At 36.3% G+C, this 70,885-nt stretch overlaps 6 protein-coding genes across 6 annotated transcripts; 4 read left to right on the top strand and 2 right to left on the bottom strand.

Moving 5' to 3' along the window:
• Nucleotides 1-10,182: 10,182 nt before the first annotated feature.
• LOC133334041 (uncharacterized) lies at nucleotides 10,183-25,365 on the top strand. The gene is made up of 5 exons (XM_061542340.1): nucleotides 10,183-10,245; nucleotides 20,128-20,177; nucleotides 20,888-21,151; nucleotides 21,220-21,485; nucleotides 22,257-25,365. Exons 1-5 carry the CDS (start codon nucleotides 10,203-10,205, stop codon nucleotides 25,363-25,365), a joined length of 3,732 nt encoding a protein of 1,243 aa, XP_061398324.1. The 5' UTR covers nucleotides 10,183-10,202.
• Nucleotides 25,366-34,963: 9,598 nt separating this feature from the next.
• On the top strand, nucleotides 34,964-41,812 carry LOC133334040 (spidroin-2). The gene is made up of 4 exons (XM_061542339.1): nucleotides 34,964-34,977; nucleotides 35,039-35,208; nucleotides 40,442-40,473; nucleotides 40,556-41,812. The coding sequence occupies exons 1-4, from the start codon at nucleotides 34,964-34,966 to the stop codon at nucleotides 41,810-41,812; spliced, it is 1,473 nt and encodes a 490-aa protein (XP_061398323.1).
• Nucleotides 41,813-42,808: 996 nt separating this feature from the next.
• On the bottom strand, nucleotides 42,809-44,974 carry LOC133334039 (polycystin-2). The gene is made up of 2 exons (XM_061542338.1): nucleotides 43,088-44,974; nucleotides 42,809-43,003 (listed from the first exon to the last, which is right to left on the bottom strand). Exons 1-2 carry the CDS (start codon nucleotides 44,972-44,974, stop codon nucleotides 42,809-42,811), a joined length of 2,082 nt encoding a protein of 693 aa, XP_061398322.1.
• Nucleotides 44,975-51,259: 6,285 nt separating this feature from the next.
• LOC133334038 (nucleolar complex protein 3 homolog) lies at nucleotides 51,260-53,997 on the bottom strand. Its single transcript, XM_061542337.1, has 4 exons — nucleotides 53,989-53,997; nucleotides 52,261-53,927; nucleotides 51,574-52,197; nucleotides 51,260-51,494 (listed from the first exon to the last, which is right to left on the bottom strand). The coding sequence occupies exons 1-4, from the start codon at nucleotides 53,995-53,997 to the stop codon at nucleotides 51,260-51,262; spliced, it is 2,535 nt and encodes an 844-aa protein (XP_061398321.1).
• Nucleotides 53,998-56,522: 2,525 nt separating this feature from the next.
• On the top strand, nucleotides 56,523-56,787 carry LOC133334042 (transcription elongation factor 1 homolog). The gene has a single exon (XM_061542341.1). The coding sequence runs from the start codon at nucleotides 56,539-56,541 to the stop codon at nucleotides 56,785-56,787; it is 249 nt and encodes an 82-aa protein (XP_061398325.1). The 5' UTR covers nucleotides 56,523-56,538.
• A 2,999-nt stretch (nucleotides 56,788-59,786) lies between these two features.
• LOC133334037 (ATP-binding cassette sub-family D member 1-like) lies at nucleotides 59,787-61,948 on the top strand. Its single transcript, XM_061542335.1, has one exon. The coding sequence runs from the start codon at nucleotides 59,804-59,806 to the stop codon at nucleotides 61,946-61,948; it is 2,145 nt and encodes a 714-aa protein (XP_061398319.1). The 5' UTR covers nucleotides 59,787-59,803.
• The last annotated feature ends 8,937 nt before the right edge of the window (nucleotides 61,949-70,885 follow it).

The following is a 70,885-nucleotide window of genomic DNA, read 5'->3' as shown; positions in this document are numbered from 1 at the left end:
CACTTTTTCTGCTACCGCTTCCACAAAATGGTCAAAATTGTGCAAGAAAATTAATTTTATAATATCATGCAAATAGACTATCATATTTTAACAAAACTTTGTACATTCTACTATATTTACCAATCGTAGATCAGGTCCGATAATATGTCTCATTGGGGCTCTCTCCTAGCTAGCTAGCTCCCCCACAAAGGGTCAACATTTTCAATATTTATCAGGCAATTGGAATGTCCGATTTGAAGGAAACTTTGCACAACTTATTATCATTACCTGATCTAGATTAGGTCAGAAAATTGGACCCATTAGTCCACTCCTTTTGGTACCTCCCCCACAAAGGGGCAAAGTTCTCAATATTTATAAATCAAAATATCAGACGAATGGAATTTCCGATTTGAACTAAAATATGCACAACATGTTATCTTTACCAAACCTAGATCATGTCCGAAGAACGGACCCATTGGTCCACTCCTTTTGGCACCTCCCCCACAAAGGGGCAAAGTTTTCAATGTATGTAAATTCAAAAAGTTTTCAATGTATGTAAATTCAACTTTGTACAACCTATTATCTTTACCAAGCCTATTAAGTCGAAAGGTGAAACCCATTGGTCCTCTTCTTCTGGTACCTCCCTGACAAATTTTCTTTAGCTAAGATAAGACACCTAAAGATATATTGATTCCTGAAAAATGTCTATGGACAAAATATGCTCTACATTTCTTCTAAAAACTTTAGAATCTCCTCAGGAAGAAGGTTTCGTATAAAAATAATACCGGAATAGCGGCTATTTCTTCACGAATGTTATCCTTGAGCTCTTCTACGGTCCTTGGCTTATTAACGTAAACCTTTGACTTCAAATATCCCCACAAGAAGAAGTCAGGCGGCGTCAAATCGGGCGAACGCGGTGGCCAGTCCAAATCACCACATTTCGACATCAAACGGCCCGGAAACAAATTCTTCAGAAAATCGATTGTTATGCGACTTGTGTGCGTTGAAGCGCCGTCTTGTTGAAACCAGAACTGCCTCATACGCTTTCGACGAATAATTGGCATCACAAAATTGGTCATCATGTCGCGATAACGCTCCTGATTAACGGTAACAGCATGGCCATTTTTATTTTGGAAGAAAAACGGCCCAATGACCGTTTTCGCACTAACGCCGCACCAAACTGTGACTTTTTCGTCATGAAGAGGCACTTCTTGAATCTCCTGAGGATTTTCAGTGGCGTAAAAATGGCAATTTTGCTTATTTACGGTCCCATTCAATGTGAAATGGGCTTCATGTTCCAAAATTCCTCGTCATCTTCGACCATTTCGATGACTCTTTGGGCCCATTCCAATCGACGAGGCTTGTCCGCAGGCAACATTCTTTGCGTCAATTGAATTTTGTACGGGAACAAATGCAAATCAATGCGACAAATCCGTTGTAAAGTGGACCGAGCCATGCCCAACTGCTGAGAACGGCGTTTTTGGGATGTTCTTGGGGACCTCTCAACACTGGCTCGTACGGCAGCGACATTCTCAGCCGATCACCTTGGTCGACTTTTATATGGCCTCTTCGGATTAGAAAGAGCCTTACCAGTCGAAAATTGTTCGTATAAACGCTTAATGGTGTTCTTAGAAGGCGCACGTTGAGTTTTCACAATTGACTTCTTCTGTTGAATGTAAATTTCAACTATTTCAGAGCGCTCGCCTGGCTTGTATTGGTTCGTGGTAAAAATCTGCTTAGACTGACGCTTCAAACGCGGTATATCATTAAGCGATGTGACATCTCTGTCAAAAGTTATGGCGTTGCCAGATGGGTCCGTCGAATATGGGCAACCCTGTACGCCATAGAATACAAATTTTGTAATTTTTCACACAAAAGTCGGGGTTTATTTGACCCGCTAAAAATGACCGATCTTTATCTTTGGCCCGATCCCCTTCTCCATGTATAAATTGGCGATGTTCGGGTCATAATTGCGGCCTTTTGAGCGACCAGAAAATCAAACAAAAATGATGTTTTTCGTCCATTTCATCCCCTAAATATTAACCGATCTGTACCAAAGACAAAAGGGCCAGAAAATCTGACAAAAATAAAGTTTTTGGTCCATTTCATCCCCTAAATGTTAACCGATCTTTAGCAAAAACAATAGGGGTCTTCATTGGACAGAACCCATTCAACATGCACAATTTCATGAAGATTGATCCATAGCTGTGGCCTGTATCGTGTTTACAAATTATAATGGACAGACGGACGGACGGATACACATGTATAGATCGACAGCTAGTCGAGATATGACGATCGTTACACTTAAAGGTGGGTCTAGGACCAATATTTCGCGGCGTTACAAACTCTTGGGGCTGCACAAAGCTATAATACCCAGACAAAATAGTTGTGTAGGGTATAATTAAAGTCCTACAAAATTTCCATTTCAATTTAAAAGGTCTTCTAACAACAACAACAAAAAAATATTTACCTTCTCTATACAATCTTCCAGTGTAAAAAACTCGAAATTTTCTCCACACCAACATTGTTGCTAATTTCACCTTTAAATTCCATTCAATTCAATTTTTTTTCTGTATCATCTGCCCAAAACAATGCTACACAAATCATAATGAGACTGACTTGGCAATAAACAAGAAATAAAATAAACAAAACGAAAACTAGAGTTGAGGTTATGAGGTCTTCGATGTTAAAGTCGTCGTCTTGATGCATCCGGTTCCGGTCTGCGAAAAAATCAAAACGATGAAATGACCAGAAAAAAAGAAAACAACAACCAAAGACAATTGAACTAATAACAAATTAGAGAAATTATGTAAACTATTTATGGGTTGTTTTTCTTAATTTTCCAACCATAACACAGACACAGAAACACACACATATACACAATATCATTATGGAAAAACAACAAACCACAGATATGTAAAACAAATTGTTTTACAAATCAGCTAACATTTAGCCGACCGACAGCCAACCACCCAGCAGCTTCATTTCTTGTTATTTGCATAAAAAAATGAAAATGATGATGAAGAAGAAAATAACGGAGACGACAACAACAAAAAATAATCATATTTTACAGAAATGAGCTTTTTAAAGTAGCATTTGTGTGGCGTGGTGTTGTTGTTGTTGCTGTGGCTATTTTTATTGTTATTGGAGATGCTACACCTTTGTGAGAAAATAAGGAAGTTATGTTTTTCGATTTTTTGCTAAATATTTCATGGCTTGTCTCATTGAAATACCTGTGGCGAGGCGGCAGGGCAGAAAGGGGAAAAATCTATTTTCAAGTTTGTTTTTTTTTTTTCATTTTCCACACAACAAAAATAAAAGAAAGACAGGTGGCTGAGTTACAATGCGCTTTGTTGCTGTTGCTGTCACTGCTGCTGGAGGTAAACAGCAGCTTGTTGTCAAAACTATTTAGTTGTTGTTTTTGCGATGTCTACTGTTTTTTTTTTTTGTTGTTTTTTGTAAATTATATGAAAAAAATCCTATCTAAGCTAATCGAAGCAAAAAAAACTTAGCATGCTTGGTCTAAGGGTACATCACGTTTAGTGGGTCTGTTGCCAACAACATCTGCTGTTGATGCTGCTGCTGCTGAATTGACAACAAGAAACCCGTTAAAAGAAAATAATTTTTCCAAGGTAGTTTCGGTGTTGTTGTTGTAACGGTTATTTTTTGTAGCCATTAACAATTGTTTAGTTACAACAATTCCTTTAAATCATTTTTATATGCAGGTCTGTCGTTTTAGGTTTCTGTTTGGGCTGAACAATGGGATGATTACGGAGACACCATAACAGAGAAATTTCGATTTTAAAAAATTTAAAAAAAATCGATTTCATAAAAAAATATTTTTTTGAAGACCACTATTTTCAAGGTTCACTTGAGACATAGATTTTTTTAAAAAAAAAATTTCTTTCAAGGATCACCTGAGGCATAGATTAAAAACGACATTTGGTATTTTGTACATATGTATCCTAACAATTATATGTCTAGGTTCCGTCTTTCTCCAACCTATCCTAACTTTAATTTCATTCGAGCAGATTTAGAGCCGTCTGCGTAACATGGGGAAAATTTGTGGAAAACGATTTATAGCTAAATTAATTTATAGCTATTCGGTACGCCGCGTTGTTAAAAATATAGTCTGTATGTGGGAGCTATATCTACATCTGAACCGATTTTCACGAATATTAACAAATTTCGTGCAAATCGAAGGATACAAAGGGACTTTTGTTGCACCATCTACCTAAAATCGGAGGAAAATATATATGAGAGATATATAAAAATCCAAGCCGATTTTCACGAAATTTAACACACATCGCTTTTAGACCTAATTCAGTACGCTGTGCCAAATTTCGTGCAAATCGAAGGATATATAGGGAAGTTGGTACATCATTTACATAAAATCGAAAGAACACATATATGGGAACTATATCGAAATCTCGACCGATTTTCCCGAAACTCACCACTCATAATTCTAGACTCAATTTAGTACGTTAAGCCACATTTTTGTGCAAATCGAAGCATATAAAGAACTTTGGTGCACTATTTACCTCGAAGTATACATAGAGACTTTGGTACACCATTTACCTTAAATCGGACGAAAATATATATATGAGCTATATCCAAATCTGAACCGATTTTCAGGAAACTTGACACACACCATTCTAGACTTAATTCAATACGCTGTGCCAAATTTCGTACAAATCGAAAGATATATAGGGACTTTAGTACACCATTTACATTAAATCGGACGAAAATATATATGGAAACTATATCTAAATCTGAACCGATTTTCACGAAACTTAGCACACATCATTCTATATTTAAATTAGTAGGCTATACCAAATTTCGTGCAAATCGAATGATAAATAGGGCTTTGGTACACCATTTACCTTAAATCGGACGAAAAAATGTGTGGGAGCTATATCTAAATTTGAACCGATTTTCACAAAACTTAGGACGCATCATTCTAGGTTCAATCCAGTGCGCTGTGCCAAATTTCGTGCATATCGGAAGATATTTAGGGTCTTTGGTGCACCATTTACCTTAAATCGGACGAAAATATATATGGGAGCTATATCTAAATCTGAACCGATTTTCAGGAAACTTAACACACATCATTCTAGACTTAATTCAGTACACTATGCCGAATTTCGTGCAAATCGAAAGATATATAGGGACTTTGGTGCTCCGTTTACATTAAATCGTACGAAAGTATATATGGGAGCTATATCTAAATCTGAACCGATTTTTCCTAATTTCAATAGGGTTCGTCCTTGGACCAAATAAGTGAGCTGTGCCAAATTTCATTCGATTCGATTCATAAATGTGACTTGTACGTTGTTTACAATTTAACATGGACAGACGGACGGATGGACATGCATAAGTGATTCTATGCATATTCTCAAAAGGAACCATCTGTATATCTCATTTCCTCTTGCCTGTTACAAACATCTGCACAAAGACATAATACCTTGTGCCGCAGTGTGGTGAAGGTTATAAATTACATGGATCGATTTTCAATCTGCGAAGCCTTTACTAAAACGGAATGAGATAAACCCATTTCTTTAACGGATGGTGACTAAAGATGAGAAATGGAATGGTGGTCATAGAGCGCTGAAACACCTCAAACGATGGCCAAACCAGGCCAAACGGCCAGGAAAGTTCTGCTATGCATTTGATGGGACTGCAAGGCGATTGTTTATTATGAGTTGATTCCATATGCCAAACGCTACTACTGTCAACAACAACTGGACCGTTTGAAGATAGCAATTGACCAGAAACGGCCAGAATTGGCCAACAGGAGAGGAGGTGTCGTGTTTTACTAGGACAATGCTATGCCACACGCATCTACAGTGACTCGCCAGAAACTTCGAGAGCTTGGTTGGGAAGTTTTAATGCATCCGTCATGCAGTTCGGACTTGGCACCAAGCGATTATCATATTTTTCTTGCATTGCAAAATTTCTTTAATGATAAAAAATTGGTATCTAGGGAGGATTGTGAAAATCGACTACTAGAGTTTTTTCAAATAGAGAGCAGGACTTCTATGAGAGAGGCATCATGAAGTTACCTTTAAAAAATTAAAAAAATTTTCAGGGGAATATTTAACTTCTGTTGGTCTTTTATAAACAAAACCCCTGTAAAGGGTCTTCCACAGACGTCCTGAAAATTAAGTATTAAGTGGAGGTATAAGATCTTCTAAACTTCTTTTAAAAGCTGGAGAATTCTAGAATGTGTTAGATAGCCAGAAAGTCCACTGTATGTCTCGATCGTGTTCCCTACGTAAAAGGGAGGATCCCATCTTTATAAACGATATTTCCTTAAGCCCTTAGTCGTTATAACCGCCCATTGTGCATCGAAATCTCTCAAAGAAATGTTAAGTGATTCAAACGGCATATCTTTGTGACCTGTCTGACAACAGCCTAACTTCATGGCAGGGGGAAGACAACAATAAAAAAAGGAAAAAAACTTCACAGCAGATGCTCCCCATTGGCAACAACAACAACAATATCAACCACAACAACAACCACAGTTTAACCTTTTTTGTCAACATAACACTTAACCTTTATATTTGAGCCAGGTTGATACCAGTTTGTGTGTCTTGTTTTTCCTTCGAATCTTTCTTTGTGGGCTGACATTAAGGAAGTGTTTTGGAGGAAAGAAAAAAAAACTGAAAAAACAAAACCTCCAAAATATTTCATAGAAAGGCTCATCTTCAGGGCAACAATGGCATAACAACGACGACGACGACATTTTGACGGTGTCAAACAAACAATTTCAAATGGTTCATAACTGTAAAAATTTATGGCGAATTGTTAGGCGGCAAAACACGAAGTTATGAAAAAAAAGTTAAAAAAAAATTGGGAGGAGGAAGAAGGAAGAAGATATGCCAGATATGCAATTCGAGGAGGGCTTTTGTTTATCAAGTTAAAATATGAGTTTTTGATGGAGATTCCTGCAAAGTTCGACCTCTAGGGTTAAATTAGGTGTCTTCTTGCATTGATTTTTATTCAAAAGTGGCATTTGGAAATAGAAGAAAATGGAAAGGGCGTTCATTAATATTTTAAGAGCAAATGCTTTATTATTTTGTGGAATTTCTTCATAGAAGGACGAAAAGAGTCATATCTATAATTCTTCTATAAATGTAGGGCCTGAGGACCAAAACCTTTCGCAAGCCTACCACTAAAAATTCTTCCTCAGACATAATACCTTTGAAGGTATTTTGTAGATGAAATAATTCTTAAAAAGTCTTCTATGAATGTTGAACATCCAGAGGATTTCCTAAATGAATTTTATAAACCGAACAGAACATATAAAATGATTAGCTGCTCTGAAATATCATCCTTTTCTTATGACCGATAACCTGCTTTTAAATTAAAAAAATTAATTTAGTTCACATTATGGGTGGAGTCCATCTAATTATCGTCTTTGATCATCTCCTGCATCACTTATCGTAATCTTTTAATCAATTTATAACTCCACAAAATTAAAATGTCATCACCAGCAGCATGGCCCTCAACTGAAACAAAAAAAATATGTTAATTCTCACATCGCATCGCATCAGAAACCGAAGCATCATCAGCAGTTTGATTGATTTAAGGTTCGACTTGAACATTTTTATTTCATTTATCTTTTGCCGAACGTAGATGCATTGAGAACCAACATTAGTTCCCATAACTTTGCAAATAATAATGTTTTATTAATTTTTCGAATTAGATTTCAGTGATAGTTAAGTGAACCTAGTTTCCGAATACCATTTTTTGACTTTGATGACTTGCAAATTGATTTTTAATTATGACGAAAAAAATATGTTAATGTTATGACGGGTTCGAACTTTTCATTTACTCCATCTAAAAATCGATCGAAATCTATACGACGGCTATTGCCAAGATAAATTGATTCCAAGAGAAAAAAAAATGGAAAACTACAGACAATCAGGTTCGAATTGAGATAGAACATACCGAAGGGGTTGGAAACGTGCCCAAAAAAATTCTACACCTTTGGAGGTCCTTGAAAAAATATTCTTTAAGTAATCCAAGCCTTTGCCGTCATTGGAAAAAAAAAAACAGTGAGCGGAGCCGTATAGTCGGACAGGGCCGACCATACGATACCCTACACAACTACCACAGAACTCTATATTTCTGCGGATTTTTATTCCGAGCCTGGGTAATATTTCGTGATAGTTGCACCCTCATGTCCGATAGTTGACCTCTAATCACCTCCTCCTTACACTGACATATTTTCCGAATATTACCAATATTCAGTACAGCCCTTCTAATTACTTGTCCAGATTCCCTTCACAGTGGGTTTTGTTGTGATGTTCGGCTTGTAATTCTAGCCTAGATCAAATTGCAAAAAAAAAAACACAAAAAATAAGTTTTCGGTCCACATCATCCCAAAATTATTATCTGATCATCACTGAAAATTATAGGCGTTGTCCTTGACCATAACTGGAACCTCATGAAACATTTCAAAGCGATCAGCGCTATATTTTCGCCCTCTAGTGTGGTAATGGTTTATTAAATAATATCTGAATACGTAAGCATCTGTAAATATCTACGTGTAACTCCCACATCCGAGTACATACGACAATATAATTGGTATCAATTTAAAGGTCAACCGCTCCTCTTGGATATACTATGAACTTCTCGGCTCTATGTCCTTTAGGAATAAATATATACGCCATGGAATACAAATTTTGTCATTTCTCACACAAAAACGACAAAATTGACCGATCTTTATCAAAACAGTCATGCTTATTCTTTGACCCGATCCCGTTCTCCATGTAAAAAATCGTAACGTTTGGCCCATAATTGCCATTTCATCCCCTAAATATTAACCGATCTTTACCAAAAACAATAGGGGTCTTCATTGGCCAGAACCCATCCTACAAGCAAAATTTCGTGAAGAGTGATCCAAAACTGTGGTCTGTATCGTGTTTACAAATCATAATGGACAGACACATATGTCTAGATCGACTCAGTTAGGCGAGATATGACGATCGGTATACTTAAAGGTGGGTCTAGGACCAATATTTCGCGGCGTTACAAACTCTTGGGGCTGCACAAAGCTATAACACTCTGACAACATAATTGTGTCAGGATGTCAGGTAATCAAAGCCTTTGTTAGTCCTTGTTTAGAACTCTTAGAGCTATTCTAGGCCTTAAATATTCTATAAAAAATCCACGCCTTCTGGTTGGGCCTTGAAAAAATATTCTTTAAAAAATCCACGCCTTCTGATTGGGCATTGAAAAAATATTCTTTAAAAAATTCCCGCATTCTGTTGGGCCTTAAAAAAATATTCTTTAAAAAATCCCCGCCTTCTGTTGGGCCTTAAAAAAATATTCTTTAAAAAATCCACGCCTCCGATAGCCCTTGAAAAAATATTCTTTAAAAAATCCACGCCTCCGATAGCCCTTGAAAAAATATTCTTTAAAAAATCCACGCCTCCGATAGCCCTTGAAAAAATATTCTTTAAAAAATCCACGCCTCCGATAGCCCTTGAAAAAATATTCTTAAAAAAATACACGCCTTCTTTTAGGCCTTGAAGAAATATTCTTTAAAAAATCCACGTCTTCTTTTAGGCCTTGAAGAAATATTCTTTAAAAAATCCACGCCTTCTGGTTGGGTCTTGAAAAAATATTCTTTAAAAAATCCACGCCTTCTGGTTCGGCCTTGAAAAAATATTCTTTAAAAAATCCAAGCCTTCTGATTGGGCCTTGAAAAAATATTCTTTAAAAAATCCACGCCTCCGATAGCCCTTGAAAAAAATATTCTTTAAAAAATCCACGCCTTCTGTTAAGCCTTGAAAAAATATTCTTTAAAAAATCCACGCCTTCTGTTAGGCCTTGAAAAAATATTCTTTAAAAAATCCACGCCTTCTGGCCTTGAAAAAATATTCTTTAAAAAATCCACGACTTCTGTTGGGTCTCGAAAAAATATTCTTTAAAAATCCACGTTCTCCTTTCCATAAAACAAAGGACTTAAGACACAAACTTTATCCCCAAACGGCAACTCATTTTAATTCTCTATGTTTCCCTCTCTCTCTCGCTTTATATTTCTATTTCGTTTCTTATTTCTTATATAACATGCAACAATTTGTAGCATATCATCTGTTGTGCCAGACGAAAATTAACCAAACTATTTCATTATTTTAATTTATTTCTTTATATTTTTTCTAATCTCCTCCTTTTCTTTTTCGTCTATTTTTTTAGATATATTTCTGGCCAACATGGAGTCGCGAAAATCGGTTAAAGGAAACTTTTATTTAGGTGGTAAGTAGGCATTTGCCACATAAAATGAAACTTGGACAGAAAAAAAACATGACCAAAAAAAAACCTGGCAGTATTGTGTTAATATTTTTCGCTGGCATCATCACACCATTCACCGGGAGTCATTAGTGGCACGCATGTGTAAGCACATGCCAAGCAAGGCAGTCAGCAAGGCAGCCAGGTTTGCGTTTGTCTGGCACAGCCAGAGATTTGGTGTTAGTTGTATCATTCATATGGGAATTTGTTCGAAAGAAGAAGAAAAAAAATAAAACGCCAGCAACACGTGTGGCTTTCAAAAGACATGTAGACATCATGAACACGTTTGTTTGCCTACATCATCAGCTTCTTCTTCTTCTTTTGTTTTTTGTTTTGTTGCACGAAAGGCCAAAAGTCAAATGTTGGCAAAAAGTTATAGGAATTGCAGGAGGAAAAAAAACAGGTTAATCATCATCATAGATTTCGGTAGGTGTTGAAAGATGCGGGAGGGAGGAAGTGGGAGGGTTAGGAAGCCAAAAATTATGAAATCATTGACCTTGACTTGATCATCATAAGTTGGCTATACGATGGCCACATAGTTGGGCCAAAACCAAACTGATAACGTTGTCGGTGGCGATGAATCTGGTATTTCTCAAATGCAGTGCAAATGGAAATTCGAAATCCATACTTCAACATAAAAAATATGTATGTATGTAGAAACCTGTACCCAAAAAATAAAAACCTCTGCAAATAACAAAACTTATGACGTTTATATTTTTTCTTGTCTTGTCTAAACTTAAGATCTGAACTTTATACCCTGCTGCCTCAGTGCATGGCAAAATTAAATGTTTTTTATTTAATATCACAACAACAATAACAAAAAATATAACTACAAATAATAATTGATAACAAAATGTTTAAAACGTTTGCACACGCAGCATTTTTATTATATTTTTTTATTTTGTGTGTGTGTGTGTGTGTGTTAATATTTAAACAAAAGACTTAAGCCACGAACTTGAAGTTCATTTATTTAGCAGAAGACCTCTGTCATCATCATCACTGAAAGAAACCTGATCGCCGCTGCAGTGTGGCTCTTTTTTCATTGACATTTAAAACGAAGTGGTTTGCACCGCTCAGGAATAGAACTCGTGAACGTCGTGTGAATAAGTCAACGAAGTTCATAGAACTTGATATTACATTTCAAGTTCAAATAGCATTAGAGAAGCAAAGCCAATGGACAAAACTCGTCTTCCAATAAAAAACACATCTTCTTAGATGTAGACCTATTAGACATCGAATGTCATTATATCGAGTAATGGAAGGACCTGTCTACCGTTTATAATTCAGAAGAATTCCTGCACAATAAATAGAATAAACTTTTAAAAATAAGTTAAAAGAGCTAAGTGACAGGAATTCTATTTTTCCAATGCAAAAAAAAATCTGCTTGAAATTTATCGGGGACTGTGGGCAAATTTAATTTTTATAGAAAAATGTCCTTGGCAGCTAAAGATATATAGAAAAACATAAACAGCAGCTGGTAGACAAAGGTTTTTCTATTACAAAATCCTTAGTGGCTGAGGATCGTTTTTTTTTCTTTCTATTGCTGAGGTCAAATGTATTCCAAAGAAACCCCTTCGGACACTTTTTTCTTTCAACAATAATTTTGCAAATGGACAAAAACATTAGGACATGCGGATTTATATATCCTTCGTAACTATGGTGTAAGGGTATAATAGCTTTTCGAGGCAACGAAAAGCGTTTGGAAGTGTTTGGAATACCGTGAAATATTGGTCCAAGACCCACCTTTTAATATACCGATCGTCATATCTTGACTAGCTGGATCGATATAGACATGTGTGTCCATCCATCACAATTTTTAGGACAGATGGACGGACACACATGTCACAGTTATGGACCAATCGTAACAATGTTGGTTCAGTTCGGCCCGAAGAAGACCCCTATTGTTGTTATCCAAAAACCAAAATTTTACACGAAGAATGGAATCTGACCATGGAATAAACAATGCCCATTACATGATAATCGGTCAATATTTAGCGGTTCATATGGACCCAGACTTTTGTGTGATTACACTATTTACATTATATTTTTACTCCCGATCGCAGAAGTTGACAGTATAACCGAGAGAGGTGCCTGACCTATAAATTGATGCCAATTAAATTTGTCAATGAGTTTGTCGCATGAGTTATACGTAAATATTTTAGGGGGTATACGTATTCTGATTACCAGACTAGAGGGCGTAAATGTCGCTCCGATCACCATCAGATGATATTTAAGGGACGAAATGACCAAAAAACTTATGAAATGACCAAGCCAAACATCGCAATTGTTACACGGGGAAGGGGATCTGACCAACCCATTAAAATGACTGTTTTGAAACCCTTTGATCAAGTCGGAAGTTGGACCTACAAAGAGTCAAAATTTTCAAAATTTGTTGATCAAATAGTAAAAAAATGGAGTTTCGATTAGATTTAATATGTGCATATCGTAATATTTTTTACCCACTCTAAGCCATGTCTGAATATGAAATCGGTTTACTCCCGGTATCTTCCCAAAATTTGTCAACATATTAACAAATAGAATATCCGATTTCTTAATATTATTCAAATGGTGAGTTCTTCAAAAAAAAAATTGTACTTCCAAAAACAAATCACCCTTTTCTCCGGGCCAATTATTAAGAACCTAAGGACATTTTTTATAGAAGATAATTTTCAGAACCTGATTACAATTCTTCCGGATTTTAAATGTAGGTCCTACGGTTAAGAGAACATTTTTTGCAATGGTGAGAGATGAACTCCTCCTGCGGGGCCGCCGAGGTTATAAAAAATTCTGGAGAACTCATTTATATGCAATGTGTACCGAAGAATTGATTCAAAGGGAAGAATCGTTTAAATTTTTTCGTTAAATAATTGTCATCCTGATGGTATCTTACATTTGTGAAAAAGAGCATCTATAGATACAACATTTCCTTGTATCATTTTTTAAAAATGAGGTATGGCGAACAGAACATATTCTCCAGACAGTATTAAATAATAGTAAAAGAACCTTCTTGAAGGGGGTTTGTAGATCTCCTTCAGATCTTCTATAGATAGAATAGAGTCGAACAATGTTGCAAAATATATAAAAAGGACAGACAATAATTAACAGAAAAAATAGGATGGATCGAATAGCCATCTGCGAAGCCTTAGCCAAACGGAATGAGATAGGCCCATTTCTTAAACGGATGACTCGCCAGAAACATCGGGAGCTTGGTTGGGAAGTTTACAGTCCGGACTTGGCCCCAAACGATTATCATCTTTTTCTTGCATTGCAAAATTTTTTCAATTATAAAGAATTGGTATCTATGGAGGATTGTGAAAATCGACTACTAGAGTTTTTTTTGCAAATAGAAAGTAGCACTTCTCTGAGAGAGGCATTATGAAGTTACCTTTAAAAGGGCAACAAATCATGCAAAACAACAAATCATGCGCACATTTGGCCCAATTCGGACATTCCGAAACATGTTAAACAAAGTCCTATAGTTACTTAGCTGGCTTATGACAGAACAGTTGTTCCATAAACCGAGCTTAAAACAAGATTTCCAAAGATTTCTTGTGCGCATCTCTTCCAATTTGAAAGACCATATTCCGAGATGTTGTCTTCTACTTGATCTTTCCATCGGATTCGTGGTCCTCCTGGACCACAGCTTGCTCGCTTTTATATGCCTTTTGAGCTGGGGCATTCTCATCCATTCTCACAACATGACCTAGCCAACATACTCGCTGCAGCTCGATTCGTCTGACTATGTCGATGTCCGAGAATAGATGATAAGCTTATAGTTCATTCGATGACGATATTCACCGTTGACGCAGATCGGCCTATAGATCTTCCGGAGAATTTTTCTCTCAAACATTCCAAAAGACCTGCCTCATCTGATTGCTCAAGTACCCAATGCTTCAGATCCATACAACAGCACGGGTAATATCAGCGTTTTGTAGGCTGTGAGTTGAGTCTGGCGAGAGTTGGCCTTGCTTTTAAGTTGATTGCTCCGACCATAGTAGCATCTGTTGGCCAACACTATTCTCCTCCGGATTTCAAAGCTGATATTATTTGTTTTGTTTATTGCGGTACCGAGGTATATAAAATCTTTAACTACCTCGATGTTGTAGTTTTCAAGTTCTACAGTTGGTCAGAGTCTACTGGACGTCTTGCGCGTTGATACCATCAGCTTTGTCATCTCTTACTTTAGCAGACTCCTTCTAAATTTGTTGAAAGATGGCTGTTATCGCTCGCAATGTTCGACATATTATGTCGATGTCGTCGGCGAAGGCGAGTAATATATGCAGCTTGGTGTACAGAGTGCCATTTCTGTTCACATTTGCATCTCGTATGACCTTTCCAGCAGAATGTTAAACATGTTACACGACATACTTTCACCTTGTCTGAATCCTCGTTCGGTATTGAAGGGCACCGAGAGGTCCTTTCCGACTTTAACGGAGAGTGCAGTTATACGGTGACTATCCACAAAGTGGTCCCATATCGATCATTTTATTTTGTAGGGAGATTTTTTATCCCTTGAGAAACCTAAGTACCAAATTATAGCCAATTCTTTAAAAAAAAGACTCAATATACCGAATATTTGCGGGTATCGTTATATGGGTCCTCTACCAAAACGTTGTTGAAAAACACCCCAAGATGGTCTTTTAATAGCAATGCCCTTGAGGGATATCGTTATATGGGTCCTCTACCAAAATTTCGCGGCGTTAAAAACTCCCCTGGAAGGTCTTTTAGCACAATGCCCTTGAGCTATAATACCCTGACAACATAGCCAATTCAGTTAAAAAAGTAAAATCACCCTTGGATGGTATTTTAATGGCAATGCTATTGAGGACCTCATGAGGACCCTAAGTTCCAAATTATAGCCAATTCTGTTAAAAAAGACTCAAAATGCCGAATATTTGGTGGTATCGTTATATGGGTCCTCTACCAAAACGCGGTTGAAAAACACCCCTGGATGGCCTTTTAATGACACTGCCCTTAATATTCTTTCCTAGCTAGAAGTTATGGTGAAGACCGTAAATAAATTAAAGACATTCGGAGAAATGTCTACTAAATAACTCTTATAAGATCTCCACTTCTATTTATATTAAAAAAATACATTCTGAAACACCTATAGATAAAATAACTTCTCAATGACCACTGTCGAATGACGGGAACCTAATAGTATTTTGTGGTCGAACTTAGTAATACATAAGGTCCTTAATATATTTTGTATCAGACTTTCTGAAATCTTTAAAATTTAGAGCTATTTCATGTCTTTAGTAAATAGAAAATCGGTACACTATATTGCACAGGTCAAAGAAGTTACTGAGGATATGTTCTATAGACAGAAGGCCTTTTGTGTTTCTAAGGATAAATTCTACGGAATTTATATAAGGAGAAAATGTTGATCTTTCTGATAGCTATACAGTGCGATCCTGTAACCGTCAAAAATTCGCCATAAATTCAAAATTTCATTTTTAGTTTCAACTTTACTGTTTTCATTCGATATGCCAAAATAAAAATAAAGGAGATGACCTGACCTGTAAAATGTATAAAAAAAATTCCGAACATTTGTTTTAATTTCGAACAAATTTAATTTATGTCCAAACCCAACTGATGGGTGTTCGAACACATCAATCAAACTGGCACATAACTATTTAACGGGCTCAATTAATATTTCATCTTAAAAATAGAGAGATATGACTTGTCAAGCTGACAGGTCAAATATGGAGAAATTTGATAGTGTAAATAGGTATCAGATATCGGTAGCCAAAAACAAAAAAATATACATATGTATGTATATATCTTATTTGGGAACCTGTGATTTATATCTCTCTGACATATTGTATTACGATTTTGACATTGACACGACTTGTCTACCGAAAATGTTAATCACAATATTCGCTAGTAATTAATCTTCAGCGTCGTGGCTCCCTAACGCACTCATAACCCAGACACACACCCATGAAAGCCATCAAGTTCAGTGGTCAAGCGGCTGGGGTGGTGGCTTGCCAAGTGCTAGAATTCTGCATATGGTCGGGCTAATACCATTAACCACATTTCTTTGTAAACATTGAAATCAAGCTGAAGGCTATTTGGGTTATTATTATGCGTCTTCGTATCTGCAGCAGCAATGCCACACAAATCGCCAACAACAACAATCGTAATAATTTTTATTGTTTTTATGGAGGAAAATTAAAAAAAAAAACAGAAATATACGAATTACAAATTATTAAAATAAAAATTAATTTTAATTAAAGAAACAAATTGTACTACAATCGTTATTACCAGTTGGAACAAATGTGAGTCGAGCATTTTAAGCGGGGCGGTGAGGTCAAGCGTAGCAATGAGCAGAAGAAGGAATTGGGGGGTAAAATACGGGCTGGAATTAAAAAAACGGAAAATTACAGAGATAAACATTTTTGAGACCTCTGATCCACAAGTTTTCCTATTTGGAAAAAATTGTAAGGTCCCTGGTTCAAGTTTCTACCGAAAAGAAAACAAATGGTGAAAATCCTGGTCCATATATTTTCTATTAAAAAATTGTTAGAGCTCCGAGCCAACTTTTTTTCCAATTTTTCCATGGTAGAAACAAATTCTTCAGGATCTCTGGTTAAGATTTTTTCGCCCAAAATTTTCTTCTATCAAAAAAAAAAAAAATCGTTAGGAACATAAGCCAATTTTTTTATAGAAAAAAATTCGTTAGATCTCAGGTCCAATTTTTTCCTGAAGAAAAAAATTCGCTGGGACATGAGCATGATTTTTTTTGTATAAAAAAATCGTCAGTATCTACGGTCCAAGTTTTTATAAAGAAAAAAATCATTAGGACCTCATGTCTATGATTTTTTTATATAGACAAAAATATTGTATAGAAAAAAATAGTCAGGACCTATGGTTCAAGTTTTTTGTGTAGAAAAAAAACTCTTCAGGTCACATGGCCCAAGTTTTTTTTGATAGAAAAAAATTGTAGGGACCTATGATCCAAGTTTTTTTTTTCTATAGAAGAAAATTTGCCAGGACCTATGTTTTCTCTACAGAATAAATCGTCAGAACTTATGAATTTTTATAAGGACTCTGGCCCAAATTTTTTCTATAGAAAAAAAATCATAAGGGCATTTTCCCCAAGTTTTTTCTATAGAAAAAATCGTCAGGAACTCTGGAAAATGACTTTTTTTCCATTGAAAAAATCAGCAGGACCAAAGGCCCATGTTTTTGCTTTCAAGTGGTCTAAGCAGTGAGTTGACTTTAGTTCTAAATGGGCCAAGATGCGCCGTTAAAACACAAAGCACCCATGAGATATATAAGACGAGCGAACACCAAGGACAATGAAAGGGTCAGAAGCATGTCATGAGTATACCTAACAGGCTAAGAGGTGGAAGTCCCAAGGATATTCATATTATCCTGTGAAGAATCCCCTTAAGGGGATATGCGAGGTTCCATGAATTAATGTGTCAAGACACCGACGAATCAAGAGTTACGAACAAGGGGGTTACTATTAATAGGTTAGGATTCGGGGGTCCCAAGGGTTACGGACAATGGACTAATATGCTTAACATCCAAGGGTTACGGACACCTCGTGGGACTAAAGAGTTGTAGACACCTCAAGGGAATTCCTAACAGCTTAAAATACAAAGGACCCAATGGTAGCGGACACTTCCAGAGGAGTTCTAACGGCCTTAGAAGCACTCCTAATAGAATACGACTTATGGGACCCAAGGGCTACGGACACCTCAAGAGGGTGCCTAATAGGCTAAGATGCGAGGTACCAAATGTTACGGACAATTCAATTTCTAACGGGTTAAGGCGCATTCCTAATTGTCTAATATGCGAGGGACCCTAATAGACTAAAACGCGTGGGACCCACAGGTTGTAGACACCTCAAGAGTTGAACACTCTTGATTCTAAGAGGATCTTGATCCTAACAGGTCTTTTTTAAATATTTTTTCTAGAGAACTTTCAGACCTTTAGGCGTGGATTTTTTAAATATTTTTTCTAGAGAACTTTCAGACCTTTAGGCGTGGATTTTTTAAATATTTTTTCTAGAGAACTTTCAGACCTCAAGGCGTGGATTTTTTAAATATTTTTTCTAGAGAACTTTCAGACCTCAAAGCGTGGATTTTTTAAATATTTTTTCTAGAAAACTTTCAGGCCTTTAGGCGTGGATTTTTTAAATATTTTTTCTAGAGAACTTTCAGACCTTTAGGCGTGGATTTTTTAAATATTTTTTCTAGAGAACTTTCAGACCTTTAGGCGTGGATTTTTAAAATATTTTTTCTAGAGAACTTTCAGACCTTTAGGCGTGGATTTTTTAAATATTTTTTCTAGAGAACTTTCAGACCTTTAGGCGTGGATTTTTTAAATATTTTTTCTAGAGAACTTTCAGACCTTTAGGCGTGGATTTTTAAAATATTTTTTCTAGAGAACTTTCAGACCTTTAGGCGTGGATTTTTTAAATATTTTTTCTAGAGAACTTTCAGACCTTTAGGCGTGGATTTTTTAAATATTTTTTCTAGAGAACTTTCAGGCCTTTAGGCGTGGATTTTTTAAATATTTTTTCAAGAGAACTTTCAGGCCTTTAGGTGTGGATTTTTTAAATATTTTTTCTAGAGAACTTTCAGACCTTTAGGCGTGGATTTTTTAAATATTTTTTCCAGAGAACTTTCAGGCCTTTAGACGTGGATGTTTTAAATATTTTTTCTAGAGAACTTTCAGACCTTTAGGCGTGGATTTTTTAAATATTTTTTCTAGAGAACTTTCAGGCATTTAGGCGTGGATTTTTTAAATATTTTTTCTAGAGAACTTTCAGGCCTGTAGGCGTGGATTTTTTAAATATTTTTTCTAGAGAACTTTCAGACCTTTAGGCGTGGATTTTTTAAATATTTTTTCTAGAGAACTTTTAGGCCATTAGGCGTGGATTTTTTAAATATTTTTTCTAGAGAACTTTCAGACCTTTAGGCGTGGATTTTTTAAATATTTTTTCTAGAGAACTTTCAGGCCTTTAGGCGTGGATTTTTTAAATATTTTTTCTAGAGAACTTTCAGGCCTTTAGGCGTGGATTTTTTAAATATTTTTTCTAGAGAACTTTCAGGCCTTCAGGCATGAATTTTTTAAATATTTTTTCTAGAGAACTTTCAGACCTTTAGGCGTGGATTTTTTAAATATTTTTTCTAGAGAACTTTCAGACCTTTAGGCGTGGATTTTTTAAATATTTTTTCTAGAGAACTTTCAGGCCTTTAGGCGTGGATTTTTTAAATATTTTTTCTAGAGAACTTTCAGACCTTTAGCCTAGAGAACTTTCAGGCCTTTAGGCATGAATTTTTTAAATATTTTTTCTAGAGAACTTTCAGACCATTAGGCGTGGATTTTTTAAATATTTTTTCTAGAGAAGTTTCAGACCTCTAGGCGTGGATTTTTTAAATATTTTTTTCTAGAGAACTTTCAGACCTCTAGGCGTGGATTTTTTAAATATTTTTTCTAGAGAACTTTCAGACCTCTAGGCGTGGATTTTTTAAATATTTTTTCTAGAGAACTTTCAGACCTCTAGGCGTGGATTTTTTAAATATTTTTTCTAGAGAACTTTCAGACCTCTAGGCGTGGATTTTTTAAATATTTTTTCTAGAGAACTTTCAGACCTCTAGGCGTGGATTTTTTAAATATTTATTAAGAAGTCAGAATTCTATTCGAAGATTCCTTAGAAGACCCATTAACCCCATTAACTCAATTCATAATTTGCCTGCCTCTTTTTAACACTCCCACCCCGACCTTGTGACCTTTAATTGAAAATTAATTCCAAATTTTTGCAAAATCACTAATTGTTATTTTTTACCTGTCTCTCTTTCTCTTCTTCTTCTCTTCCATATTTCGTTCCAGCTTTTTTAGTTCTAGTTGTGCTATTAAATCTTGGCGTGGCTGATGCACGAGTAAGTATGACGACTTATGTCCGATAAAAAAAAATATAATAATTAAACATTAAATGCCATGGATAAATTGTTATGGATGCTTCCGCAATTTTTGGACGGAACCGAAAATTTAATGGAATTTTTCACGCTATGCGAAACAGAGTTGGGGTAGATAAACTGTTGAAACGATGTGGAACACGAAGCGATATGAAAATGGCGAACATTGCTCAAAGGGGACTCTATTTAGATTAATAAAGTCCGGAGGGTCTTCTATTGTCCATAGAAGACATGGCGATATTTTATTTTTTATAAAATATATGGAGCCTTAATGTGAAGACCTGAGAACATTTATTTCTAAGAAAAAAATCCTCAGGACAGTTTATTTTTATCAAAACAAAGTCTTAATGGCCTGCGATATTAGTTCTATGGTCCTGAGCACAAAAATTTTCCGGTATACATAGAAAAAATTCCACGGGACCTGAGCACAAGTTTTTTTCTTAGGTCTGAGACTTTTAATAGAAAAAAATGTTCTCAGATATTCCGAATTTGTGTTTATAAAAATATATACCTCAGGTCCTGAAAAAAATTTTCCTCATGTCCTGAGGATTTTCTTCTATATAAAAAAGATTATTTTCCCCTACAGATCTCTTCCAAAATCTCCAGGATTCTGTTATGCCAAAATCATACTTCACTAATATATTTTCTCTTCCCTGTCCTCCGCCATTTCACAGAGCCATATACCCGCAAGAGTTTTAGCCAAACAAACCGGAGCCACACAATTCGAGGAGCACTATGAAACCCAAGCGGACTGCAATGAACACAAGCACAGCCTAAGGAAGCGAGCCTCCGATGAAGATGTCGACTATGAGGTGTATCAGGGTGTGGTGGGACGTCCCGGCATTGATTTCCCCATTTATCCACGCATACCCAAGACCAGTTTCAGTTGCCGATCCTATGGTAATGGTTATTTTGCAGATATGGAAACGGATTGTCAGGTAAGGGTCTCCCTCCCCCACAAAATTTCTGCCCAAACGAATTTAAAAATATTTCCTCTCCTCTCCAGGTCTTCCACATTTGCGAAGAGGGCCGTAAAATCTCTTTCCTCTGCCCCAACGGCACCATATTTCAACAAAGTGAACTAACCTGTGATTGGTGGTTCAAGGTCAACTGTTTGGGTTCGTCAACTTTCTATGGTGAGAGTAGCGAACTGTTGGGAAAACAGCGCGATCAACATTTAAAACCCGTTGTACCCGTCCAAGGTTTTAATATAGTAGGCGGTGGTTTGAATATAAAACCTCGAGTACCTGCTAAGAGTACGTCCTCGCGTTCGCGGGAAGGAATTTCCATTGATGCTGAGCCATCAAGTGTTAATTATAATGGTAAGAGTGGTCGTAATGGTTCAGGTTCGGGTAGAAATTCGGATGGTAGCAGTGGATCAGGACAACGTAAAGGTTCCGGAGATTTGGATGGTCCCTATGGCGGCGGCAAGGGTAAGGTGTCAGGTAGCCAAAGATCGGGTGCGGATTTGAGTAATGAAAATTATGGAGCTGGCAATAGAGGCTCGGGTGTCAATGGCGACAAATACCGGGATGGAAATCGTGGCCCTAATGCCTCCAATGATAAATACAGAGATGGTAATAGAGGACCCGATGCCAGCAATGATAAATACAGAGATGGTAATAGAGGACCCGATGCCAGCAATGAAAAGTACAGAGACGGAAATCGTGGCCCTGATTCCACAAACGATAAATACAGAGATGGCAAACGTGGTCCTGATGGCAGCAATGAATATTATCGTGATGGTAATAATGGCCCTAATAGTGACAGTTATAATGTGGGCAAAAATGGTCCCGATAATGACAACTATAGAACTGGTGGTAAAGGTAAAGATGGTCCCAGCGGTGATAAATATCGTGTAGGTGGTAATGGTCCCAATGGCAAAGATGGTCGTGCGGGAGGTAATGGTCCAAGTGCTGATAAATACAAAGTCGGTAAAAATGGTTCCAGTGGTCCGGATGGTCCCAGCGGTCCTGATGGACCCCAGGGTACAAATGGTCCCAGTGGATCGGGAAGTGATGTGACTCCTTTTGCTGCCACCAGTGCCAGTCATGAATATCCCAGCATCAACAAACCCGAAAGACGTATCGATTCCGCTGAAATGCCTTCCATAGAAAGTGTGGACTTTGAAGATCTTTCCAGTGAAAAATCCCGTTCCGGAATTACCGTTATCAACAGCAATACTAATGATGAAGATGAATCCCAAATAACAGCTGAATCCGCATCCTTTGTTAGTGATCGCAGTCGTAATGCTTATGGGGGTGCAGATAAGTCCAAATATCAGGTTGCGGCCAAGGATTCCAAGGGCGGCAAATCATCCGATGAAGGACGTAACAGAGGTGCTGGAGATCGTGGCTCACAAAGACATGGCTATGTCGGATTGAGCAGTGAAACCACAGAGAAAGCCCGCAATGGCCAAAGGGGTAATCAACGTTACCGTGAGGAGAAGCCTGCCCAGGACTCGAGTGATGAAAAATTGAATAAGAAGTACAAATATTCCGGCAGCAACGTGGAGAACAAGAAGGAAAAATTCGTGGTGGATAGTGGTGATAAGTTACCGCACCCCACACCGTCCTATGTTTCGGGAACCTACACCACAGCTAGACGTTTGGATTCGACCAGGACAACCCCCTTCTACACACCCACAGTACCCTCCGTGGTGGTCAAGGGTAAGAGTGGAGGTAGTGATGGAAAATACAACAAAGAGGGCGTGGCCACAACTCCCACACCACACCGCTTCAATGTGGCAAAACAGGGTTCAGGTCTCCTCTTGGGTGAGGGTGAAAAGAAAGATGCCGTGAAACCCACAACCAGTCCCAAATCTTCGCAAGTTAGTGAAGCCACAACCCTACGCTCTATTGTGATTGGTATGCGTCACAACTATGGAGAACAAGAGTTGCCACGTAATCACAAATATTATGAAGCGGATATAGACTCCGGAGAATCCACAACACCAGCCACCACCGGCCCAACCTATTTACCCAAATCTTCGTCAAGTACTACAAAGCTTTCCAAGGGTTCCAGTGGTGATAATTTGCTCTTTGCCCCCGTTACCGATATTGAGGTTAATCGCAATGTCAACGAGATGCTGAAGACCATGGATGTGATAAAACATAACTTCCAGGATGTGGAATTGATCAAGCAATCCGCAAATGGTAGCAATCGTCCTGGTTTGGATATACCACCATCATCGGGACCGGATGCTTTGGTTTCATTGGCCAAATATTTTGCCACAGAACATAATGAGTCTTCTTCGTCTGTTGGGCACAATGTTAACTCTCTGGCCGCGGGTGAGGATAAGAAAACGGAAAGTGTTAAGGGTAAAAGTGACACCTTGTCGACAACGGTGTTGAGGGAGAAGGGAGAAGGCAAGGGTGCAGAGGATAACAGTGATACGACATTGGTTTCGTCCAAGAGTGAATCTCATTCCGGCAGTTCAAATTCCTTGGCGCCCAAAGACAAACCCTCCGACACCACTGCCACCTTGACCACTGAAAGTTCAGCCTCATTGGCGGCCAACGCCGATGACATTGCCAACAGTTTGTTGAGCAATAAAACCGTCAAGAAATACCAGAAACTCTTTGGTTTGGATCAGGGCGAAGAAGAAGGAACTGAAACTCCGGACAGCAAATCCCGAAGTGGCGTAGATGCGGTAAATATTCCCGCCACAGCAAATGTGGTGACCTCCTTCCCACAAATTGGCCCCACAGATGCCACCATACGCACCCTGGCCGAAAAACCTGAGTCACGTAAAATTGCCCAAGTCTTCTCGAATGCCCTTAATGATTATCTCAATGATCCCATCAAGTTCCGAGATGAATTGAGGTCCCAGGCCAGACCCACAGAACCACCATTTGAAAATCGTTTTGTTAGTGTCACCGATCCCACTCTGTTCAATCATGGCACTGCGGCCACTTATTTGCCCACAGTAGCTCCCACCACAAATCGCCCATATTCCACAACAGAATCGAACTTAGCGGCAGATATCAATAGCCATTTGATTACCTCGACCGGGTATCCAGATTCTGAACAAACCACAAATGTATTCGATGCCACCACCTTTAAGAGTTCCTCAGAACGTAAATCGAATTTGGAATTCTCGGCAGAATTGGAACCACCCAGTAATTCCGATTCTGGAGAAGAACTTTTGCACACCCAGCACACCGAATCGTTTGTCAAGAATTCAAGAAATCACAATGAAAAATCTGGCAAATTGAGTACGGACCCCAAGCCACAAAAACCCTGGACCTTTGCCAATGAAGATGATGTTTTGGATCCGCTGAAAATCAATGATGGTCTGATGAAGAAAACCACCTATCAGCCCAAGACCCAGGGTAAATCTTCATCGTTTACATTAGATACACAAGCAAGAAGCCATACATCTTACTCCTCGAGCTCCTCCTCTTCAGAACGCATTGAGGGTAGACAAAATTCCCAATATAGACAGCAACAACAACAACAACAACCGGAAGATCCTTGGGGTGATCTTTTTGATTCCTATGATATCTCCAAGGAAAATCTACCCGCCACCACAGGACTTCAGCGTATTGCCAATAAACTATTTGGTGGCCTCAATGAATCGGAGGCTCTACATTTGAAAAATGTTATGGCCGAAGCGGAACATAATCGTCAAATTTTAAGACTTCTCCTTCTGCTCATTCAAACCTGCGACGATCACAATGGCAAGGCATTGGAACGATCACGTAAAAGTCTACTGGGAGCCTTGATTTCCATGGATGGTAAATTGCACAGCTCTACAAAGACCCAGACTAGAGAACTCACGCACACAGTGACCACAACAGAAAAGCTACCCATTACCACCTATCGCAGAACTGGTAGTGGCGAAGAAATTACCACGACCACCATGAGTTATGGTTCCACAGATTTGCCACCAGCCACAACAACATTTACCGCCACCACCACAGCAGATAGCGGCGCCAACAGTGCCGAAGCCACCACAAAATTTGCCATTATTGTTGATGATATTGGTGGTGAAACTTCCGCCGCAACAACGACAACAGAATCAGGATCTATAACATCCTCCTCCGGCTCTTCATCGCCCGGCAGCCTTGATGGCAATGCCGATAAAAGAGCTTTGGAATTACTAAAGTCATTGTATTCACTGGCCTCGAAATTCACCAGCAGACGGTAAACTAGTAAAAGCTACATAGGCCTAGTAAGCTTTTATTTGTCCACATACGATTCCTAAAACAATCAACAAAAACGATAAATCCTGTAAAGCAGAAAACAAATCAATCAAACAGAAACAGTGTTGCCAGCATTAATTACTAGCAGTTATTAAGAAAGCTTACCTACAAAACAAAAGCTTTTCATAAAGAAAGAATGGAAGGAGAAGAAATCATATTAGTCAAAATTTTTTTATCTACAATATTTTTGTTAAAAACAAAGCTTCTTTATTTTTTTGTAAAATGTTGCAAAGTTTTATTTTTTTATTAGTTTTTAAGAGATTAGAACTTTTTTTCTCCGAGACCCTAAAGCATTTAACAGTCAAGAAGTCCTTATTTCTTTGTCTCAATTTTTTTCAAGTTCATCTTTTATTATGTTCTATCCAAAAAATTAAAATCCACCGCCAAATAAGTCAAAACAAACTCACACACCTAATAAGAAACGTTCCATAACTCATTCACAATAGTTAAGCCTGAAGTCACAATAATCCAATAGTTAGTCCGTCAAGTAAAGTACGTAACGTAAGGCAGAATTTTCAAGTCATCTGGTTCGTTTAGTGTGAAGAATAGAAAAATAAAACTATATCCTACTGATAATGGTGTTGAGGAAAAAAAAGGAAGAAGAGATATAAAGGCGATTATCGCCTAATAGTGAATCTCAGTTCGGAACATCAAATTCCTCGATGGCCAATTATAAACCTTGAAATATAACATCCATATGGACCACTGAAAGTTCAGCCTCATTGGCGCCCAACGCCGATGACATAGACACCAGTTTGCTAAACGATAATTCACTATTTAATTAATCCGTTAAGTAACGTAGGAAACGCACGTCATACAAATATTCGGAAATCTAACACCGATCATTTTCTTAAAATAAAAACAATGAAGACATATACCAGAAGACTTACTACCCTGATTCAATCACAAACAATTGGTACTCCAGCAAGTAACGTACATAACGTAAGGCATTGATATTTTGAAATCTTCATTGGGGCCCAACGTAAATTATATTGCCACCATAAATTAGATAGGGATCAGAAAAGTAAACATTTCAAAAAAGTGATGCTCTTTCTCCTAATTAGCGGTGAACCGAAAGTATGGAGAAGGTAATTGTGAAAAGAAGGAAGCCACGTCTGAAATTTCTAATATCCAACAAAAAACCTCTCAGATTTCACTGAACTTTTCAAAATAAGTAGAACAACTTCATTGGCGCCCAACGTAAATAATATCGCATCGATTTTACTTAGAGACACACACGAATCATAAGCATGAAAAATCTTACATCCTAGTCGGTGGATGTGATAGGGACCAGAAAACTAAAAAAATGTCAAGAATAAAGTGACGCTCTTTCTTCGTGTCATCGGTGACCAGAAAGTATAGAGAACAAGGTAACCATGAAAAAATTGGTATTTCCAATTCCTTGGCTTTACCCAAAAAAAAAAACAATAAGCGCCCAACGTGAAAACCCCCCAAGATATCACTGTCATTTTGACCTTAAGCAGAACAGCACAATTGGCGCCCAACCTAAATGATATCGCATCGATTTTACTTAAATACACCCATGAGTCATAAATAAAATGGACATGAAAAATCTTACACCCTGGTCGGTGGATATGATAGGGATCAAAAAAACTAAAAAAAATGTCAAGGATAAAGTGACGCTCTTTCTTCGCATCATCGGTGACCAGAAAGTATAGAGAAGGGTAACCGTGAGATGAACCTCATTTAGGAAGTTCCATTAATTGGCGCCCAACGTAAAAAATCACAGTTATCACTGTCATTTTGACCTTAGGCAGAATAGCTCTATTGACCCCAAAGTAAGGGCCATCGCAACCATTCTACTTAAATACACCCATGGGTCATAAGTGAAATTAGTATGAAACATCTTACTCCCTGGTCGGTGTATAGAATAGGGATCAGAAAACTGAAAAACTGTCAAGTGACGCTCTCTCTTCTATCCACAGTGACCCGAAAGTATAGAGAAGGAAACCGTGAGAAAATTTCCTCTGCTAATAACCCTTATTCCCAGATCTGGCGCTATCCACGATAACGATCAGAAAAATTCCAAATGTGGTTCAAGAAGAAGCTACAGGTGGTACCAACGACCGATTTCAATACATCTTCCCGTTCATTAGCCCAATGAATTGGCAAGGGGACAAATAATCGAACCGCTTGAGGAATGAAATTGTCAAAAGTTTGGACACTTCCTATGTAACTAAAAATAAACCTTCAGATACCACCCCTACATTAGCCAGCGAAAGATTTTATCCATTGGCGCCCAAAGTCGATGACATTGCCAACTTCAATAAATCGAACACGGGAACACGACCGAGGTTCAGTTTGTTCTTTCATCTTGTTCCTTGTAATAAAATCTCTCATCCATACATCTTCCCATTCATTAGCCCAATGAATTGGCAATGGGATAAATAATCGAACCGCTTGAGGAAAGAAATTGTCAAAAGTTTGGACACTTCCTATGTAACTAAAAATAAACCTTCAGATACCACCCCTACATTAGCCAGCGAAAGATTTTATCCATTGGCGCCCAAAGTCGATGCCAACTTCAATAAATCGAACACGGGAAATAAGAGGTAAATTAAAGGACCCAAAATAGTCTACTTCATATTCCTAGGTATTCACAGATAAAGAGAAAATTCAGGTCCAATGGCACCCAACGTCAATGAAGTTGTCTTCGAGGATTTGATTAGAGCGAATGGGAAAATGTCACATCAAATTGGTCACTTCTGGAAAAAGGACCTGCTGAAGGGTTTTATATAGAAAGTAGATCTTTTGAGTGTATTTTATATGCAGACGACGCTCAGATGATCTTCTATAGACAGAATATCTCTTGACGGTATCTAACCGAAAATATGAAACCAAGTCTAAAAGTGTTTTAGCAAATTTTTATGTCACACCAAATGTGCCACTTCAGGAAAAATGGCCTTCTGAAGCCATTTATATAGGAAATAGATCTTTGGATGGTATTTTAAGGACAAGGACCGAGGACCTCATGCAGACCTTTAATAGACAGAATATCTTTTGTGATGTCAATTCACAATAATGTATTTGACAGCAAAGAAACAGAGACAGTTGAAAGGATCAGCTGATCTGGCTGGTTGACAACCAGAGAAACAGCTGTTTTTCTTCAAGTTTAATATGAAGAATGTTATTTACGTTATCGTAGTGTAAAGTCAATTCACAATAATGGCTTTTGACATCACACTTGAGAAACAGCTGATCTTCCTGGATAACCCTATTAATAGACCCTGCACATTTAACAAATCGATCATACTTTAAACAATTTTGTTTGTGATTAATTCAAAATAGAATATTATTTTTGAGAGTTCTTGGTTTGTTCAGTGGTTTATCATACATATTGTACAGTAACGTTCACATTTTGACAGTTGAGGAGAGAATCAGCTGTTTTATCGGAATGACTTTAAGCATCACTTAAAACAGACAAATTTATGTGTAATGTTTTGACTTATTACTACCCCTTTATTCTGACACAAATTTGAACTCCTTATTCTATTTTTTATCCTTGAAACTGTTTCAAACTTTGTTTAGACTTAATTATTAAAATAATGTTTTTTTATATATATATAGAATATTTAAAAGAAAAAAACCAATAACAAAAAAAATGAAATTATTTTTTAAGTATCACACTGCCGTAACTTGTAAATATTTGTCACCGAAGTTGAACGAGAAACAAAAACACACACAAAATGTTATAAAAAAAAATTATGATGATGATAATGATAATATTGTCACAAATAAGTATTAGTTAATGAAAAAAAAAATAAAACAAAAAAAGAAAAGAAACTACAACAATAATACTAAAATACTCATATTATATCAATTTCTATTGTTTTACAAGATAAGAAGGGTTGTCGGATATGATTCCTATAGTTAACCCACAACTTGTTTCCAATTTCCTAACTACTGATCCCTGCTTGCATTGCTTTGCCAAAATTATTCTCTTTTTTTATTGTTTTATATTTTTTGTGTAAATATTTATATTTATTATTATTTTTGTCTTCAAATACTTGTTTACTATAGCTATCCTCCTTCTCTTTTGCCACATATTTTTTTATTTTATATATAAACTATATATATTTTTTGTATATTAATATTTAAATAAATAAATAAAAATATAAATAATAAAAATTAAATAAAGAATGTTGAGTATTTTATTTTGAAAAGGGGGACACATCTAGGATATCAAGAAAATTCTGTCATAATATCTCCTAAATACCGCATATACCCAGAAGATCTCTTGAAGTATTCTTAGAAGACCTGTTTAAGGTCTCTTTTAGACACAAGATCTACATTTATTCTAAAACCAAAATATTTTATGAGGATCTTCTTTAAACAGAAGGTCTACCAATCAGTTGCCGAATACTTTTTGGATGGTATTATAGGTATAGACAAAATACCTCCTATAAGTATCTCAATAAGGTCCTTCAGGTCCTCTCTGGAAAAAGTTCTTGGAAAATAAGGCCAGCTATAATCATGGATTTCTAATGAATGGAATAAAAAAATTGTTTAGGAAGAAATGGGTGTATATGCATACTGCCTAGACACAATTCTCCTGAAGGTATTATAGACCTCCTGAAGGACCAAAGAACTCCTGGAGGTGTTTTATAGAAAGAATGTATCCTGAAGTTCTAGCATCACCAAATCTCCTAATGGAGATATTATATCAAAGGAATTTTGAAGGTCTGCTATAGAAAAAAATCTTTCCTGAGGATATTTCAAAGGCCTTTTAAATGCTGTCTATAAACAGGGTGTTTCCTTGAGGGTCTTCTGTACATAGAACGTCTGCTGAATGTCTTCTATGGACAGAAGGACTCACGAAAGTCTTCCACATCCACTGAATGTGTTTTATGAAACATTATCTCCTTAAAACCTTCTACTGACAAAAGGTCTATTGAAAGCATTATTTACACAAATTGTCCTCTAAGACTTATTTGAGGATTTTTATAGACATTTTATAGTCAGAAGACATTCGAAAGGTTTTCTATAGAAAGAGGATCTCATGAAATTTTTCTGGCTATCTTCAATTGACAATCTATAGAGAGTCAAAAATTTCCTGAGGTTATGCGATCAGCAGACGGTCAATTGAAGGTCTTTTATAGACACAAGGCCTCCTGAGAATCTTATTTCTGCAAAGATCTCCAGAGGTTATACAATCGCCATACAGTCAATTGGAGGTATTCTATGGTCACAAGGTCTCCTGAGTGGTTTTGAAGGCAAATACCCTTCTAAGGGATTTCATTATCTGAAGGACTCGTAAAGAATTTTTAACAAAATCTTTTGCAAATCTTTTATCGACAGAAGGCTTACTGAAGGTCTTTTATGGACATAAGGTCTCCTTTTTAAGGACCATCTAACAGAGGGTCTCTTGAAGGTCTCCGACAGATAAGCAAAGAACCTTCTAGCGACCTTCAACTGACAATTTCCTAAAGTTCTTCTATAATTAAAGATCTCCTGAAGTTATACAATCGCCAGACGGTCAATTTGAGGTCTTCTATAGAGACAAGACCACCCGAAGGACTTCTTTGGACATAAGGTCTCTCAAGAGTCTTCTAAAGGCAAAAGACATTCTGATGGATTTTATGATCTGTTGAGGATCTTTTATAGGCAGAAAGCTTCTTAAAGGTATTTTATAGTCGGAAAATCGTTCGGGATCTTCTATCGACAGAAGGCTTACTGAAGGTCTTTTATTAACATAATTTGACCTGACAGACTTCTGAAAGTTTCCTTCTCAGAAGACCATCTAAAAGAGCGTCTCTTGTAGGTCTCCGACAGAAATTTTGATAAGCAAAAAACATTCTGGCGATCTTCAACTGACAAAGATCTCCTGAAGTTATACAATCGGCAGACGGTCAATTTGAGATCTTCTATAGAGACAAGACCACCCGAAGCACTTCTTTGGACATAAGGTCTCTCAAGAGTCTTCTAAAGGCAAAAGACATTCTGACGGATTTTATGATCTGTTGAGGATATTTTATAGACAGAAAACTTCTTAAAGTTATTTTATAGTCGGAAAATCGTTCGAGTTCTTTTACGGAGAAAAGACCTTGAGTATATTTTTTATAGTTTTCAATATACAGAAATTCTGAGGTTCATATACAGCCCGAAAACCTCAGAACACCTTCCATTAAAGAAATCCCTCTGGGTTGTTCTAGAGAAAGAATAAATCCTAACGTTCTCCTATGGGCAGAATAATTTATTAAGTCCTTGTGAAAACTCCTGCCGACTGAAGACGGTGTTTGATGGCGTTTAAAAGCCAAAAGATATTCAATAAATGTAAATGCAGAATACGTCCTGACTGTTTGCCACAGACGGAAGGTCTCTTGAGTCTATTCCATGGACATAATAACTCATTAAGGCCTTTTTTAGGAAGGTTACCACTTCGGGGATGTTCTGTATACAGAGATTCTTCGAAGAAAATCGGAAAAATACAGAAAATCAATTCTGTATACTAAAGATTTGGAGATCTATTCTGAGTGCGCAGATCTTCTACAGACTTAAGAGAGAAAAGGTCTTTTAAAGGCTGAATATATCCAACAAACCTTTTACTGAGGGCAGGCTTTAGAAAATATTCTGAAGAGAGAAGCCCACCATAGGGTCTTGTGTAGACAGAAGATATCCTGAGGGTCTTCTATATACATAAACGTACTAAAGATCTTTCATCGAATATCTTAAATGTTTTCTCTAGACAAGAGGGACTTTTACAAATAGAATACACCCTAGGGTGGTCTATACACAGATGATCTTCCGGTAGTATATTTTAGCAAGAAATACTTCTGAGAATCTTCCATAAAAAAACATTCATTTATAGATCGAAGACTTCTTGAGGATCATTTCTAGATCGAAAACTTCTTGAGGATCATTTCTAGACAGAAAACTTATAGCTATAAGATCTTCAGGGCGTCTTCAATAGACAGAAGACCTAATACATAGAGTCTTCTATAGACAGAAGAAACCAGGAAGGTTTTGCTATAGACAGACGGCCTCTGGAGGGACATTATAACTCTTTAAGGCCTGAGATATTACGAGAGTCTTCAGAAATCCTTTTTAGAATCTTCCACGAACTTCCTGCAGGTTATAGACAACTTTTTGATGGTCACTTGTAGACAGAAGAAGTACTGGATATAATATCTCCAGGATGTCTAAATAACTTAGAGAGTAGATATGCTCAAAAGTTTCTATAGGACTTTTTCAAATAGAAGATATTCCAAGGCTGAAGAATTCTCTCTCCAGAGAACATCTTCTAAAATTACCTCCTGAAGATATTCTAAAAATCTTCTATAGGCAGAGGACCTGATGAAGGCAGAGGACCTATAAATACCTCCTGCAGGTTTTCTGTAGACAGAAGACCCCCTTAACGTATATTGCGGATAGAAGTGTTACTGAGAAGTCTTCATAAGGCTATTGATGCAACAGAGGTGCTTTGTTTATTCTATAGATAGAGGCCTCCTGATGAATTTCTATCGGCAATATACGTGCCGATGATCTCCTTCTATAGATAGAAGACCGCCTGAACTTATTCTGTCTTATAACTTGTTTTAAAACTACATCCTGAAAGCCTTCTTCAATAAACAGAGGAGTTTCTGAATGTCTGCCATAGACAAATTACCTCCTGCAGATTTTCTATAGACAATGGACCTTTTTAAGATCTGCTATTAACAAAAGACCACTTGAAGGTTGTCTGTAGATCTCCTGGATCTCCTGAAGATTTACTATTAACAAAATACCTTTTAAAAATAGCCTGTAAACAGGTCTTCTACAGTTAGAAGTGTTCCGGAGAGGCCTTCATAAAACGTTACCTCCTGAACTTCTTCTATAACGGTCTCCTAACGGTGTTCTATTGATATTCTATAGGACCTCCTGAATGTCTTCTACAGATAGAAGTGCTCCTGAAAGACCTTCATAAGATTTTTTTGGTTAGGGTAATTCTTAGGTTCAGTTGCTCATTTGAACTCCATACTTTCTCCATCTAATAGATTTTCCGATTCTAGAATGCCTTCAAAAGATCATTATTCTATTGAAGAGCTATAAAATGGTTCATCTTCTCTCCTGAGAATATTAAATAGAGGTCTTCTGTGGACAAAGGATCTCCCGAAGATTTGGTATTAATATAGGACCCCATTGAGGTCTTCTACATGTAGAAGGGCTCCGTAGAAACCTTCATAAAATTTTACCTTCAGAATTTTTTCTATAACTGCATCCTTAATGTCTTCTATAAATATTCTATAGGACCTCCTGAAGGTATCCTTTATAGAAAAGACCTCCTTAAGGTCTTCTGCTGATAGAAGTGCTTCTGAGAGACCTTCAACGATTTTCGAAGATTTATTAAAAGTTTCGTTTATCATCTTACCTCCATCCACCCTCCACCTATCCGTAAAATAGATTTTCCATTTCTAGAATACCTTCAGAAGATCATTATTCTATTGAAGAGCTATAAAATGGTTCATCTTCTCTCCTGAGAATATTAAATACAGGACCTCCTGAAGGTCTTCTATGGACAAAGGACCTCCCGAAGATTTGGTATTAAAAAAGGACCCCCTGATGTTTGTCTGTAGACTGTGGCCCCCTTGAGGTACTTCTATAGATAGAAGTACTCCGTAGAAATCTTCATAAGATTTTACATTCAGAACTTTTTCTAACTACATCCTGAATGTATTCTATAAATATTCTATAGGATCTCCTGAATGTATCCTTTATAGAAAAGACCTCCAGTTTATCATCTTACCTCCATCCACCCTCCATCTAACGTAACCATATAATAGATTTTCTATTTCTAGAATACCTTCAGAAGGTCATTATTCTATGGAAGAACTATAAAATAGCACATCTTCTCTCCTGAGAATTCTATCACATCGAACATTCCATTCAATGATTATTTTAATTAAACAAATTTTCATTCAAGGTTTCTGCATTTGAATTTGAAATCAATAAACATATAACAATAACAACAACAACAGCAACAACTAAAAAATCATCCATAAAAATTTGTTAACAAATCAATCCGACATCCGAATAATGATCCATCACTGTTTGAGAAAAACAGCAGATTTATGGACATGAATAAAACAAATCCCCATAAAAATAATGACGACAATGACAATAGAACGACAAATGTGATGCGAAGTGTGAACAGCAAACCTAACCTCAATCAGCAAACTCAGTGGCTTTGATTTATTTCACCCAACGGAACTTATCGAAATGGGTTAACAAGCCAGTCAGCCAGCCAAAATATTGAAGGTTGTTGGTGGTTTGAGATCTCAATTACGATCTTTGCAACTACCAATGAAGGATATCATCTGACCTTAAAATTAACTGGGAGTCATTTACATACATACATACCTACATGTCACATATTTACATACCATTGTGGATAATTCCCAAACGCCCTTCTTGCTCCTCCCCAAAAAAATCGGATGCCATTTTCTATTTGGGTGTTGTTGCTGTTGAGTTAACCAACCATTCAATGAATATCAAAATCATCATAGCTGAGCGCCAGGCCAGTGAAACCAATTGGAAAAAACAACAATGGATAATCCCGGGTAATAAATCTCCATACACAAAACCTACAGTGTGTTTGAATTAGCATTTCGGATTCCACAGTGGCAGTAAAAATAAACCATGTGTCGCTGCCACCACAAACAACCAAACGAGGCAACGAACAAACAAACCACCCACCCATCCAACCGCCACCTTCAAACACTTAAAAATCCCCAACGGTCAGCGATATGGCCTACAACACAGCAACACCAAACCTCATACGACTGGGCTAGGTATGCAGCTTAACCATATTGGTGATGGAGATGCTGTTGAGTACTGCGGGATCGACGACGCTGATGATGATAATGTTGTCATTAATTTAAAAAAGAAAAAAAAAAATACCTAGGGTCGAGGTTGAGATGACTCAATTATAACAGTACACCTGAAGATCTCAGGCATGCCTTCTAAAGAAGTTAGACCTGTTAAAGGTATTCTATATATAAACTGTAATCTGACGAGGGCTATTGGTAAGAAGAACTCCTAAATTTCATAGAAAATACCTCCTGAAAGCCTCCTATAGTTAGAAGACCAGATTTCCTTAAGGTTGATTATAGACAACCTAAAAGACCTTTCTTAAACATAGGACATTTTGAAGGTCCCCTATAGTCAAAGAACTACTCTAGACAATGGACCTCCGGAATATTTGCTATTAACAAAAGACCTCCTGAAGGTTGTCTGTAGACAATAGAACCCCTTAAGGTCTCCTAAAGATATAAGTTCTCCGGAGAGGCCTGTATATGATTTTAAATCCTGAATGTTTTTTTTTTACAGGCAGAAGAGAACCAGGAAGATCCCTCTTAAAGGAGGCAGACGACCTCCCCTTTGAACAGAAGGCCTCTTGAAGGTCTCCTATAGACTGAAGACCATCTGATAGTTTCCTATAGAGAGAGGACATCCCAAAGGTCAAAGGTATTCTATATTCAGAAGACCACCTGAAGATCTTCTATAAACTGAAGATCCCCTAAAAGTCTTCTATAGACAGCGGACCTTTTGAAGCATTGCTACAGACAGAAGACCTCCAGTATCTCTTGTTTATATGGACACAATACCACCTGAAAGTCTTCCCTAAAGATATGACAGCCAGAATGCCTCTTGAGGGCATGCTACAGACAAAATACGGCCTAAACTTCTTCCTAAAAACTTCTGGAAAGTCTTCTTGATCGTCTATAGATACAGGACCTAAAGAGAGTGTTTTATATGCAGAAGACCCCTTTAAGGTCTTGTATAGACAGAAGACCTCCTAAAAGTCGCCTATATACAGGAGGATATTTAAAGATTTCTACAGACAGAGGGCCTAAAGAGTCTCATAAACTCAGAATACCTCCTTAAGGGATTATATAGGTAGAAGACCTGCTGTATGACTCCTTTAGACAGAAGAAGAAACCCAGCAGACCTGTTGAAGGTATTCTATGGACAAAAGAGCTCCTAAAGGATTTGTATAGTTAAAAGAAATACCAGAATACCACCTGAACTTCTTCCAAACACCTTGCTGAGGGTTTCTGAAGAATTATGTAGACAGAGGACATGAAATTAGAATACCCCATAAGGGTTCTATAAACACAAGATCCCGCTTAAGGGCTCCTGAAAGTCTTGTAAAGATCTCCTATAAGCAGAAGACAACCTTTCAGTCAAGGTAATAAAAGTATCACAGTTGTAATAAAAGTATCATAGGATGGTCTTCTATTTTATATTCATGTTCCATAAAAGACTATTCCGGAGGCATTTAACACCATAGAAGTATACTACGGAGCTCCTACTAACCTATAGAAGTATCTTACCAAGGTCTCCAATTCTACAGAAGTCTCCTACGGAGGTCTCCTATTCTATAGAAGTCTTCGACGAAGGTCTCCTATTCTATAGAAGTCTCCTACGGAGGTCTCCTATTCTATAGAAGTCTCCTACGGAGGTCTCCTATTCTATAGAAGTCTCCTATTCCATGGAAGTCTCCGACGGAGGTCTCCTATTCTATAGAAGTCTCCTACGGAGGTCTCCTATTCTACAGAAGTCTCCTACGGAGGTCTCCTATTCTATAGAAGTCTCCTATTCCATGGAAGTCTCCGACGGAGGTCTCCTATTCTATAGAAGTCTCCATCGGAGGTCTCCTATTCTTTAGAAGTCTTCAACGGTGGTCTCCTATTCTATAGAATCTCCATCGGAAATCTCCTATTATATTGAAGTATCCTACGGTGGCCTCCTATTCTATAGAAGTCTCCAACAGAGGTCTCCTATTCTATAGAAGTCTCCTACGGAGGTCTCCTATTCTATAGAAGTCTCCTACGGAGGTCTCCTATTCTATAGAAGTCTCCTACGGAGATCTCCTATTCTATATTTGGAGGCTTCTTCCATTGAATAAATGGAAAAATATTTTATAGAATAGATGGAGACTATCTTTGGAGACTTTTTCTATAGAATAAATAGGGACTCCTTTTGGAGACTTCTTCTATAGAAAAGATGTAGGGCTCCCAGGGAGACTTCTTCTCTACTACCTTTGGAGACTTCTTCTCTAGAATAGATGGGGACTCGTTTTGGAGACTTCTTCTATAGAAAAGATATAGGGCTCCCTGGGAGATTTATTCTCGAGAATGAAATATAAATTTCGAATCTGATATTATTTTGACGTCATTTAATTTAAACTTCATACACTTACCTTCTAATCCGTCATATTACCACCACCATCCAAAGGTAGCGTAACGAAGAATGATAAACCATCACATATCGTAAATTTCGACAAGATGCTTTTGATGCGGACGCTGTTGCTACTGCTGCTGCCGACGTTATTTGGAACTGCTCCAAAGGGAGACATTACCGAACAAATAAACATAAAATCGGAATGCAAATGCAGAGAACATCATCTCATCGGCTATTGTTGTTGTTGTTGCTGCTGTTCTTGCTGCTGTAGTTGGGAGTGTAAATTCTATGCAGTTTTGTTATGATTTTTTAAACACCATCGAGCATTGGAAGAAGCTTTTTTCCGAGGCGCGAACAACAAACCATTCAAGTCCAAGTATAAAATGTTAGAACTTTAGGCGAACAGCTTACAGTCTTGATTGGGTGGTGTTGCAAAGTAAAACGTTCTTGGCGAGAATTTGAATTTTTCGTTTTAACTAACTGTAACGGAAAAAAAGAAGAATATAAAATTGAAATTAAATTAAAAAATTGAAATAAAGTGAAAATAATATTAAAAAAATATATTTTTTATATAAAAAATTAAATATTTTTCTTAATATAAATCTTTTGATGGATTTTAATATTTCAATATTTCTGTTAAAAGGTAAGTATTTCAAATTTTCTTATACGAAAAAAAAACCTTAACTCTTTCTCAAGGCTGTGTTTATTTTCGAAAACTCAAATAGACCCACAGAAGAGGCCTATGAGTTATGGGCCTTACAAAAATGTGTGCGAGTGTATGTGTGTGTTCCCATTTCCATATGTGCTTTTTAGTACGCTTGACCACCATCGACGAGAGCCATCATCTCAATATATTTCCTTTTGTTTTCTTGGCGGGCTTTTTAACGGTTATATTAAATTGTTATTGTTTCGGTGGCTCCACTTGGCCACTGCTGCTTTGGAGAGAACAGAAAAAACTACCGCCACCGTATTGAAAATAACTTCATTTAGATGATAAATTTGGAAGCAAAAAAAAAACTCAGTTATTCTTCGTTCTGCTTCTTTTTTTCATTCTGTTCAAAGATTCTTATCGTTGACCGGAGACATGTGTACTTGGCCTTAAAATCAGCTCTGTGGGTCAACAAAACAGTGGTGTGCAAATTATACGGTAACACATAAGAAATTGGCAGCGGGAGGAATAAGTAATAAAAGGTTACAATGTGCTGAAAGGGGCAGGGGAATTAATTTTCCGAAATTTTCAGGGCGTGTAAAAGGTGCGATGACGGTTGTTTCTCTATAAAAAATATCAAGAACTTGTTCATATTACTACTACGCCAAAGGTCTCCTGTTCTACACAAGTGTCTTATGAAGGTCTCTTCTTATAAATGTCTCAAACGAAGGCCTCCCATTCTATATTCCTATTATAGGGAAAACTATTCCGGAGGCCTTTAACACCATAGAAGTATTCCACGGAGCTCCTCCATACAAGTCTCCTACTGAGATCTCCTAATCTATAGAAATCTCATACGGAGGTCTCCGATTCTATAGAAGTCTCCAACGGAGGTCTCCTATTCTATAGAAGTATACAGCGGAAGTCTCATATTCTATAGAAGCCTCCAACGAAAGTCTCCTATTCTATAGAAGTCTCCAACGGAGATCTCCTATTCTATTGAAGTCTCCTACGGAGGTCTCCTATTCTATAGAAGTCTCCTACGGAGGTCTCCTATTCTACAGAAGTCTCCAAAGGAGATAGAAGTCTCCAAAGGAGGTCTCCTCTTCCATAGAAGTCTCCTACGGAGGTCTCCCATTCTATAGAAGTCTCTACAAGGTCTCCCATTCTTGCCTCCTACGGAGGTTTCCATATAATAACCCTTCTGAAGTCTCCCACTATACAGAAGTCTCCTATTCTATAGAAGTCCCCAATGGTGGTCTCCTATTCTACAGAAGTCTCCAACGGTGGTCACATATTCTGCAGAAGTCTTCTACAAAGGTCTCCTATTCTATAGAAGTCTCCTACGGAGGTTTCCTATTATACAGATGTCTGTACGAATGTTTGCCCCTCTTCTGAAGTATCTCAGTAGTCTGCAGAAGTCACCTACGAATGTCTGCTATTTTATAGAAGTGTCTTACGGAGTTCTCCTACTCTATACAAGTCTCCTACGGAGGTCTCCTATTCTTTAGAAGTCTTCTATGGAGCTCATCCTATTCTCCAAAAGTCTCCTATGGAGGTCTCCTATTCTATGGAAATATCCAATTCGATAGAGGTCTCTAACGGAAAAGTTTTTTTCCGGAGGTCTCCTATTTTATACCTCCTACTGAGGTATCCAAGTCTATAGTAGTCCCTTACGGAAGTTTGTTCTTCTATAAAATACCCCTTCTGAAGTCCCCTACAGTAAACAAATTTTCTGCTGAGCTCATCTTATTACATAGAAGTCTCATACAGAGGTATCCTCTTCTATAGAAGTCCCTTACAGATGTTTGCTCTTCTGCTGAGCTCATCTTATTACATAGAATTCTCATACAGAGAATTTCTCTTTTAAATACTCCTCCTGAGGTATCCTACACTTTAGAGACCTACTTTTATTGTATATAGGGAATCTCCCAAAGAGCCCAAAACTATTCTGTATATTCTATAGAAAAAGTCTCCAAGGGAGCCCTTCAACTATTCCATAGAAATAGTCTCCAAGGGAACGTTTTTTCCCTTCTTCTACTCTATCTTCCAGGAGCCTTTCCCATATTTTGTAGAAAAAGCTTACGATTCTATAGAAAAAAGTCTCCACTTGAACATAATTCCATTCTATCTGTTCTCTATTGGAACTTTCCCTAATTAATAACCACAATTATTTACCTTAATTTCAGGTATCCTCTTGCTGCTAAGTCCCCTATGCTTGGTAAGTAAATCTCATGGAAAAAACCCGATCAATCAACTCACTATTCACAATCTCTCCCCCTTCCACTCCTATCTCATCCTAGGCTCAAAGTGGTTATCAATATGGACGAAATGATTTAAATGCCGGTGGTGTACCGGCCACAGTTGCATCACCACTTCGACCATTAACGGGTGGTTTTGGTGCTGCCTCAACTGCGGCGGCTGCTTTTCCCACGGCGGCTACAGCATTTGGACCCGGCACCACAATACCATCAGGACCGTTTGGTGGTTTCGGTACAACAGGACAAAATCAACGAGGCATCGGTGGTCTAACACCCACAGCTCAGACGGCATTTGGCAGTGCCGCCACAAATATTCCCAAACGACCAAATTTGGCACAACGTCCCACCGCCCCTGGAGCATCAGGTCCCGGTAGTATTTATGGACAAGCACAATTTGGTGGTAGTGCCACAGGACGTGGTGGCGGCAGCGGAGGAGGTGGTGCAGGTTCCGGTACTGGCTCCTCGGGACTTGGCGATGATTATGATGGAGATTATTCAGCCATCCCGGGTGTGCCTGGTGTCGATTATCCCATCTACAGTCAGGTGCCGCAAACAAATTTCGATTGTGCCCAGCAAGCATTGCCGGGTTATTATTCCGACATCGAAGCCCAGTGTCAAGTGTTTCACATTTGTGCCTTGAATCGTACCTATTCGTTCCTGTGTCCAAATGGTACCATTTTCAGTCAGGAGGTATTGGTTTGTGTATGGTGGAATCAATACGACTGTGCCTCGGCACCCAGCCTATATGCCAATAATGCTTTTATCTATGATTATGGCAACGAAAGGATACCCACCAATGCTGGGTATCAGCCTTCTGGGAATCAACAACAATTAGGAAGGGGTCAAACAGGAATTTTGGCTGCCAATGCAGGACGTCCAACGGCTACAGGTTCCAGTAACATTTTCAATCCACAACGTTTACAGCCAAGTGTAACGGGAGGTGGAGGTGGTGGTGTGGCCGTACAACCATCAGCCATAGCAGGGGTTCAAGGCGCAGGAGGTTTCGGTGGTGGTTCCAGCAATACAGGGCGCTTTGGCAGCGGCGGACAAAATCCCGGTGGACAAACATTTCCCGCAACACCCTCACCCTTTGGCTCAGTCTTACGTTCCGGCAGCACCACCGGTGGTGGCGGAGGAGGAGGCGGCGGCGTTGCCAATCCCACAGCCGTTGGAGGACCAACTGGAGGCGGTGGCAACTTTAATGCCAATGTTGGAGAAACTGCCTTTGGAAATGCTGCAATTGCTACTCCGACAACTAAAAATAGAGAATATTTGCCACCACCTGCCCGGCGCCAATAAATCGAAAGGAAACTGAACTTTTTTGCACGCCAACAGAAAATTGTAGATATTCTCAGTCCGCCCATTTTATATGACCTTAGGCTCTTGTACCCGGTTTAAATGTTCCTCGGCTTCCTGTGAAAATGAATTTGATTTTAGTGATTTTTTTCTTAGGTTAGTGAAATATTCACGATTTTTTTGTACGTACATCTGTGTGTATGTAAATTGTATGTAGTAGTTAGTTTTATAAATATCATCATCCACATCACCGATCGAAAATTATTTCCATTGTAGGCATGCCTCTCTATCCCACGCTCTCTGCATAGTTCATTTATTAAATAATCGATATTTTTGTATTATGTACCATATGAATATTATGTATACATATATGTACTATTTTTATACATAGCAAATAAAATATATTCAAATATTTTTTGGAATGCAAATGAAACTCTATTAATTTCGGACCAAGGTCTTGTATGCCTTAAGAAGTCTACTATGAAGTTAATTGATCTCTATAAAGACCAATTGGTCGGTATAGAGAACACTGGTTTTTATGGAAGCCAATTTACCGGTCCTTATACAGGCCAATTGGTCCGTATAGAGGCCAATTGGCCGGTACAGAGGCCACAGTTCTTATAGAGGCCAATTGACCGGCATAGAGACCACAGGTCTTTATAGAGGCCATTTGACATGTATAGAGATCACAGGTCTTTATATAAGCCAATTGGCCGGTATAGAGACAATAGGTCTTTATAGAGGCTAATTGGCCGGTTTAGAGACCACAGGTCTTTATGGAGGCCAATTGGGCGGTATAGAAACCACAGGACTTTATAGAGGCCAATTGGCCGGTATAGAGACCACAGGTCTTTATAGAAGCCATTTGACCTGTATAGAGACCACAGATCTTTATAGAGGCCAAATGGCCAGTATAGAGACCACTGGTCTTTACGGAGGTATTTCTATTATAAGGAAGAGTCTCATACGGATCTGATTATATTTTATAGACGTATTAATTTATTTCCTTTCCTCCTCTTCATCCGATTCCCATTCCAAATAGTTCACATCAATTACACGTTTCAAAATATCCATTTGTAATTTCAAAATATTTTGCACATTTCGGATACGTTGTGCTTTCAACCTATCGGCCTCATAGATATCATCCAACTTCTCCAAGACTTCCGTCGAAGTTTCATATGTCTCTTCTAGTTGCTGTAGTTTTTCATTGAAATTCTGTCTAAACGTTTTGAACTTTCTTTTCCTCTTGAAATATTGAAAAATCTCCAAATAGTTTTTAAATTCCATTTTCAAATATTCCCAATAGGATAAACGATATTCCCTCTTTTGATTATCTCTCTCCTCTCGGGCGGCAGCCAAATGATCGCAGATGAGTGTGATAAACATATTTATTAAAAATATGGCAACCACAAACATCAGGATGAGATATATGATAAAACCCAATATGTTACCACCATGCGATAGATCTTCGGGACGGGTATGGGAATTGAAACCAAATGAAAAACTCATAATTGAGGTTAAACTTTTGAGATAGCGGGAAAATGCTTCCGCCTGACTGCCATTCACAATTTCGGCAGCAAAGCCAATGGCAAAGAGGAAGATGTGAATACCCAACAGGGTGGTAATTAAGCTACCGGCAGCAGAGTATAGGGTCCTGGTGAATAGACGGAATACACTGGCAAATTGTAAAATTTTCCAAAGCCTTAAAGTGGTTAGGGCCACCAAAAATCCTATTGCCACGGTGGCCATGTAATCCACCAAATTGGCATGGCGGAAATCAAGATGTTCCAATTTGTGGGAAGATATGAGGGCCAGAAGCAAAGCTTTTACCAAAAATTCGCGGATGAGTAGTAATGCGGTTATAATAACGTTTAATAAGATTATTACGAGATCCACACAATTCCATGAAGAGTGAAAAAATCCGCCAACTCCCTCTTCCGTACACCACCACCATTTCAAAAAAAGGACGTTTGAAAATTCAATCAATTGTAAAGTGTAAATAATTATCAGCAAACACCACCAGCAAGATAATTGATCCACATTTGTTAACAAGGCCACAGATTGCACCTTGAAGTTCCAAATTACCCCACCAAAGGGTGTTTGTTCCGCCATTAAGGATATCAAACTAAAAATGTTGCCATCTGCACTGTATAGAGTAAAATCAATGAGAACCATCAACGTGCGATCATCCAACCAGGAATTCTCCTTCAGAAATTTCAAAATTTTGGCATTATTTGTAGAATCTCTTGCCAAAAAGGCGACATAGGCATTATCTTCCGAATAGGGGCCATACAAAGAACCAATATGTGTCAAGGCAAATAACCAATTGACCATATGTTTAGAAGTTTTCCTCATCCAGGGATAATAAATTCTCCAGAATTTATCCACATAATAATAACTTCGATCCAATGGCTTCCATTGGGGTAAATAATCGCCTTGGTAAACTTTTAAATCCCGCATGCCATTCGTTTTATCCCTTACGCGTATTTGTTGAATGCGTACCACTCCCAACAGCTTAGCAATTTCAAAATCCATCCAACCATATTCCGCCAATGGTATACCTCTATAATCCACGCCCTGGCAAAGGGCACCGGACATGGTTACATTCAATACTTCATATAAATCCTCAAGGGTACGCATTTGTTGCACCCCCATGGCACCAAGGCGATTCTCCAAGAAGATTGTTTTCATTAGCTTGGTATTATAATACGCCATCGAATAGCGGGAATAGACAATCATGAGAAGTAATACGAAAAAATATCTTCCAAATAACCACAAATCCTTTGTCAAATGGTAATATTCCAGATTCAAAGATTCATTTTTGTGTTCCTCAGGTAAATAGAAATCAGCTTTCGAAGATTTCAAACGCAATTTTAAATATTCCAAGGGATTCATTTTCCATTCCATATTTTCTTGGGGTAGCGGATATGTTTTATTGTAATTTTTCTTAAAGGTTGTTTCATACAGTGCGGTGATGACAGCCTCAACGTGGTCCCACAGCAGGAAACGTAAAAATTGCCCAATAATTATGGTGATTAAAATTTGCTTGAATTTCTTCGTTTCATGTCGGTAGCCTGAGAACTGTGTTATTAGAACAAGGCAGAGGATAGCTAATCCCGTGCCAAGGAAGAAACTGTACTTTAAGAACTTTTTCACATTTCCCATTGTAGTGTGAACTATTATTTGAAATTATACTGATAGGGTGCCAGAAAATTTGTATTGAAAATATTCTCAAACTATTTTTTACTTAGTTTGAGAATATTTTTAATACAAACTTTCCACCACCCTATGAGTATAATTTTAAATCATATTTCACACAACAGGTCTTTATAAAGACCAATTGGTCTGTGTAGAGACCAAAGGTCTTTATAAAGACCAATTGGTCTGTATAGGGACCACAGGTCTTTATAAAGACCAATTGGTCTGTATAGGGACCACAGGTCTTTATAAAGTCCAATTGGTCTGTATAGGACAACAGGTCTTTATAAAGGGGTTTAAAATGAGCAAAGAGAGACCTTATACCAAAAAGTTTCATATTATATCGATGGTGAAATTAGAAATTACTTACCACTTTGAATCCATTCGCATCAAGTTTATGACTCAAACATCGGTCATCCTGTCTGTCCACGGAAGTTATATGTCTGCAAAGCACCTTTCTTTTGATTTAAATTTCTTAACATTTAATTTATTAATAATGTTAATAATGTTCGGAAACGAACATGATCTAACGACGATTTGTTTTTAATTTAAAATGCAAAGCTGGCCAACAAAACTGACGCCGTAATATTACACGAGCAGCAGAAGAGAGAGAGAGAGATCGATAATATCATTGGAGAAACCATCGATATATTTAACTATCAGTTGATTTTATTTATTTAATTATTTTATTTTTTTTATTTTTCAATATATAATGTTTCAATTATTCAAGATTGCCTGGGATATTGGGAAAACGTTTAAAGTTTTTTTTTTCATTTGTAAATATTTCGTTAACCTACTTAAAGTTCATTATCGGCCATTTTGTTTTCTCCCCCATTCGTTAGCAAGTGGAACGTTTCTCAATTTTTCTTGTTTGCAAACACAACAAAAACCGTTAGCTTTTCATACTAAACTATCAAACAAGCGAGTCATTCAGTCGAAAAAATTAGATTTTTTTTCAATTTCTTTAGATTTTTACCTAAAAGAAAATGACAAATGGAAATATGGACAAAACCAATTGGATTATGCACTGGAGAAATTTGAATCGAAATGCTCGTGATGGTATCAATAAACGCAAGGGTAAAGAGGAAAAGAAACCCAACGACATGACTATCCCGAAAAATGTCCCACAACTGGGAACTAACCCCTCCATACAACCCGTAAAGACAGGAACAGTAAAAACCACCAAAGCTCTGGCAGCTGAACAAATGAAAAAAGGCCTGGAAACAAAAATCGGTGAGGGCAACAAAGGCTATGAATTGCTCAAGAAAATGGGCTACGAAGATGGACAAAGTTTGGGTAAAGATAATACTGGGATATTACAACCATTGAAATTGGAATTGAAAAACGATCGTAAAGGTTTGGGAGCCGTAGCAACGGCGGCCCAAAATTCAAAGCAAACAAAACTGCTAGCATCACAAACAATGAAAATACAAGCAGTGGTTCCCACTATTTCACCCACCCAGGCAACACTTGTAAAGCAGGAAGATGCAGCAAAAGCAACAATCAGTTCAATGGTTCAGCATATTAAAAAAGAATTATCAGGAAATCCAAATACATCAATGATTAACACAACCTCAAGTCGTGTTGCTGAATCAATCAATCCCGACAAGAAGAAATCACCATTGCAGCTGCTTATAGAATCGTATAGTTTTAATGATCCGAAATTTTTAATGGTAAGATAAGAAATTTCTAATTTTTTAAATTTGTCACTTCTAAATTATCTGCCGATTTAGCCAAGGCCGTCCTTATGGGTGTTGAAATCATAATAAAGATCCCAATATATAAGTTGAGGCTTGTACATTTTGCACATAGTTTAATATTGGTCCACATTTTGATATAGCTCCATAGAATGGATTTAACCACACTTCCAAGCAATTGAGGCTGTAACTTGCCATTGCTTAACAAGACTCTAATAGTGGATTTTTTTTAAGTAATATTTTTATGATTCCTGATAGTGTATATTTTAAAGAATTTTTTATATTGGATTTTGAAATATTTTTTTTTTAAGAATCCTAAGAGTGCACCTTAAGCTTGGAATTTTTAATGAAGAATTTTGAGGGGTCCGTCTAAAGCGTGAGTTTTTTTATAAACTATTTCTGAGTTGTCCGCCTTAAGCGTGGATTTTAAAGGGATTTTGATTTATAAAGAAAATTTTCCAATGACTACCCGAACAATAGACGTCACGGACTAATGGAACTATAAGCATAGATTTTTAAGGTCTATTTTGCAAATACTAACCGATCAATAAGCATGGATTTTTTAAAACATATTTTTCAAGGACTATCCCAGTTATAATCGAAGATCTTTTTAATTTATATTTTTCAAGAGCTATTCGAGCTGCATGGTTGGATTTTTTAATTACTATTTTCCAGGACAATTCGAGCTGGTAGGGTTGAATTTTTTAATTAATGTTTTTCAAGGACTATCCGAACTATTAGCATGTTTTTCTCTTAAATTATTGTTCAAGAACTAACCCAGCTATAAGCGTGGATTTTTTATATAATATATTTCAATCACTATCCGAATTATGAACGTGAAATTTTTAAAAAATAATTTTTAAGAACTATAGATGTGGATTTTTTAATTAATATTTTTCAGAGACTAACCGAGCTATAAGCATGGATATTTTAATAATTATTTTTCAAGGACTAACCCAGCTATAAGCGTGGATTTTTTACATAATATTTGTCAGAGATTATTCCACCTAAAACCGTGGATTTTGTAGAATATCTTTCAAGACCTATACAAATTATAACAGTGCATTTTTAAATATAATATTTTTTTAGGAAATATCCGAGCTATAAGCGTGATTTTTTTAAATTAATATTTTTCAAGGACGATCCCAGCTATAAGGTTGGAATTTTAGTTAATATTTTTAATGGACTAAGGGTGGATTTTAAAGAATAATTTTCAAAACCTGTCCGAGCTAAAAGCAGGGAGTTTTGTAAAGAATAGTTTTCAAGAATTATCCGAGCTTTTTTCAATTGTTTGTTTTTAAGAATTATCCGGGCTATAAAAAATTTAGCCTGTGGATTTATTACTCAATATTATTCAAAGACTAAGACTGTTATCCAAGCTATAAAGTGGATTATTTAAAGAATATTTTTCCAGGACTATCCAAATTTTAGGCGTGGATTTTTTAAGAATACTTTTCAGGGGATGTCCCAACTATACGCGTAGGTTATTTTAAAGAATAATTTTCAAGGACTATCCGAACTATAGACGTTAGTTAAGGAAGAACGAGGATTTTTTAAATGATATTGTTTAAGGAGGATTACTATCCAAACTATAAACCTGGATTTTTTAATTAATATTTTTAAACGGCTGTGTGAATTTTTTACCGAACTATAAGCGTGACTTTTTAATAAATATTTTTTCAGGGACTATTCGAGTTATATGGATGGACTTTTTAAAGAATATTTTTTTAAGGACTATCCGAGCTAAGATGGTGGATGTTTTAAATAATATTTTTCAAGGACTATCCGAGATGAGGGAGTGGATTTTTAATTAAAATTTTAGAGGACTATTTGAGCTAAAAGCAGGAATTTTTAAAGGATATCGTTTGAAGAATATTTTGTAAAATATAAACATGGATTTTTTAATTATATTTCCAGAACTATTCTTGCTATAAGCGTTCATTTTTTAATTAATATTTTTCAAAGTCTATCAGAGCTATAATAAAATATTTTTTAATTTTTATTTTTCAAAGACTATATAGGATTTGTAATTAATATTTGTCAATATTTGAAAAAAGTTCGGCTTGGCAGAACATATCTACGTTGTTTTTTTTTAATAACCCTGTCTTCTCTTTTTTCTTGCAGAAAATCTTCGATGACTATTTTTCAAAAATAGAATTAATGCAATTACGACTGGAAACGGCAGCCTGTAATCTACCGCCAGACAATGACAATGAAATTATTGTAACAAAAATTCAAATTGCTACCACCACCACCACTACTACTCCTACAACTGATGATACTAATGAACTGATCAAATTAAAACACATTGAATTTTTACGTGCCGAACTTGTCGGTTGGATTGGCGCATATCAAGAACAGGATTTAGCCACTCCCATTTTCCATAATATTATGCCATTTGAAAAATATATTAGTATAATATGTGAAAATGCATACGCATATGAATGTCTGCAGCAATGTATCGAGGAAATCAATCAAACCGACGATAAAACAAAATTCAAATTAACACGTTTGCCGTATATCTCATCGGTTATATATTGTTTTGATGCCATCTATGAGGGTGTCGTAGCCGATCCGGATTTATTTTTGATACAAATACAAAAGCACAAACCGAAATTACGCATCGAACATTGGATGATCATTAAACATGAAGTATTTGCTGTGGAACGTCGTACCTATTTTATGTTTTTAATTGATGAACGTTCGGCATTGGCGTTGCAATTCGAATATAACAGTAATTGTTGTATTTGTTTGCAAAATCTACTGTTTCGCAATCGTGGTGTTGTTGCTGATGAATGATTGAATGACGTTTTAACAGAATGACATTAATATGAAGAAGTGTGCGGTAAGTAGGCACACACTTTCGTTTCTTTATGAATAAGTATTTTTGTCTGTTTTAATCTAATTTGATATATTCGGCTGGAAGAACCGTATAAATTTTCGTTATTTTTTATATTATTTGATTTTTTTGTAATTTTCTTGTTTATGAAGTAATTCTGAAAATACAAATATTCTTTTTGTATAACTATAGTAATGATGAGTTTCTTTCCAATACAAATTGAAATTGAAATTAAATAGAAGCTTTTCCTATGTGTATAGAATATCTATAAACAGTGATCTGTGTGTAGATTTTCCTGTCTATATAGAATGCCTTTAATTCAAGGACGATCAGAACTGTAGGGGTGGATATTTAATTAATATTATCCGAGCTGTGAGCGTGGATTTTTTAATTAATATTAACTGTCCAAGTTAATACTATTCTAGGTTTATCTGAGCTATAAACTAAATTTTGTAAAGGTCTTTTTTCCAAGGAGTATTCGAGCTGTAACTTTGGATTTTTTAAAGAGCTGGAAGCGTGAATATTTTAATAATTATTATTCAAGTGCTAACCCAGCTATGAGCGTCGATTTTTAATTAATATATTTCAAGGACTATTCGAGCTTAAAACATAGATATTTAAATAAATATTTTTCAAGCACTATACGTGATGTAATCGTGGATTTTTGGATAACTATCCAAACTGTAAGCGTTGATTTGTTAAAGAATATTTTTTAAGGACTAACCAAAATATAATTTTTAACGACTATCCAAAATATAAGCGAGGGTTTTTTTAAAGAATATTTTCAAGGTCTGACCCTATTATAAGCGTGAATTGTTTAAAGAATATTTTCCAAGGAATATCCAAACTATAAGCGTGGATTTTTTACTCAATATTTTTCCAAGACTATCCAAGCTATAAAGTGGATTTTTTAAAGAATATTTTTCCAGGACTATCCAAATTATAGGTGTGGATTTTTTTAAGAATACTTTTCAAGGACTGTCCCTACTATAAGTGTAGATTTTTTAAGGAACACTTTTCAAGGACTATCCAAACTATAGGCGCATTATTATTAAAAGAATATTTTTAGGGACTATCCAAACTATAAACGTGGACTTTTTAAAGATTATTTTTCAAGGACTTTGCAAACTAGAAGAGTGGTTTTTTAAAGAATATTTTACGAAGGACTATCCGAGCTATGATTGTGGATTTTTTAAAGAATATTTTTCAGGACTATCCAAACTATATACGTGGATTTTTCAGCGACTTTCAGAAGTATAACAGTGGATTGTTTTAAAGAATATTTTTCAAGAACTTGGTATAGAATATGTTTTTGAGGTGCCCATCTTAATAGTGGATTTATAATAAATTTTTAGCTTTAAAATCTTATACATATAGAATATTTTCAGACAGTCTTCTGCTGCCTATTTAAGAATTACAGAATATAATCTGTTTTTTAGAAAACCTTCTATGTATATAAAATCTGGGAGAAAAACATAAATGAGGACTTCTGCCTAAAAAAATGATTTCTGCGACCTTTAATTTCATTTATTTCATACAATGTAATATAAAAAAGCCAGCATGGCCTTCTGTATCTTAAAGACTATTATGATTTTTTCTATGTTTTTTTCCTTTCAAGTAATTTCAGATTAATTTATCTACAAATGCCCTTCCCTTTTTATATTCTCAAAGTGTTTAACAATTATTTTTATTGTACTAAATTTGTGGTTCCATTTATTATTTACAGTTCTTTAACTCTGTATAAAAATCAAATGTTGTTGCCGCCTTCACATTTGAGGTTTCCTTAACTAAATTACTTTTTAACATTTGCTTGTAGAAAGGTTTAAAATCTCCGCTCAAATATTGATGTGGGCCCTTTTTGATTTTTGGTTCACATGGTCGGGGTACTGGAATTGTGGGATTAAATGCCATCTGGGTGCTATCGAATTGTTCAAACAATTCCATGGCGGTTCTAAGAAAAAAAAAAAAAAACAAAAACAATTTGAATTAGATTTGTTTTTTACATTTAAAAATGTATTTAGTATACTTACAATTTACCAATTTCCGAAGGCAGTGAACCCTCTCCAGAAGCCGGTACACCATTTGCAATATGTGTCGACATTTTACGTACAATCGGATGATAATGCCTTTGCAACATTGTCAATTCATATAGCGCCGTACATGAGGCATTACAATATTCTGGATCTTCCAACGTTGGATCATATTTTCCCGAACCTATACTATCATCCGTATCCAACAAAATATCCAAAACTGATGTCAATTGGAAGGTTGTTTTAATTGTACCCAATGTAGCTAGGGTACCATGATGCAATAGATTCAAACCGACCGTCAATAAACGTTTAATAAAAGCCATTAATCGCTGTTGACTCATATTGCGTCGCCGCTTGACCAATACCTCATCCAATGTTTGTAGAATTATACGAAAATCATCATGATTTTTACCCGCATGTACTGCCAACATATTTCTATAGAAATGTTGATAGAAGCGTATGGGATCTATGTTTAGCACCTCACCCTGGCCGGATAGAATTACAAAAATTGTTTTGATACAATGCAATTGTTCGCGATAACCCAAATCTTCTTGGGTCTCCAAAATGTTGTTCAGAACTTCAATTAAATCCGAGAAGAAATCCAAATTGATGACATGGGCAAATCTGTAAGGAAGAAAAAGGGATTAATTTTGAACTCATTTAAAAAGGGTTCTCATTCCAACTTACTCTGCCAAACCCTCGAGAATGGCACTCAGTACACGGGAAGTGGGATCATTTTTCAAAACACGGAAATAAATGGTGAACAACATTTTCACAATTTCCGTCAGCTTGGCATGTTTGGTTTGTTTATTTTCCTCGGCCCTTGTCTCATCCAATTCCTTATTCAGTTCAGCCAATTTCTTACGCCTCTTACGTTCCTTTTTCGACAAACTCAATAGCCGTTGGCGATGTGCCTCCAATTTCTTTTGTTTCAATTCATTTTCCTTCTCCGCATCCAAATTGACATTTTTAATCTTGAGAGCCATCAAACATGTGATGCATTCCAAATGTACAACATTATTTCGACTTTTAATCAAGTGGTTTATACGCCGTATTATGAACAAGGTCATATCCATTTTCTTGTCATTGGCAAAAACGTAACGGAAGCAATTGTGTACCGTCTCACGCATCTTGGGATAATTCGAATTCAACATGTACACCAAAAGCTGGGCAATGTTCTTGACATAATTGAAATATGGATGAGCCATTAGCAGATCACTCATACTTTGCACAGCCACCTCGGCCATTTTCACCGATTGCGGAGTAACACGACCATTACCTTTACGATTTACTGCGGCTGTGAGTTTTTCCAAACGTTGTAGGAATTTTTTGAAATGTTGCAGCAGAGCATTTTCAAATGTTACTCTCTCCAAGGTGGCTTTGCGAACCGTTTGCATTTTTGTATCCACCTGACCGACACGATATTCGGGTAGAATATCTTTGAAAATTTCTGTTAACGATACAATGGCCACTTTACGCACGGTCAGCAAATTGGGAACGCCAGCCTTGTTGGTTTCATCCATTAACTCAAACAAGGCATTGAAGTTTCGCATTTTATCTTCTGGTTTTTCCAAAATACCCGAACAAATAATACCGATGCGGTATTTTTGTCTTTCGATTTCCTGTTGGCGGGCAATCAGCAAATCTGTGGTGGAAACCATTTTCTTTTCGGCCACCTTTTTAATGGCATTGGTGTCGTCTTCATCGTTGACCACATCATCATCACTGTCTTCGTATTCAATGTCGGCAGTGTCATCTTCCTCATCATCTCCTTCACCTTCTCCCCCTTCCGCACCCTCTTCACCTTCTTCCTCCTCACCTACTTCGGTGGCTTTCTTGGCCTTTGGCTTCGGTTTATAATCAACCTGTGTTGAACGCGTTATAATTTCACCCTCTCTCGTCTTTACCGGCAACAAATCAACAGTTATTTTCTTGGTAGCATCCTCCAGGGCGGTTTCATGGGCAAATTGTTTTTCCAAACCCACAGCATGTTTAATATCATCATCATCGGCCTCTTCACCGGTGACATGTTTACGTTTCCTATTTCTACCCTTTTTCAAATTCAAATATTCCAAATCCTCGCCGTCTAACATATCGGCCACATTATCCAAAAGCTCATCCTCATCCAATTCTTCATCATGGTCCACCTCGGGCAAACCCATGGCGGAGCGTTTATTTTGTTTCTTCCGTTGAAAGACTTCATCCTTCTTGTGGGCCTTTTGTATGAAAATATTTTGACCACGTTCCTTGGCCGACTTTTGTTGGGCCAACTTTTGCTGCTGTTGTTTGGTCAACGGAGCCTTCCTCTGCTTGAGATGAGCGGCACGTTTCACCGCTGAGATTTTCACTTTTTTCTGCAAGACACGTTTGGAAAAAATTAGATAATTTTAATTGTAAAATATATTGACTACTTACCGTTCCCATTTTGGTTCCAAATTATCTGGGTTTTAATTATTTTTATTCAATTTTATTAAAATTGTAATCCTATCAATTCCAATCCAAAAACGAAAACAAATGAAATGACAGCTCTTGTAGCACATGTGGAGGTAGTAATGACATGCAATGTGTTTACATTGAACTAACAGTGCGACCTAATTTAAAAGCGACTTGTGGCAGTGGATACATATGCTGGGGAAATTATAGCAGATTTTTTTAAAGAATATTTTTGAGGGTCCCAAGCTTGTGGTTTAAATAAAATTGTTGGGGAGTTATAAATATAAAGGGTAGAATTTTTGAAAAGTTTCTAAATTGATATTTATTGAGTAAGAGTAGTCCTAATCGCAAAATTTCCAATAATGATTTGGAAATAAACTTCTATAGACATATTAAAAAAAAAAATCAAGCCTTTTGATCACTATAAAAATCTTCATTGGTTGGGTCTATAAAACACTCAAGGAACGATTTTTGTTTAGAACATTTGTGCAAGGTCTATGGTCTTCAAAAGATCTGTGAGAGGTCTTCTGTCTATAGAAAACATGTCCTTTGACTATAGAACACCTGTGGAATGTCCTTTGTCTATAAAAGATCTGTGGAATATGTTTAGTCTACATAAGAGCTACGGAAGGTCTTTTGACTATATAAGACATTTGGAATTTTAAAGGAAAAACTTAATTTAAAAGTCGCACACCTGTCATAGTAGTAGCAAATATTTCTTAACGTAATGCCTTACAAGGATGATACAATGATTTTAGACACCCTTTAGCGTTTCGATTATATTTAAGAGGTATAATTTATCATTTTTTTCAATATAGGCATCAATTTCGGTGAAAACATCTTCATTCGATGGAAATTGTTTTTCGAGGGGGGTTTGTTTTCTGATGCAAGAAGAGAAAATAGTTTCTTTAGTCAATATCATATCGCTGCAGGGTAATGAACTGATTTTAGCGATTCCTTTAATTTTTCTATTTCTTTGTTGTAGTACACCGGGAATATATTTCCCCGTCGAACATGGTTTTGTAATGTTGAACATAAAATAGTCGCTTGGGCAACCGTGTGCTTATATTTGGGAGATCGTTGCTACTAATGCAATATCTTTATCAGATGGCACTATTTGGATTCTTCAAATAAACTCCAATAAAGGTGACATGAATATGATATCTTTTTTTGTTTTCTCATAAAAGTCTAGTTAGTCTTCTCATGGAAGACAAGCAGGTTGATCCAGTTAACAAATCCAGTGGATTATATTTGACGTTTACGCTATGGAATTGGCATTTGAGATCGAGTGGATCTCGTAAATTTAAACGTACATTTATACAATCCGTTTAATAGGCCTTAAAAATGATTTGGAAATAAACTTCTATAGACATATTAAAAAAAAAATCAAGCCTTTTGATCACTATAAAAATCTTCATTGGTTGGGTCTATAAAACACTCAAGGAACGATTTTTGTTTAGAACATTTGTGCAAGGTCTATGGTCTTCAAAAGATCTGTGAGAGGTCTTCTGTCTATAGAAAACATGTCCTTTGACTATAGAACACCTGTGGAATGTCCTTTGTCTATAAAAGATCTGTGGAATATGTTTAGTCTACATAAGAGCTACGGAAGGTCTTTTGACTATATAAGACATTTGGAATTTTAAAGGAAAAACTTAATTTAAAAGTCGCACACCTGTTATAGTAGTAGCAAATATTTCTTAACGTAATGCCTTACAAGGATGATACAATGATTTTAGACACCCTTTAGCGTTTCGATTATATTTAAGAGGTATAATTTATCATTTTTTTCAATATAGGCATCAATTTCGGTGAAAACATCTTCATTCGATGGAAATTGTTTTTCGAGGGGGGTTTGTTTTCTGATGCAAGAAGAGAAAATAGTTTCTTTAGTCAATATCATATCGCTGCAGGGTAATGAACTGATTTTAGCGATTCCTTTAATTTTTCTATTTCTTTGTTGTAGTACACCGGGAATATATTTCCCCGTCGAACATGGTTTTGTAATGTTGAACATAAAATAGTCGCTTGGGCAACCGTGTGCTTATATTTGGGAGATCGTTGCTACTAATGCAATATCTTTATCAGATGGCACTATTTGGATTCTTCAAATAAACTCCAATAAAGGTGACATGAATATGATATCTTTTTTTGTTTTCTCATAAAAGTCTAGTTAGTCTTCTCATGGAAGACAAGCAGGTTGATCCAGTTAACAAATCCAGTGGATTATATTTGACGTTTACGCTATGGAATTGGCATTTGAGATCGAGTGGATCTCGTAAATTTAAACGTACATTTATACAATCCGTTTAATAGGCCTTAAAATTGAACGGGTTTTTCTTCAAATCGATAGTACTTCTCAAATTACATTTGCCACTTGAAGCCGATTTATCGATTAGTAAAAAATCGACTTACATATCCCTAACTATTCAATACGGCAAACGACCATAGAATAAAAAAAAAACTAAACTACAGCGCGTCTTAATAAAAAAGATAAAATAATAGTAATTTTTCAAGGAATATCAAAGCAAAATGGGTCGTCGTAAATCAAAAAGAAAGCCACCACCAAAGCGAAAAAATATCGAACCACTGGATCAACAATTCAATTGCCCCTTCTGTAATCATGAACTGTCGTGCGAAGTGAAAATGGACAAGACCCGAAATACGGCCAAAATAAGCTGTCGCATTTGCCTCGAAGAATATCAGACGACAATTAATTTCCTGTCGGAACCTCTGGATGTGTACAATGATTGGGTGGACGCTTGCGAGAGTGCAAATTAATTAGGCACAACAACAATCACAAGTTATGGGACTAAACTCAGAACGATCTTTTAATTTCTCCCAATGGTCTTTTTTCAATTGGAGGAATTTACATACGTACAGTGTAACAAGATTTAATAAGTAGCATTAAAATACATGTATTTTTTATTAAATATATATATAAATATAATAATCATTTATAGTTTATTGTAAATCTCAAATGTGTTTTGGGTTTTTGTGTTATTGTTGTAATATTTAGTTGTATTTCGTTGCCTCTACAGGTTTGACTTTCATCTTAATGTATCTCCTCCAAACTTGCCATGTGGCGACAGGTGTCCAGATGTTCCATGTAAATACATTATTTTCAAAAAAAAAAGTAGAAAGCATTTAGGACAAGGTATAGAATACCTTTAGGGTTTACTATATAATCACACTTTGTATTGACCACTAGTCCTTTCTATAGACGTTCATGGAGTCAACTTATTGGATGCAAGTATGTCGGCTGATGGAATATTATTAGGACTTGTACAAGAATATTAATTGTTATATTAGGTTATTACAGTTACAGAAAATTTACGGGAGTTCCTTATAGAGTACCGACATTTTTTTTGCAGCTGTTCCCTGCAACATACAGTTATGACTTATAGAAGGATGAGTTCTTATAGAAAAATAGTTCTTGTTGGCAACAGTTTATGAAGCGGAATCCGTGCAACTATTAAAAAATAGCAACAACCATACCGGTGCCGGACCAACAGCTTTTGTAAAAAAAATAGTTTATTTGTTGACTTAGCTATTGCTGTTCTATTTTGTGGCCTCTATGGTTTCCTCAGCATTGACAATAATACGAAAATGGATGTGCCTCCCAGTAGCCATAACGATTAGCTTCCTCCGCCATCAGTTCAACACCTTTGTGTGACAAGTTTCTCAATTCATATAGGCTGAGAGTAAAATCACTGGGTCGGATATTAGAGGTCCTGAGAAGAGATTTGAGTTCATTTGCTGTGTCGAACGCATCAGTGACAAAACAACGAACATCAGATCGAAGCATTGACCACATGTAAAAATTTCAAAACGATCCGGGAGGGGGCCCTAAACTAGACTTAAGCCAAAGGACGTCTTCTTATAGAATACATAAGGTATTTTTATTACAAATTAGTTATTCTCAAAGAAGTGACACGGAGAAGGTCATGAAGTCATTACATACAAAATAAAATGCTATGAGGACTTCAAATAGAAATCCAATAAGTTATTTCGACATTTCTGTGAATCATTCTTCTTAGAGAATATGCTCAAAATATAGCTTTATATTTTGACATAGCCATCATATAATTTTCTTTCTTCTTCTTAACCGCTCTAATGATTTCAGGTAGCGCCTTTTCCCAAATTAACTCTACATTTTTTCGATACATGGGCCCTACCTTTCATTTCTTTTATTTTCCGCATTTCAAAATATACGCTACGTCGAAATACCTTATTACGTTACATTCATTCTCTAATAGCACCCCTGCGTCGTGTGAACCCTGCTTAAGATTCGATGTGCACTAAACTTTCCAACATTTATGAATCACCTTGTTTGCAAAAAATGAATGTTTACAAATACAATTAAACAAAGACCTCCGCGACACAAAGCGATAAGAATAATAGTGACTCAAATTAAATTAAAAAAAGAACGAAACAATTATTACATAGAACCCCCCTTTTGTGTATACAAAATTTCATTTTTGTTTTCTCATTTTTAATAACAACAATGAAAATCTAAATAAATATTCACATAACTGTTCATAATCAAGATATTGATAGTGTTGCAAACAAAAAGACGTCCTTGCTGGTTTACCACATCCACATCCCATCGGATAGATAGATGACACACAAACCACAACAACAACTAAAAAAATTAATAACAAAAACCTCAATTTTCAATTTCTCAGTACTGTTTTTATTTGCAAAACAAAGAGATTTGTATGGGCCTACAAGCTCTCAACGTTTATGATGGTGGTCAATAACAACAACAAATATAGAGGAGCCTACTTCTTTACTCAGTATTATTGTTATTTATTTAATCGGGTTCTCGACGGCGGCAGCAGCAGCCTCAGCAGCGTTAACAGTAACAACAAGTAGTCTGTATGTACTACTCGACTAAGCAAATGTATCGAATAAACCCCAAGATTATGAGTTCAGCTGCTGGCAGATAAAGAAAGACTGGAACAATTTTGTTTATTTCGCGTTCGATTTTTTTCGCTATGTGTATACAAAAAGACGTCTAAGTACATATCAGTCAACCAGTAGTCGGTAATAGCTAGCCAATCACACTGTCAGTCAGCCCGTCGTTTAGTCAGTTGGTGTTGTATGTATGCATGTACGCTATATTCATATAAACTTGCAACCTTTGGTTTGATCTTTAAACTAATTTTTGCGCAATAATAATCTTACACGGCAGTTATTATATGGTTCTCATTTATTTGTGCTGTTTGGTGTCGGAACTGGTCAGTCGTGTGTCGCATGTTGTTGTTGTCGTCATCGTCGTCGCCGTTGTTTCCTGCCACCGCTCTGCTACTGCTACTGAAGTTCTGAAATCCAAACGATCGACGATCGATCGAGCTCTCCTCCAGCAGGCTACTTAATGTTTCAGTTAGCGGTGGGTGGTGAACGGGTCAAGTAGTGCGCTCTGGTCGTTGTCGTTTCGAAGTGTGGTGCGTAGAATAAGAAGAATAAAACGAAAAAAACTGCAAGAAACATAAACAAAAGATTGATTGAACACCAACCAACCAACCAAATAAAAAAAACGGTAGAATACAAAAAAGCAAGAAGACAAAAAAATAAATAAATAAGAAAATAAAACAACTGCAACGAGGAACTTACTTGCCTTACATTTTGGTGGTGGGACTGGTTTCTAGTTGGGGATTTCATCAACGGAAACAACAACGAAATATTGCAACATATTGTAGATTTACAGACAACAAAACCAACAACGCCAAATTGCTTCTAAACGAAACGAACACGCAAAGTGATCACAACAAATAAATAAAAAAAAACCAAAATGGCTGTGTTTTCGAAATTCTCCGACAAAATTGATCAACTGGGTCTTCCAAAACCCGTCATAACCCATGCCCTCGTGGGTGCTGCCATCATGGCCTGGTCCCTTAAAATGGCTGTGCCATTGTTGACCAAAAACAAAAACCGCAAACAAGACAAATCCAAAAAGATTGTCTTCCAGAGCCAGGAAAGCGATGAGGAGGAAAGTAAATTGGCCGAAGCCGAAAAGCTGTTGGTCGCCCAAAATCAAAAGAACAAAAAAGCCCAAGAGCCCGGCCTAAACAAAGAGTTCTTCAAACAGCTGTCACAAATGATTAAAATTATGATTCCACAACCTTTCAGCTATGAGACAGGTTTACTGGGAGTCCACACACTGTGCCTGATATCACGTACCTTCCTTAGTATTTATGTGGCCCAGCTTGAGGGTACCATTGTCAAGTACATTGTACGCAAGGATGTTAAGAAGTTCAGTTTGCTGCTACTAAAATGGTTCGGCATTGCCATACCCGCCACCTTTGTCAATTCCATGATTCGTTTCCTGGAAAGTAAATTGGCCTTGGCATTCCGTACCCGGCTGGTGCGTCACGCCTATCGTTTGTATTTCAAAAATCAAAATTACTATCGTGTCTCAAATTTGGATGGCCGCATTGAGAATGCCGATCATCGTCTGACCGAGGACATTAATGTCTTTGCCACATCTATTGCCCATTTGTATGGTAGTGTGACGAAACCATGCTTTGATCTGATGTTGATTGGTTTGTCATTGATGCGTTCCACACAGAAAATGGACTCAAATATCTTCTCAGGACCATTACTGTCTGGCTCTGTGATTTTACTCTCAGCCTATATTATGAGAACATTGTCTCCCAAATTTGGTCAATTGGTGGCGGAGGAAGCCAATCGTTATGGCTACCTGAGACACATCCATTCACGTATTATTACCAATGCTGAGGAAATTGCCTTCTACGGTGGCCACAAAGTGGAACTGCAACAGCTCAGACATGCCTACAATCGTCTGGTCAAACAGATGAACAACATCTTCGTACAAAAACTGTGGTTTGTCATGCTGGAACAGTTCTTTATGAAATATGTGTGGTCCGGTACCGGTATGGTTATGGTATCGTTGCCAATTTTGACTGGTTCCACGGGTTCGGCTGCTGCCGCATCCACCATTGCCACCAAGGACTCTTTGGTCAGTGAACGTACCCAATATTTGACCACGGCCCGTAATTTGCTCATCTCCGCCTCCGATGCCATTGAACGTTTAATGTCTTCCTACAAAGAAATAGTGGCCTTGGCCGGTTACACCAGCCGTGTGGCCGGTATGTTTGAGGTATTCGAACAAACTGCCCAGGGTGTTTACAATAAGAACACCGTGGCCAAGAGTAATGAATCGGCAAGTATAATTGAATTCCGCAATGGTTTGCCGGTGGCCAAGGGCCGTATTGTCTACACCAGTCCAGATAGTACCTCCATTTCGCTGCGCGCCGTACCTGTGGTAACGCCCAACTGTGATGTTGTGGTGCCTTGTTTGAATTTGGACATTGAACCCGGCATGCATTTGCTGATAACTGGACCCAACGGTTGTGGCAAGTCAAGTTTATTCCGCATTTTAAGTGGCCTTTGGCCAATTTATGCCGGTGAGCTGCACATACCCAAACCGGTCGAGGAGAAACCCTGTATGTTCTATATTCCCCAACGTCCATATATGTCCATTGGTAGTCTCTGCGATCAAATTATCTATCCCGATAGCCGAGAAGATATGATGCGCAAGGGTGTTACGGAAGATGAACTGAGAAGTATTATGAAAATGGTGACCCTGGAACACATTGTCGATCGTGATGGTTTCGATGTGGTACGCGATTGGAAGGATATCCTATCGGGTGGTGAAAAACAACGTATGGCTGTGGCACGTCTATTCTATCACAAACCCAAATATGCCCTGCTCGATGAGTGTACCAGTGCCGTGTCCATTGATGTGGAGAGTAACATGTACGAGAGTGCCAAAAAGATGGGCATTACCCTGTTGACCATTACACATCGTCCCACATTGTGGAAATTCCATACACACATATTGGAATTTGACGGTTTGGGTGGTTGGTGTTTCCGTAAATTGGAACCAAATGAAACACAAAAGCAGTATAACTAAAGGAAGTAGATGCATCAGTTATTTTTGTTATTGTTATTATTATTTTAAATAATGGAATTGTAGTATTTGTACCCAAAGCGCTCCACACAGTATATTTATTGTTGTAGTTTATTATATATATGTGTATTATATGTATGTATTTTTTGATATTTAACCCTAGTGCGAAATAGTTCGTCGTTGGGCTAATCTTTAAGATTTATTGGCAAATGTTTCTTTTCGAAAAAAAAACTACTTATATTGATTGTTTTATTGATTTTTTCAAGATCAAGATTAGATTTACCATTGGCTTGAGTGTTTTATATATTGTGTGTATATGTATGTATTTATTAGACCTAATAGTGTGCAAATTTTTTTGCCCAAACCCCTAAACTATATATAGATAATTTTTTATTATTATACAATTTTTTTCTATGTAAATGTGTGAAATATACCGATCTATAAATCTATCTAATCTATAGCCGTCAACTAATCGCCATTATCAAGTTGGAGACAAACCACCACCACCCAACACGAGCTGCTGTTTGTATTAAAAACAACAGCCCATATTCCACAATATTGGCGATTATGTTTAATAGTAGATAGAATAAGAACAACAATAAGAAAAAAATTTAAATATATATTTTTTTTTTTAAATTGATAAGATTTGCTATAAAACTACTGTAACCAAAGAATTTTATTTTGTTTTTGTCGTTTATCTAACGAAAGAAATAATTTTGCTAAGCCAAGCAAAATACAAACGAAAAAAAATATTATTTTTTTTTAATTTTTTGAACTTTGAATTTATAATTATTATTATTTGCTTTTAAGGTTAAAATACAAACGATTTAATTTTTATTATTTTTAGCAGACACCACCCATATAAAATGATGTTAATAAACATGTTTTTTTTTATAATTAAATAAAATACATTTTTTGTTTTATTTTAAATTACATTTTTTATTTATACGAAACAATAACGCCCTAAGGTACAATGATCCTTTGATTGTTATTAATTAATGCAATAAGAATGACAAATGTCATATACAATGAAAAGATTTTTAATTAGGTATGGGGGTAATATTATAACGATTTAAGACAAAATTGACACACTCCTTTGCATACTTCAAAAATATTTGCCGAATTTCGGGTCATTTTGAAGGATGGGTAAGATGTTTTTGTACAACCGTTGCGTAAAATGCAACGAAATTTTAAATGGGAGTTATATCTAAATCTGAACCGATTCCAACAAAACGGAGTTGGATACGGATTTTAAAGTTACTCTATATTTATTTTATCAAATCTAAGGTTGACATTTTTTTATAGAATATTTTTGGATGTCTACCCGACATATAGGCGTGGATTTTTTAAATACAATTTAAAGATCTATACTATTTTTATAGATCTTTTCGAGCTATAAACTCGGATTTTAATATACTGTTTTTAGAGATCTATTCCACCTATAAACTCGGATTTTTTAAATACTGTTTTTAGAGATCCATTCGAGCTATAAACTCGGATTTTTAAATACAATTTTTGGAGATAGAGATACTATTTTAGAGATAAGAATAATTTTCAAGGACTATCTGAGCTATAAGCCTGCATTTTTTACACCCTTGGCTTTATGGCTAATGAGGGTACTTACTTACACAAATGTGCCTCGTCGAAATAATGGTTTTAGACCCCCTGATTCTTTGGACCAAATTCATTTCAGAAAATTTTGAGTCGATGTATAAATGTCCATCCGTCTGTCTGGTGCGCACGATAACTCTCGAAGGGAATAACCGATTTCATCCAAACTTTGTACTTCATAATATTTCTACCACACTTAGTTCAAGTACCAAGATGGGGAATATTAGTTTACTCCTTCTGGTACGACTCTGTTCCTTCATTACTGGTTTATTTCATTATAATTTTTTTTTACATTTTATAACAAATACAATTAAATCATATTTTTGATTTAATCAATTTATTTTTTGTATGATTTTTTATTTATTTCCCTCTTTGCCTTTTGTGTTTATAAAAAAATTTTATTAAACAAATTTTGTTATGACGTAGCTATTAGTGAGTTAGAATAAAAAAAAAAAAAAAAAAAAATAGCGTGTGAAATTATCTCATAGAAATAAGGCCCTAGTGAGAGCAGAGGAATCCATTCGAGATTAAATTAATCAAAAACATGAAATTTTAATATTTCTTCCCTCTAGTACTCTTGAACGCAAAACATTCCATTTTTTCTAGTAACAGTACAAAGGTTAATAGCGTTTGGAACATATATATATATATAGTGTGTGTATATGTATTATTCATTGCTATCAAAACTATGCAACAATTACCACATGAAACTACAAATAACAAATACGAAGCGAGAGAGAGGAAAATCTCTTTTCATCTAAGAAAACAAAACAATCAAAGATGACGACGAAGAAAACTCAAAATACTTTACATTAGAATAAATTGGACTTTTGTACTCTTCAACACAAATCGCGTAACCAATTCATCCAGTTTCTATTTCTTTTATTTATTTATTTTTTTTTTTTGTAATGTAAATACTTTATTATTATTTTTAATAATATTAACCTCAACTTATAATAGTAATAAAATAATTTAAATATATATATATATATATATATATATATATATATATATATATATATATATACATACATGCTAACAAAGCAGCAATAATACATTTTTAATGTCTTCCTGGTAAATATGAAATGGTAGCCGGTATTACACAGTAAAACCAGTCATTCTCTCCGAAATAAGTTAGTTAACGTCATTCATTGTCATAATGGTAACGACCTTTGACACAATTGTTGTACTGTCTGTTGAAAGTGATAGTAGTAAATTAAATTAATTTACAATAAACAATGTAGTATTATACGTATACTCCCATATAAAAGAACAAAAACTTGCGTATTCATATATGTTATTAACAGATTTGTGAGGGGTGGGGATTTCAATATAAGCTATTATTAAAAAAAAATTTTTATTATTGTTATTTGTAGCAAGAAAAAAATAAGGCGGATCAAAATATATTTTTTTAATTCGGTGAACCGTTTAATCCTATAATTAATTTAACATAAAAATCCTTTTATTAAATTAAACTGACAGCAGAGCAATAAGCGGGAGGAGTGTGTTTTTGTTTTCCAAAAAAAACCAACAGAGCAATTTTTAAATACAATTTTTTGAAGGACAATAAACAGAATTATAAACCTAGATTTTATTTATTAATACAGTTCAAAGATTCAAAAACCTTCATGGACCCATTTCCAAGCTATAACTTATTTATTTTTTATATTTGTTTAAGGCTTATTCTAATGTTCCAAAGAATATTTTATTATGCTCGAATGGTTCTAAAATATGCGTGGATATTTTAAGAAATAAATTTTTCAGGCACTATTCGAATTGCAATTGTAGATTTTTTTAAGAATACGACAGCCTACTGTTGGGGGAGGTTTACGGTATTACTATTCCTTTATATAGAGTAACTTCGGATAATGTGGACCACCATTTTTTTGTTGATATTGTGGGCGTAACAACGGTAAAAAATAAAAACAAATTGCTTTCACAACCTAGTAGATTTGTTGTATAAATATATTCCAGATCAAACATTATATATATTTCTCTATAAAAATGTTATTGCATTATATTTCAAAAACTCAAAACTGCGAATAAAAAGAACTTGGCGGGTAATGTGGACCAGTATGTGTGGGTAATGTTCATCAGTGAGTTAAAGGTAGGTTGTGATAAAATTCAGTTTATTGCACTCTTCGGTAACAATGAATGGAAAAATATATGGGTTCATGTTTTGGAATAGCCCCCCATTTAAGGTTAACGCCCCATTTACGGTATTTTGAAGGTCCTTGCTTCATTATCCAACCGAAGCAGCTGTAATTTCATATATCGAGTATTCAGATGATAGAATACCTCCTCGCATATTAAATGCAACCATGTTTCGATCTCGTCCTCATGAAAAGGAGATACTAGAAGGAGTGGGCCGACGGGTCCCATCATCGGATATGATAAAGGTTTGGTAAAATTATGGAACCCGTCGGCCCACTCCTTCTAGTATCTCGCCCAGTATGTGTCGAAATTTTAAAAAATTGTTAAGTTAATACGATGTCCGATTTGACCCAAACTTTACACATCCTAAAACCTTTACCAAACCTTGATCATGCCCAAGATATACCTTAGAGTAACTTCGGATAATGTGGACTATGCGTCAAAACTTTACACATCCTAAAACCTTTACCAAACCTTGATCATGCCCAAGATGTACCTTAGAGTAACTTCGGATAATGTGGACTATGCGTCAAAACTTTACACATCCTAATACCTTTGCCAAAAGTATTACAATTTGCAAAGTTTGATTCAAATCAGCTATGTGAAGTTTGCGTCAAATCGGACATTGTATTCGCTTGGTATTGATTTAAGAAAATTTTGACACTTGGGGAGATGTACAAATAAATTGGCTGTAATTTTGTATTTTGGATTCTCATTGTATAACACATTTCCGTACTAAAAATTATTAATATTGGCCCAAGTTTCAGGGCAGCCCCATATAATTTTACCACCCTAATATCCGGTATTTTGGGCATTTTGACAGGTTTTTATACCGAATTGGCTGTCTGATAGATAATCTGGCAACGCTATGCCTGAGTAGTCGTGGTTTTTAATCATCGCAGCTGATCGTTGAAAAAAAAAATACAATTTCTACTTCTACTTGCATACATGCAGTGAATATGTTGATTGCATTTTGATACTTTATTAAAATTTGTGAAGAATTGCGTGGAATATTATAGATCGACTCATTATATCTCGCCATAAAATTATCATCGAATCTGAAGTTATTGCATAATTGTTGCTTTTGATTTATTGTTTTGGATAACTGTTGCTGCATGCTAAATTGTTGTTTTGTTATTCTGTTGTTGCATGCTGATTGTTTTTTTCTGTGGCTGTGATTTATTGTACCAAAAATGCCGAGAGTACTAAAGTGTGGTATTTGTAGCGACTCAATTACCAAGACACAAGGATGCATAATGTGTCGACTATGCTCTAATTGGTTACATGCTTCCTGTGCCAACATTTCTGAGAAGGATTTGTCTGCATTGCGAGCAATGAAATACACTCATTACATTTGTTCAAAATGCGACACGGGTCTTCAAACCAATCACAATAGTGGAGTAGCTGATGAGATACGAAATCTGAATACTAAGTTTGATGGCTTCATTTTAAATAATCAAACTGAGCAAAACTCAATAAAATCAGCATTAAATGATATTAAGAATGAAATGTGCTCATGCTTTTCAGAGCTTAAGGCTGAAATTGGCAGCTGCAAGGAACAAATACAAAATGTGGAAGCTAGTACTTCATCAAAAATAACCGAACTTGAAACAGAGATTAATGTCCTGCACCGAAGACTCAATCGTGCCGACATCCTGATTGGTGGACTACCAGCGGGATTACCTGATTTGATTGCACCTGTTCTGGCGTTAGGTACATTTTTTAATGTGCCTCTATCAAGCCCCGACATTAACCATGTTTCATACATAAGTAGAAAAACACAAATACTTGTTAAATTTAATAATGTATCGATCAGAGATTCGATAATGAAGGAGTATTACAGGACGAGGGCTCTCAAAATTAGTGACCTGATCGTGGGAACAGGTGATGATTTGTCTAACCGAGTTTATCTGAATGAACATTTTTCTCCTGGTGCAGCTCAACTCAATTCCTTATGTAAGAAACTGCGAAGACAAAATATTATTGTCAAATTTAAAATCTTGAACTCGAATAAACCAAAGGCAAAACTATTGTTACCCAGTGGGGCAGATATTTACGCTGATGTCGAAAAATGCACCTCTTTGTTAAATGGAACTGAATCTATGCCATCTTAAAGTCATTTAAATGCTATTTTATATTATTGTATGTAACATAAGTCTTTCATCTTTTTTTCTAATGATCAGCTGTATGATTTGATTATATTTTTTCTATATTTTGAATTTTTTGATATGAATTTATATTCTAGCGTTTTTATATTAAATATATTATTTTGGCTCCCCTCTTCTAAATTGTTATCTTATGATGTCTCTTAATGACAACCTCGGTCCAGTTGTAAACAGTAGCTCTTATATAAAGTCTGTCCTATGCTCAAATAAGAATAATTTCAAAGTCGCCCACTTAAACTGCCGTAGTATAAAACCCCAACTTAAAATTGATGAAATAAGACATGTAATTAATGATAGCATGTTTCACATATTTGCTGTATCAGAAACATGGCTTTCATCTGATGTATGTAGTAACGCAGTTTCTATTTCAGGATATAAATTGTGTCGCAATGATCGGAAAATTGCTGGTAGAGGTGGGGGTGTCGGGATGTATATAAAAAATGAAGTACCATATAAAACCATTTTTCAGATTTCTATGATCGGTTGTGAATCTCTATTTATAGAGTTAGTTTTTGACAATGTAAAGACCCTTGTTGGCGTGGTTTACTTGCCATCTGGCAATTTACTAAATTTTGAATATAATCATAGAGATCTTTTCTCCAGATATTCGAATATTGTCGTATTAGGGGATTTTAATCTAAATCTATTTGATGTTCCAAAAGCAAATAATGTCCGTGCTTTCTGTACCCGATACAATATGTCCATAATACACAACAGCAAACCAACACATTTCGACCTAAGTAGAAGGTCGACATCACTAATTGATTTCATGCTAGTCAGTGATGTCTCTTTAATAAAACTCTCCGACCAAGTTCAATGTCCGTCTGTATCTGACCATGCCCTTATATTTGCTTCTCTCTACTTTAATATTCATTGTCCGTCTGAGTTTATAGAATATCGAGATTATAATACAATTAATTGGGAACATTTATTTTCTATCCTAGATAACTTTGATGCTAATGCATATTCTTGTACAGCTGATGTGAACATAAAATGTACGCTCATTATGAATCTGTTTGGTGATCTTTTTTCATGTGTACCTATTGTTCGAAAGAAAATACATCATAGATCTGACCGTTGGATTGAAGCTAGAAATGTTGTTTTTGCCAGATCGATTAGAGACCTCGCCTTTTCCGCTTTTCAATCTAATCGATCCCAAGAAAATTGGTCTTTGTACTGCAAATATCGGAATAAGGCGAGAACGGTAACACGCAGGGCAAAAAGGAAATACTATTCTAGACTTTTCGGAAATGCTGATTCCAGTAGGATGTGGAAAATATTATAAAATTCCGGATGTTTTGATTATGATAAGCCTGAAATTAATATGAATGTCAATGATATTAATAATTTTTTTGCGCATAATAATTCCTTGTCCGCGGGTGAAATTAATTTTAATGAGTTCCCTGACACTATGCCTTCATTCTCTTTTCGGTGTGTTTCAGACGTTGAGATTTTCGAGGCTCTTGCCAATATCAAGTCTAAATCGGTTGGTGTTGACGAAATACCGATACATTTCATCAAGTTGGTCTATCCGTATATATCGAACTATATTTCACAGTTAGTGAATAATATACTGACGAGTTCAGTTTTTCCTCAGGCATGGAAAATAGCTCGGGTGGTGCCCATTCCGAAATTGAAGAATATTAATAGCCCAGATGATCTTCGTCCCATCTCAATACTACCAGCATTGTCCAAAGTAGTGGAAATCGTTATAAAAAATCAAATTTTAGAGCAAACATCAAGATTAATAACAGATAATCAATATGCTTTCAGAAAGGGTCACAGTGCTACACATTTGCTTTTGAAGGCCACGGATTTTATTCGGCAAAATATTAATGAGGGCAAAGTAAATGTATTGGTATCTCTTGACATTTCAAAAGCTTTTAACTCAGTAAATGTTGAACATATGATTACTAAACTAAGGGAGAAATTCAACTTTTCAGTAACCGCATGTCGACTAATCCACTCATATCTTACAGGGAGATTTCAATTTGTTGATGTTAAAGGTTTTTGGTCTGAAACGGTTCCACTTTACAATGGTATTCCACAAGGTTCCGTATTAGGTCCTCTACTGTTTATACTGTATGTAAATGATTTACACGAGTATGTGGAGTCGGAAACTTGCAAAACATACCAGTTTGCCGATGATATATTTCTGATATTTACTGGGTACAATGATAATATATTATCTTTTGAGAGTACAATAAATGCATGTCTTCAGCAATTTTTGTGTTGGGCATCTATAAATTGTCTCACAGTAAACTCGTCTAAAACGAAAGCAATGATGTTTGGTATGTTTAAAAACGTCTTTCCTGATCCAAATATTAAAATTTGTAATAATAAAATTGACTTTGTAACCCACCATAGACTATTGGGCGTAGTTCTTGATAATGAACTATCGTTTCGGCACCATGTAGATACTTTATCTGGTAGAATTTGGGGATCACTAAGACAAATTTATGCATCAAATATATATATATGCCTATCAATATTAAGAAGAAAGTAGCTCATGCTATACTGTTGTCAAATATCCTGTATGGTATTGAAATTATATCAGGTTGTATTGGTATAAATCTTGCTCGGTTACGTAGGACTTTGAATGCTGTTGTGCGTTTTATATATAATGTTCCAGTCAGAAGACCTATATCTGAATATGTAAAACGCTTTTTAGGTTGTTCTTTTTTTAATTTCATTTCTTATCGAAATATACTGACATTTTATAATATAATAAAAACTGGCGAGCCTAAACCATTAACCAGCACGTTTTCTTTTTCACATTCTTCGAGAAACCCTCAAGTGGTGATACCAAGAATTTATAAATCCATTTATGCAAGATCATTTGTAGTTAGGGTAGCACTATGTTGGAATTTATTGCCATATGATCTAAGAATATTCTCCCATTCTAATAATGTGTTTAAAAGAAAACTTCATCTATATTTTGGTTTACTGCAATGATTGGTGGTTTTGAAATTTATTATTCTTCTTTTTACTACTGGTTTACTGGACATAA

Source organism: Musca vetustissima, unplaced genomic scaffold, assembly GCF_032173495.1.
Source record: "Musca vetustissima isolate MV318-11 ecotype Yass unplaced genomic scaffold, APGP_CSIRO_Mvet_v1 utg73297, whole genome shotgun sequence".
Lineage (NCBI taxonomy): Eukaryota > Metazoa > Arthropoda > Insecta > Diptera > Muscidae > Musca > Musca vetustissima.
The sequence above is the reverse complement of the archived record's forward strand: the minus strand, read 5'-3'. Positions and strand labels throughout refer to the sequence as shown.

Bases quoted from the DNA above. Each gene is read 5' to 3' on its own strand.
- LOC133334041 (XM_061542340.1), top strand. From the start codon at position 10,203: ATGGAGTCGCGAAAATCGGTTAAAGGAAACTTTTATTTAGGTG. The intron at 20,178-20,887 runs GTAAGTATGACG...GCCATTTCACAG, and splicing joins TTGGCGTGGCTGATGCACGA to AGCCATATACCCGCAAGAGT. The intron at 21,486-22,256 runs GCGGGAAGGAAT...TGCTGCCACCAG, and splicing joins AAGAGTACGTCCTCGCGTTC to TGCCAGTCATGAATATCCCA.
- LOC133334040 (XM_061542339.1), top strand. The intron at 35,209-40,441 runs GTATGCAGCTTA...CCTTAATTTCAG, and splicing joins ACCTCATACGACTGGGCTAG to GTATCCTCTTGCTGCTAAGT. The intron at 40,474-40,555 runs GTAAGTAAATCT...ATCTCATCCTAG, and splicing joins TGCTAAGTCCCCTATGCTTG to GCTCAAAGTGGTTATCAATA.
- LOC133334039 (XM_061542338.1), bottom strand. From the start codon at position 44,974: ATGGGAAATGTGAAAAAGTTCTTAAAGTACAGTTTCTTCCTTGGCACG. The intron at 43,004-43,087 runs AAAAACTATTTG...GAAAAACTACAG, and splicing joins AATATTTGAAAATGGAATTT to CAACTAGAAGAGACATATGA.
- LOC133334038 (XM_061542337.1), bottom strand. The intron at 52,198-52,260 runs GTAAGTTGGAAT...TCTTCCTTACAG, and splicing joins ATTCTCGAGGGTTTGGCAGA to ATTTGCCCATGTCATCAATT. The intron at 51,495-51,573 runs GTAAGTATACTA...TTTTTTTCTTAG, and splicing joins CCTTCGGAAATTGGTAAATT to AACCGCCATGGAATTGTTTG.
- LOC133334042 (XM_061542341.1), top strand. From the start codon at position 56,539: ATGGGTCGTCGTAAATCAAAAAGAAAGCCACCACCAAAGCGAAAAAAT.
- LOC133334037 (XM_061542335.1), top strand. From the start codon at position 59,804: ATGGCTGTGTTTTCGAAATTCTCCGACAAAATTGATCAACTGGGTCTT.